Genomic DNA, 70,448 nt, shown 5'->3' with positions numbered 1-70,448 from the left:
CCCCAAAATTCCCATCTTCAAATTCTCACTAAGTTTGATCTTCTTCCTTGTGATATTCAGCATCTGTACAGACCTGTTGGGTGAGTTAGGGAGACAGCCAGTGGGTGAAGAGCCAATACACTGCAGATAACACCCAGCTGAGCTTCTCCTCCCCGCAGTGCAGTGGAATAATTTCCTGCTCTCTTAGGGCTTGCCTGAATTCAGCACTTGGGGGAGGAATCATTGAATGGTGAAAGAGGTGATAATAGGAAAGCAGAAGTGCAAAAAATGTTTCTCTTATCCATGTCCCGCACTGTAAAAGTGACTGCTTTCATATCAAGACCGTCTTTAGCCTTGGAGCGCTTTGAACATCCACTGACAGCTAGAAGTACAAAATGGAGTGGTATAAAATCCACTAAACTATTCACACCCTTAGCTGGGACTGGCCAAAGGAGTTTATTGAGTTCAGACATGCGGAGCCACGTATACTATATTTCCAGGATGAGGTACTACAACACATGCTTGAGGACTGAAGTGCATGCTCTAAGTCGTCTCCAAATACAGCAGTCACACTCCTCAGCGGAAGGTGTGATTGGAGATGCATGATTTTAGTGCTCCGTTCTCTTCTCTTGTTCTTTCATACATACCAGCAGATGTTCTCACTCACTGATCACCATCTCCTCAGGAACAGCCCATAGCTGCATGAGAGATTGGCAGCAGAGAGAGGAATAACCTTGCGTGATGCTTTGTTCAATACGGTTATCAGCTAGCGTGGAGAGAACCATGATTCAAGGAGACAGAGCATTGACGAGAGCAAACTGCAGCCACCTGTATTAGAACAAACTCTTCCATTGGTGTATTTTTTCTTTCTATTGCTATTTATTTATTTAAGAGGAAGAATCATTGGCCCAAACACCACCAGGGACTAGGTATGGGATTAATGGTCCAGTTTGTCTGTTCTGGGTTCTGGGGAAAACGTTTGCCCTGCATAGTTTCCAGGTTTAGACAGCAACTAGTTTTGATCTGCACAGGCACCTGCCCAGGAAGCAGCCCAGGGCAGATCAAGGACTTGAGGTGGGTTTGGCATACAGCCATGGACAGAAATGCCATGGTAAGGCAGCTGAAGCCGGGTGTAGCAGTGAGATGGGTCACTACTCCTTGCTTTGTGGAGAGCAATTTGCGTGTAGTGCTTTCTGCCTCTGGACTTCAGATCATTTGTATGGCTCTTAATATTTCCTGCTTGGGCAGTAAGACTTTATGGCCCTAGTCTTTGTGGCTGATTAGAGCCCAAGTTTGTGCCCCTCTTTTAATCAGTGCTCATTTACCTTTGGCATCCTTCAGAGGAACAGAACGGTATGCCTTTCAGTTACCATGGAAACAGTGAGACTAAATGCACATTTCCATGGCAACCTGCCATTATCTTCAGCTCTATCTGTGGGTCTCATTTTCTGACCATGGGGGTGGGGTGGTGAAAATGGAGCTTCATTTCATCTAAAAAAAAGCACTGCTACCACCACCCCAAAGCCCCTTTCCTCTTCTCCCTCAGGCTTGGGGCCCAAGACACGCATGTGCTGAGATAGGCCTGTTACTACTGCCACCATCCCACAAGCTGGGGCTCTGAAGCATTGTCTTCAGCTCCCTTCTCTCCTTCACCCTTCTTCTAAAAATAGAGACGTTCGGAACAATTTGATGACAATGTTCCAACACTTCTCAGAGCTCTTTGTTTCCTCAACTAATGCTCCCAGAAAAAGTCCTTGAAGTTAATTGAACTTCCCAGTGGGTTTCAAAGGTCAACATGTTCCAGCTCCTTTTGGTCCAAAGGGCCAAGGGTTAATTACAGGGTCTAAGGCTCTCAGGGGAAGTCTTTGTCTGTGGCCAGAAGGGCCAGGGTGCAACACATTAACCTCAAGAGCAAGGGACTTTCTTGCAAGGGGGCAGCATGGACTGTTGCAGAAGCTCGTGCCCATCAGTTTTGTGTGCAATTCAGAGGATGCAGGGCAGAGAAACCAGGTGTTTGCCTTACGATGGATCTTGCAGCCCCCTGGCCAGAAGTGCTCTTGGCCGTTGCTAACATCTTTGCCTCCCCTGGCCACCAAGAATCAAAAAAAAAAGACAGGATTTGATGTACTTCAAGCAATTGCACACAGCTGTTCCTTAAGCCTGTGTTCATTATGCTTGTTCTAGTTGGCTTGACCTTTAGCTAATTCCTCTTATTCATGGTCCAATCTTGGCTATTCAGGATACAGGCTCATCCCTTGCACTGTGCTGGTCTGATCTGATAGTCATACAGGGGCAGGAGGTAGAGCTCTCCTTCCACGTGTGCCCCACTAGTCTTTCACGGATGCTCATGCATTGCTTTGTCTGCTCAGGAGTTAGCATGGGGGCAGATGCAGGTTTTAGAATACGTCAGCCAGATGAGGCACATGCCACTTAAGCACAGCTCTGTTCCTTCCTACAGTCTGCCACAGCACTGATGGCACATGGCAAAGACTTGTCACAGTCAGCCTGGATTCACGGTGTCTCATTGAGGGGAGAACAAAGACCAGATTGTCCAGTACACTGCTGAACTAACAGGATTTCCCCTGCAGAAGAATTACTGCCTGGACATGCTCCTGGGGTTTGGTGTTAGGAGTTATTGCTTGGAAAACTCTGATAACAGTCTCTGGGGAGGGGGGGGGGGGGGGAATCTCCCTGCCCGAGTGCATGGGAGAAGTATGGCTTAGGTGCTCAGCATTGCTTTGCTGCACTTCAGAGGCCTTTGCAACTCATGAGGGGAAAAAGATGCTGTATGGTCTGTGTGGGGAGAAGTTAGCTGCAGAATGTGCTGCCAGTGCCAGACAGCACTAGCTTAGCTTGATGAGATGCTGTGGCTGAGCTAACAGAGGAAAGTTTGCTGCATGTGCTCCATGTGTGATGCAGAGGCTGTCCTGCTGCTGCTGCAGGGAGCAACAGGCACTGCTGACCTGCTGCACGAAAGCCTTAGAGCAAGGACAGCTTGTGCTTCTCCTGCTGAGCACTGCTGCAGGCTAGCTGACTTGTGCCACGGGCAAGAACAGCAATAAGGTTGCCTCCAGGCTCAGTCATAACCCTGGTCTTGTGGCTCTTTAAGCCCATTGCAGTGAGGCAGAGCTGTATAGGCAGAACGGCCTTAGGCTCACTCACCCTCAGCAGCTGAGCAGGCTTTGTCTAAGGGAGTAAGACAGCTCTTTCCAGGGCGCTCACTCGTTTGGCCTCTCCTTGGCACATAGGGTTAATTTTCCTCACCAGCACCCCAAGCTCTCTTCAGGCAAGTGCTCTGGCCGTGCTCTGGTCAGCACTTGTCAGAAGGCTATGTTGCAGGCTTCCCTTGGTCTCTCTGTGTACCCACGCAGGCTTGCTAGAAACTTCAAACCTGGTAGAGTCATGTTAAATATAGAAACTTTTCATTGAAAGGCAGGGAAGAGCTAATAGCATTTGGAAGAGAGAATTCAGTAGCTGTCTTTGGCGACAAAGGCAGAAATAACAGGGAGATTCTATTGTTAGCAGAGCTCTATCTACCAGCACCTGCAAAAGCTTAGTGGGGAGCAGGGAAGCAATGGGCCTGCATAGCAGATCCCTCAGCCTGTTAATAAAACAGTTCCCCCTGCTGCCACTGTCCTATCTTCCCAGATAACAGGCACAGGCCAGAAATAGGACTGCTATGGTGAAAGAAGTTACTTAATCCTCTTCAAGCTAAGCAAAAACGTATCAGTGAAAAAGGCAATTCATGGGGCCCAGTTGAATTACACAGGAGAAAATTGTGTCTGAAAATCAAATGGAGCTCCAATACTGTGAGAGAGTGAAGAGAAAGCAGGCCTGGTATGGGAGAAGGGTGAATAGTCCAGAGAAACGTGCAGGGGTGGAGGGAAACCTGATAGGTCAAGTCTGAGAGTGAGACCATGGGAGCAACAGGGGCAGGAGAACAAAGCTGATGAGAGCTGTAGTAAGCTATCAGCTCTCTAGCCCAGTGAGGAGTCTGGAATAGTCCCGAGAGGGTAAGTGGGAAAGGAGATGGTAAAGGATAACAGCTATCTAACACAAAGCATGGGCTGGCTCTCAGAAGCATAAGACTCCACCTAGCCTTCCTTGCCCGAAGTCAGTAAAGGCTAGGCAGCCAGACTAAAGCGAATACAGTGGATAAACAGGATAGAAGCAAATGGCTGTGCCCACTGGGCTAACGTCCTGCCGAGATACAGCTGCAGGAGTGTCCAGGAAGAGCGCCATGAAGCCACCATTTTGCTCTGGCTGAACTTTGGATGGCGACAGCCTGCAGGGATGGAATCTCAAGAATCTAGAAAGTGCCAAAGATCCAGAGGTGAAAACATTACCTGCTCTTCAAGGACTGGGCTTACACTGGCTTGGATAAAAGGCAGCAGATCTGAAAAGCAAGTGTTTAGAGGCAGCTTTAGTCAATGTATTATTTGTTTAGGAGCATGGGATAGTTCCCGAAACATGTAAAGGATCTTGGTGTAAGGAGCTGCCGAACATACTTCTGCTTGAGGATGCTCTCTTCCGCAATATGTTGGGCATTGCGGGATAGTCTGTGCCTTCACTGCTCCAACATGACATTAACCTCTGTGCACAAGGGGAGTGATGTGACTGCACAGTTACAAAAGAGGTGCAGTCTTGCTGGGCTCCGTGGGAAGTTTAGACATGTTGCAAGATGAGGACTCAGCAAAGCAATGCTTGGTTTGGATGCGCAACATTAGTTTTCTCTGCTGGGAGTGATCAGTGCTAGATGTGATGATTTTATAGGGCAGATGAGACCATTAGAAGTCTCAGGCTGGGAGGGCTTCCTAAAGAACGTGGATTTATGGGGAAAGGAGGCATCCTAGGTCTCCAGGGGCTGTTCCGAACACAAAGTAGTTCAGCAGAGGGACAGCTTATCAAAGGAGTTATTTGTATTAAGATAAGAGAAGGGCACAGCTTGCATAGCTCTGGGCTGCAGAGAGGTCTCACTCACGCTGCCAGAGCTCCTCACCTAATGGTTGGGTCTAAAGGGTTCACTACCTGGGACCCTATGAGCTTCCCCAGCCCAGGGGAACCCGATTCCACCCTCACAGGGACACTAATCCATGTTGTTTCCTTTAGAGTCTGCACTCCCCCTGCTCCCCCCCTCCCCCCCCCGCTCGTGTTTTCCTGATGTATTTGATTTATACATGTTCATTCCCTCCCTCACAGGAATGAGTTTTGGTGTGTGTCGGTTGCATGAGAAAAATTGATAGAGCAGGCTGCAGAGCAAAGCAGCTGGAATCTTTCTTAGCAGAACTGCAGTCGTTAATTATAGGAATCTAACTGAACCCTCGCTCGGGCAAGAAGTGTTTTCTAGCTCTCCCTCAGTTCTTGTGTGGCATCCTGGCGAGGCTATTGCACCAAAGCCAGTCAAAATGGCCCCCACCTTTTTTCACATCACTGCCCATATAAAAATAGGATCCTGAGCTTCAGTAAGCAGCAGCGTTTCCAACTCCCTCATCTCCTAAATTGGCCTAAATGGCGCTGTGCCTCTCCGCTAACAAGGACTGCAGGCAGCCCTTGCTCGTCCCTCGGCCTTGCTCCTCTTTCTTCCCTGCCTGGTGGGGAAGATGGTGCCACAAGTTAGCTCTGCGCTCCCAAAGCTGTTCAGCTTCCGTGTGAGCACGAGTCCTCTCTCCTTCTCACGCCCAGGCTGTCAGGTCTGTGCAGGTGGGTCAGTACCTTGAGATGACAGATTCACCAGCAGTGCATTTTGCTCATACAGTCACCTCAGAACCAGATTTTTTAGTCACAAGCAGCTTCGCACATTCATCAGGGAGAGAGGTGCTAGCGCTGGAGAGTCTTTTCTCTGGTGAATTTACCTCAGAAGAAAGAGAGCAGGGGAGAAAAGGAGAAACGTAACTCGGATGCTCCTTAAAAGCCTGATACTCTCCATGCTTGTGCCTCTCCAGTATGTTTCTGGCTGACTATGCCAGCATACACCGCACTGTTGCCCTGTTTCAGAGGCTGCCTACACAGATAACCCAGTCTCTTAACATCTCCAGCTTGCTCACAACCTTTGCTCATGTCGCTTTATGACCTGTAATACAGAGATAAGAGCACCTCCCTCAGCAGGAGGCTGCCTGCCGAGACGCACATTAACAACTGAGAGATACTAAGAGGAAAGAGGGCTATGAACATACCTAGGGGAGATAAAAAAATGAATTGGTTTCTCTGCAGAAGAAAGTTGGATGTGTTTTCCTCGAACTTTCATGAAGCTGCCAGGAGATGCATATGCCTAGCCAAGAGATGTGCTGTCATCAGAAGCTGATTTCGGTGCCCCAGATAGACGCTCCTGGCCTTCTGCTGAGGCCTGGGCAGGGAGAGGAGGGCAGGGGGCATCAGCTCTCTAATTAAGGGACCGCCTCTCTGCTGCCTTTCAGTTTCCACCACTCTGAGTGGGAGGCAGAGCCTGTGCCTGATGAGAGCTTCTCACCTGTGCTGGGACCCCTCTTAAAACCTGCTAAACATTAAAAAAAAAAAAAAAACCCTGCAAGCGCTTTGATAGTCCTCACAAGAAAGTGAAAGTGAAGAGCCTTTGAACTGCACACATAAGAAAAACCTCTGCACATCGCAGAGGGAAGAAAGGCTGGAGGAGCCAAATTGCAGCAACAGCCCTCGGCTGGTGAGGGAGATGTTTTTCTTCCTGGAGTGCTTGTCACGACTGAGTCAGAGAGAGGAGACAGGCGCAGGACGACGTGTAACCAGTACCTGGCACTTTGCTTCTCAGCCTGCGGGATTCCTCCAAAACCCCTCCGTTTCCACTCAGTGGCATACAGACAGGCTGCTGAGCCAGCACTTGTCCTCCGAGGGCCAGGCGAAACCAGCTTTGCCGCATCGCCCCCTCGTGCTACCTGACATCTTCCCACTCTGCCCACCCTCAGGCTAAATATAAGCAGTACTCCCAGTAAGCCTAGGCACAGCTTCCCCCAGAGCCAGCATCCACGCATGGCATGCTTCGCCTTGTCCTCTGTGACTGGAGCAGAGGGAAGGTCCTGGCCAGGAGGCAGCATGGGGAGCACGCGGGCCTCATGCTGAGCACGTGGTCCTCCTGGATCTGTGGCTGCTAGCCCCATGGGAACTCTAGCCATCCCCCTGTCCCACGGCCATGGGATGGAGAGATGCCTGGAGCCTCATGGGGCCAGCGGGCGTGGGATGGAGGGATAGCTGGAGCCTCCTTGCTGCCTGCAGCTGCAGGGTGGAGGGATTGCCAGAGCCTCCAACGAGGGTGCAAGCAGGCCCCTGCTTACGGAGCAGGTTTCAGAGGGGTGGAGCACCCCAGAGCCAGCTCCATGGACACCTGGATCTGCGTGGCTGGGGCCCCGTGCAGGTGAGGGATCCGTCGAGGCAATGGAGCTGCCGCTGAACAGATGCTGCCCTTGCTTTTTTGTCCTCTCTTCCCACAGGCTGTATCCCTTTTCCTTACAGCCTGCTCCATTTTCCCCTCCTTGTTGCATTTTCAACCAATGAATTCAGAAATTAATCTTGGGCTTAAACAGACAGCATGGTGTGGAGGCAGGGGAAGCAACACACGGCCTTAACAGTATTTTTATTCCTGGGATGGGGGAATGGGGCACTGGAGTAAAATCTTAGGGAAGGCAATTGAGGGGAGGAGAGGTATCAAGCCAGTGTCTCAGCGAGAAGTGATGGGGAGGCCGGGGGGGACTTCCCTGTACCCACAGCAGCATGGGGAAAGTGGATTTTGTCATTTGGTAACTGTTCCTTCCCTCACCCCACACAAGCGAGGGAAAGAGGGAGACTTTCCCATTTGAACCAAATGGAAAATTTGGAGGGGGATTTTCATAAAATGGAGAAAAAAAAAAAGTCAATCTAAACCCCAAATGGTTCATATTCGTGTTATTTAGTATTTTTTTTTAAGTTTAAAAAATAGATCATCTTTGAAATAGAAATGTCATTTTGAAACAAAGCCAAGATCATTTATTTAGAAAATGTCCAAAAGATGTTTTGTCATGTTCAGAAAAAAATTATCCCATACTTCTTCAGACAAAAGTTGTTAACAAATTTGACTGGCTAAAGAGTGTGGGATCCTAAAAACTGCAAACTTGCTGTGTGCCAAAATGTTTCATATATCTCTAGACACAATGAAAATGTCTGAAGCACGAAGGGGCTGAGCAGGGTCTGGAGCGCTGCCCTGGTAACTGCGCTCCCTGCGGACACTCCGCACAGAGCGGGACGGGTCCCTGCCGCCCCGAGGGCAGTGTCCGTGGGGCTGGGTTAGCGCCTCACCCTGACCAGACTCCTGCCACCAGCTCTCTGCGCCAGCTGATGGGAGATGGGAGTGCGGCCAGGGCTGGCTCCCTGTTCTTCTGCCTTGGAAGCTGCAAGAGACATTTAAGGCTTCTCCAGAGGCATAAAAAGAAATCCCGGGGTGTTCGCATTGCAGCCGTCCCGGGTGAGCAGCTCACAAGGCCCCTCCGAACAAGGGGGCTGAGGTGTACCCCCGCGACGCAGGAGCAGAGCAGGAGCACGGCCCTGCTGGAGCTGGGACACGGGCCTGGCCCTGACCTACGGCAAGGGGTGTTTCGTCTGCATGAGTCTGGGCAGAGGCTGGTCCCTGTACGTGACCGGGCAGAGGTGGCAAACGCCTCACGTCACCCGCACGGAGAGCAGCGCTGCTCTCTGTCCTGCTGGCTCCTGGAAAGATCAGTAAATACCAGGCTCTGCACTGAGGCGTAACCAGGGACACAATGAGGGGTCTCTTCGCCTCTCCTTGCTGGGGGTAGCTCCGTGAGACATAACTGCGGTGCAAAGCAAAATGTACCAAATCTGGGGAGTTTCCCTGGGCAGACAAACATCTCCGACTGGCCTCTGCGACGTGGCGCGGACACGCCATGGCAGCTCCTGGTGGAGCTCCCGCTAGCAGTGATTCTAGGGACTAAGTGTCAGCAGGGCTGGCAGGGGCCAAAGCAGAGGTGCTGTGCCTTAATCAGCCCCACAGCTTTCTGCTTACTGGGACAGCTTGCAATCCTAAGCCACCCTGCGACGGGCCAAGGAGCCTGCAGGAGCTGCTGGCTGGGCACTTCCAGCGCTGCAGGAAGGCAAGGAGGTAGAAAGAGCTGCTGTGGAGCCCAGGAGCTCCCGTGCTGGCAGGGACAATCTGCTGCTCACGCCATTTCAAAGACAGCAGCAGTCTGCTCGCCAGGAGGACTTAGCCCTGGGCAGCAGCAAAGTCACCGCAGCTGCGAGCATTGGGGGCTCTACGTAGGCAGAGGTATGCCCCTGGGCAAGGGGCTGCAAAGGTGATTTCCGTCCCAGTAGGTGCAGTGAGCCAGAAACGCGGAGAGTGCAGTGGGAAGCTCCTGGCTGCCACGCTGCATCTCAACACCTTGCTCCTAAATCATCCTCAGGGGCGCAGCGCTGCGAGACCTGGGGTCCGTGGCAGCCCACCTCTGTCTCCAGCTGCTGCGGCCGTGTGCGACTGCCCCGCAGTCTCGCTGAAGCAGTCGCTCGTAGCCAGGCTGCCTTGGCCTCCGCTTTGTCAGCACGCCCACAGAAAGCAGGCGCAGAGCAAAACCTCCAAAGAGCTCCTTGAAGCATGGTACAGATATCCGTGAGTCAACGTGCTTGCTCCTTGCTTTCGTTCAAGACGCAGCCATGCTGCAGGTGAAAAAACTGAGGCCCTGACCGTTTCCAACATGTAGTGATGGGGAAAAGAACTATAAATAAGGATGGAGCAGGACTTAAATGGCACACACAGCGTGTGGAGGAGAAACCTGGTATGATCAAGTTCCTGAAAGGGGCTTCTTCTAGAGACTGAGTGCATTATTTCCTGAGAGAAGAGAGATGACACAGAGGCACGGACAGAGAATACTGTATCCTTGTCTAGTTTATTGACAAGTGCGTATGCTTGTCAGCAGCGAGATTAGATGTCAGGAGGAAATTGCCATTTATAACTGCAGTGTACGACAGCCCTTCTGCAGTGCTCCGCTCTTGCTCGGCGCCACTGCTCCACGCTCCAGCCGTGGCACAGCTCCGGGCCACCGGCATCTCTGTCACTAATTCCCAACACCCAGCTCTGAGCGTGGTAAAAATGCTTGTGTTAAGGGCACGTGTCCGAGTACATTTCACCAGCTGTATATTAGTCATAATTGCCCATGCAAGTCAGGGCTATGCTGTCTGGGGTTATTTTAAGCTTGATAAAAGAGACCTTTACAAGGTATGCCCTTGAGGTCACCAAACCCTGTGCCAGACGGGAGCCTTTGTATCATTGCATTGCTTAAATAGCTTAACGCTTGCCCATCTCAATAACCTCTTCTAGCACGCTTGGAGACCTGAGACTCTCCCACCCTCTTCAGCTGGGGGTTTCTCGGCTCTGACCTATTTCCATGAATTCAGCATTTTCCCATCTTCACCACTTTTGCTCCCTCCAGCCTAGAGATGGAGAGGAGGGGCCTGCCAGAGGAAGTGTGAGGAAAATGTATCTGCACTGGTAAAAGATAAAAAAGCAGCCAGCCGTGAGATCAACTGTCTGTAAATCTCCAGAGGGACCCAGGATTACTGAAAGCATTGCTTCTGAAGCAGCTAACTCCTGGGAATGCATTGCCTTGGTGCAACAGGCTTGACACCAGTGCTCCAAAATCAGTTCCTGAGGGAAGGCAATGGGAGCAGGACTCATTCTCGGAGGACACTAGTGTCAGACCTGACATGTGCCAGAGTCCTTTTCCTTAAGTCAAAGCGTAGCAGGCTACTGACTTCAAAGTTAACATGTTTCCACCTGTGGAGGGCTGAGATGTCCCCCAAAGCCCAGAGGCTGCTCCAAACTAAGCAATACAAAGCAGACAGAGAGACTGATAAAGCCTTGCCCTGGGCACAGGCCTTCTCTCTGTAGCCATTCCAGCTTTAATAGAGAATAGCCAAAGAAATGTAGCTTGCTGGGAGCACAGACTGGCCCCTGCCAAGGAGCAGGTGCTGAGGGCTGGTACAAGGCTCCTTGTGCCACCGAGCGACTGCTACGTCGGTGCAGCGCTGCTGCCATGGCAGCTCTGTAACGCGCAGCAGAGAGCTGGAGGCAGAGCAGCTGCAATCTCTGCCTGCTTGGCTCCCAGCACTGCTGCCTGTAAAGCCTTTCAGAAGAAAATGCTGTTTGTTCTGACATTTAGAATAGATTAAAAATCGTTACAGGCTCTTCTGGAACATTTTAGAAGGTGAAGCTATTGATTTAAAAACTCAACATCAGTTTTGTAAGAGAGGTGAAATTTCCCCAGCTTCATCTCGTGAGCACGAGTGCCTGGTCCAGGCTGACAGGCAGGAGGACATTTATCACTGCGCTTCTCTTCATCTCCAGTTCATCTCAGCCCTATATGTTGTGCAGGGATGTACAAAGGACCACGTAACCCCCAAAGCCTCCTGGTACATGGAGGATTTTCAATCTCTCTTGGTTTGTGGATCCTTTAGGGATTGGTGGTGTTTTAAGGCATTTCACACCACCAGGCTGCTGTATGGCACACATGAGCCTGCTTTTCTTCTCCACCTGTTTCTGGCTGCATTGCAGTTGTTCCTGCTTCCCAAGGACCCACGACACTAGCCACACCAATATCATTTAGTTCACAAATATGTCCCAAGATGCAGGATGCAGCACTGCCAGTACCCCACAGTCGCAAGTCAGGCCCCTGCAGTCTGGCAGTCATTTTTCAGCAAAGCTTCTCTTTATTTGCAGCTCATGAAAACATAAGCTTGGGCCCCAAGGAGAGGTGCCAAATGCCATTTGTTTTGGAATAAAGTTGTGCGGGCTGGCAGTACTGTCCATGTGCCCAGTATCTGTGCCATCAGGGAACCAGTGGTCAGGTCCTTAGTGCCCCATGCGTTTCCTTCTCCCTTTACCCCCTGTCTTTTTCCATTCTGAAGAGCCTGGGTTAAAGGAGCAACTTCGCATCCTCCGTCATTTATATCTCTTCATGAATTTGCCACCTCTGCCTCAAATGCCAGATCCCCTGGAACGGCATACCATCCCACTGAGGTTGATAATGATGACAGTAATTAATAACTTCACCATTTTCTGGTTTCAGTCTAAGTACAGTGAAAAGTCTTTCCCTCCTTTTCATGTCTGCTTCCCCATCTGCCTGCTCTACTCCAGCTTTGGTTGCAGAGTTGGAGAGCTGCCTGAATTACTGTTGTTAGGAGCTCTGCTCCGTTGGCTGCCAGGGCTGCTGGAACCTCTCTTCTACTCACTAGTGGGCCTCTTTGCAGGGGGTGAGGGGATCCAGCCTGCCGCAGGTCTCCCTGGATGGGTACATGGGCCTCGCTGATACCTCTGACTGCTGCTGAGGACAGAGAGACTCAGCAGCTGAGTTCCTGCTGCGATGTGGTTTTGTGTCCTGGCCCATCTGCAAGAACTGACTACAATGCGACACAGCCAATTTGATGTGGCCCCATGGCAGCAAGACAGTCGGAGACTGGGGGGACTGATGGAGACAGCAGTCCCAAGGAATTTAGGCACAGCCTCTAACGAAGACCTTATGCTGTGCCAACATGAGGCACTAAAGGCATCTCCAGCAGGGTTACACTGGACACCAAGGGTGTCTCATTGACAGCCAAGCTGTCTTCAGGATAAACAGACCCTTGTACCATGGTAATTTCAGCTCGACGCCAATTTTCTTGACAAGTCTGAATGTTACATACTTGTGATGAAGGAGCAGAAGTGCAGGAGTTCTCAGTACCTGCAGGTAGTGGAGGGCTCGAGAGCTGCCTGCCCTAAGAGATGTGTGGCTGAGCAACACCGTGCCCGCCAGGCGCCCTCGGGGGAAGCCGGCCAACTGTGTGCACTGACACACAAGCCAGCAACCACTGGACCTCGACCCCAAGTGTACCTCGGACAGTGGCTGGGCTAGTGCACCCTGGCTGTCTGCTCTCTGGGACCAGATGGTCTCGCTGGCTGAGCTCCTCAGAGCTTACCTGTGGCCTCCGGGAAGAGACAGGTCCCTGTGGCAGGAGGCAGCCCAGGAGGCAGGATATTAATGCAGTCCTGCGGCAGTGCTCAGCCCCTCAAACTTCTTCCTATATCAGCAGAAGAGAAATGAAATTGCCTCCGCTGCTGGCTATGGAGAGAGCTCATATCTCTTGGCCTCTAATCATGGCAGATATGAAATTTCTTATCTGTTAAGTAAAACGGTGCTGTACTTCAATCCATCCAATTATTTTTTCCACTAAGTGTAAGTGAGGGGGCTGATGGAGCAAGCTGAGGGAACTTCATAGAGTCAGCAGTGTGCTGGCGGTGCAGGGGTCTGCCCCATGCCACCCTCATCCTGCCTGGGGCCCAGCCAGGCAGGCAGCTCACCCCAGCACCGGGGGAACAGGCCCAGCCAAAACCACACCAAGGCACATGGTCTCTTGGCTGCCACAACCCAGTCAGCTGGGTAAGAAGAGCGTCTGGGCTGAGGAGCTGGCAAGGGTCAGACTCGCAGAGGCCTGTCAGAAAAGGCGTTTGCAGCTTGTCTTGCGCAAAAATTGTGTCCCAGAATCACCCCCACCCAGCCACAGAGCTATCCCCTCCTTTGCCCGGTTCAGGGCACAGCTCCACTGCCGGCTGTGGGCACACAGCTCTGCACTCACAAAGTGGAGATGACAGGTTTCCTGTTAAACACCTGCCTCTCTTTAAGGTCAGCAAAGCTCTCCCCAGAGGAAACTCATCCACCTCCAAGAGAGGTTTTGTGCTTGGCCCCAGAGCCTGGGCACCATCTCTAGGGAGTACTCAGCCAAGACCATGGGGACTAACCCAATAGGAGACAACAAAATCTTATGGGAATGAAGCCGCTTTCCCACCTTGGGTCAGAGTTCAGCCCCATCCAACAGCCTCTGACACCTGGACCACCCCACTCCAACATTTCTCCCTTCCCATCAAGGGAGTCATCCACAGCTCCTCTTCATTGCCCCTTGGAAGTCACTAGCAGTATGGTTAAGTGTTGAGGATCAGAAAACCTGGCCTGAGAGCATGTGTCATTGACCTAGGGGCATCTGGAAACTCCAGAGATGAGGGTACTAAGGCTAGGGAGGTGTCGGAGGAGGGGGGAGGAAAGATGGGACCAGAAGGAGACAAAAGTGGTACAGGAGTCCTGCAGAAAGGAAGAAGAAAGGTGAGCTAGAGGAAAAGCTCTTGAAGGAAGAGTGGCACGGTGAGGTAGAAAAGGAGAGAAAAAAAAAAGAGATAAATCACTGGGAGCTCCTCTTTGGGAGCTGACCCAAGAGAGGCCTTCCCTGCAACTTCTTACGCAGTCATGCTGGGCAGGAGCCCTGGGCATTGATTTAGTGGGTGGTGCAATGGCTGTGTCCACCCCCTCCATCACCCCCTACAACCTATAGCACCTCGACTGCCTCTCCCACCTCCACCCTTATTGCACTGTGCCTTGCACCCCCAAAGGCAGCCAGGTGTCACTGGGGAAGGGGCAGTAAGGCTCCCTGTATTTGCCCTGCTCTGTGGGCTAAGCATGCCATCTCATAGCTCTCTGGGATGCTGGGGTACCCTGCAGCTCCGGCTTCAGCAGCCAGCCTCGCTCTTCCTCCTTCAAAGCCACAGCGACAGGACTAAAGATAGAATCGGGGACAGCGCTATTAGTCATGGGGGATTTGGGTGCTCATTAGGTGTTCAAAGTGGCCTGGGTCAGGCTTTGTTTCCTTTCCCTCACACCTCGCTGCTAACTCACTGCAGCGCTCTCCTGACGCCCCTGCTCCCGGTATGCTGCCGTGTGCCATGAAAGCACATTCCTAGGAAGAAGCACAGAGGGGCTCAGCTCTCTTCTCTGCCTTTTCATGTCCCTCATTACTTGTGTAACTCTGGCAACAGTGAATTGTTGAGCGGTGCGGGCAGCGAGATGCCTCTGCATCGTGTCGTCAGCCTCACCCAGCCAGGGTTCTCCTGACCAAAGTCCTAGAGGCTCTGCCAATGGCTTTGCTAAAGCTACTCCTTGGCCTTGGTCCTTGGGTTATCTGGTCCCTATAGGGTTGCCTCACAGACCATCAGCTCTCTGGGGCAGAGCTGGTGTGTTGTGCAGTGCCTCATGCATCATAGGCACCAGGCAAAGGGAGACAGTCCTTCCTGGAGACTCTTCACCCTTCCAGCACCTCATGAGACCCAAACAGTTCAAATGGCAACCAAAACCTGGCCCTCTCTTTCTGAGGCGGAGAGCAAGCAACAGCTATAGCTTTCTGCGTTAAACTCATTGCTCCCAAACATGTAGTGGAGGAGGCTGAGCAAAGGGCTGGAAATGAGGTGCTCCTGACCAGTGACGGCCCCTCCAACGTCATCTCCTATGGCAAACGTTCACGTTCACGTGGAGCAGGTGAAACAGCCTCTCACTAGCTCTGCAGTCATCCCTGACCCATCAGATTTGGCAGCCATGCTGCCCATCATCACGAAGTCTGAGAGTTTTCCAGAGAAAGCGAACAGCCAAAATACTGGGAACGTAGAACCTGAGCCTTGGCTTCACAAGACGACAGCTATTTCTCAACCTGTTTTTTGTCAAGAGTACCTTGGAAAGGTAGCATTCTTTCTGGAAAAAGCAAAAATGGACAAATACAGACTTTCTTTGAGGTGATACTGATTCCCACCATTTTCTAAAACATTTTCTCTGCATAAATGTTAGACAGATGCAAAGTGGATTTGCTTTAGAAACCTCTCACTGAACAACAGGGAAATTAATACAGTAAAAATGTAGCTACATAGAGCAATTCTCCAGTGACCTCTCAGCCTTTCTCTTATGATAGGCTTTGAGTCTGAATGGGATTAATTGGTTTTATTTCCCCAGTAAAGAGGCAGACTTCTGCTCACCCCCAGCCCGCCTACAGCAGCGCTCAGAGAGCTAAGCTTATGCTGTTAACTTTGCTGACACTGCCTGGATGGAAACAATAGGCTGGAGAAAATCTAATTTTTGAGAATAGAAGGTTTCTGATTTTCTGTGCTGAAATTCCAGCTGGGGGCTGATTCAGACCAAGGGTCATGTATCATCTCTTGTCCTTTAATACCTCTGGGCACTTCACCAAAGCACCTCACAGGGATGAAGGATTTTCTGGGAGGAGGGAATAAGGTACTAAAACCTATCTTTAATATCTGGCCATGGCTATTTGAGTCAAAAGATGGACTTAAAGATTTTTTTTCTTCACTTTTTTTCATTACTTTGTGACACATCATTACTAGAGCAAAAATGCCCATGAACAAAGCAGAGCGATTTAATACCTTGGAACTTTTGGCCAGTTCTTCCGGTAGAAAAGTGCTTTAGATGCTAAAGGGGAAATACCCTAGGCACTGGCTTCCTTTCAGATAGAAACGCCACATACATTATCAAAAGTAACCGAACAGCTATGAACTTGCCTGGCCCAGAGAAAACAGATGCAAAGGGAAGAAGATTGCCCATTATCGAGAGAGATTGGCCCCTACGAAGAGATAAAACACAGAAGTGTTTCCAAGATGTCTGTTTTTACATATAGCACTAATTTGTAAAGGTCCTCCTTACTTAACATTTTAAACAATCGCATTTTAGACCAGCCAGCTCTAGAGCACACAAGGGACGCTTTGGTCTGGACTCTAAAGGTACGGGGGTTGCTTCACAAAATAACTGCAGGTGACCTCCAGTTTGTCAGCTTGACAGCGCGGGTTTTTGATGGCCTGTCAGCTACTGCTAACAATAACATCCTCAGCTGAATAACTGTGGCCACAATATAATAATGTCCATGTCTTTGGGAAAAACAGCATGCCAAGAACTGTGGTGGTAAACTTCGAAAAGGAGGTTTGATGAGAAAGAAGAAGCAGAAAACACTCAAAGAGTGGCTTGAGTTATACGTGAGAGTGTTAAAATCTCTACACATTGCCTGAGGGTTTCTCAGGCGCTCAGAACTGAGTCACAAGTCTGGGGTGTTTCTCTTGGAGAGGAAAGGAGACAAGTAAAAGGAGCTGCTTTAGGAGTACATGGAATAATAAATATTATAGTAAAGATAGTTCACAAGTTTTTGCTCTCCCTTTCTGAGCAGGTATGAATAAGGGGAAAGTCTATAGGAAGGAAGAGCAGCAAATGTGGAATGATACAGTGAGTATCTTCTTATCCAACAGGTGAATAACCTATGCACCCGCTGGTCCTATGACACTAGTTGGGCCAAGAATAGAGAAGACTTTTTTAACTTTTGAATTGGTATGAGTGACAGAACTATAGCGTCAAGAATTTGCTTTAACTGAAAAAAAGGATGTGACCTGCACATTTCAGCATTTGAGATAACTTCCAGTGACTGGAGGTTAGAGGGGCAACTTCTGGGGCCTGTTTTTGCCGTAGCGACTGAATACAGGTACTCGCTCAGTCTTCTGCAATGTCTGCTAGCAGATACTCTCAGCCAGCACTCCAAATAGGTGCACCATGGGCGTAATGCTTTATGGCAATTCCTCTCCTGCTGTGGTTAGAGGTTATTCAAGCCTAATATAAGTTCTTTTGAAAATAGGATCCAGGTCTGGTGAAGAGCCCGGGCTCTGCCACACCACATGGACCATCTTTATCTCTCACCAGCTGGAAAAGTCTTTGGGAAGGAGGCCAGGGCTTCCTCCCACCTCTGAAAATACGTAATATTCCCCTTACAAGCTGCTCATCCTCTAAGCAGCAACGTTGCGTAGCTGGGACTAGGCGACCTGGCTCTGAGAGGGAAGGATAGTTCCCTGCAGGCCTTGGAGAGCTCGTTTCCATGAGCAGGAGCTGCACTTCTCCTGCTGTTTACAGACAAACAGGGGTTTGGGGAAATGCTAACTGCTGGCTTGTCAGTTTGACAGAAATGTTTTTTTGATGGCCTGTCAACTGCTGATAACAGTAACATCCTCACGCTTAGGAGCACAAGTCCCAGCATAATAAATCCCACACTGTTGTCCAAGGTTGAGTGGTGAAGAGAGATGAAATTGGGTCGCCGCTGGTGCAGATTTGCCGACGTACTTGGGGATGCATTCAGCAGAAAACTGGTGGCTTGTGAAGTCTCTAATCCCACTGCTTTGAAGGGACTTGCAAACATATCATGGCATTTATGAGTTGTTGGGCTTGGGCAGTGAGGTGTGCGAATCTCTACCTGAAGAAAGTGGAAAGGAAACAACAAACTGAAATGTCCTCTAATAGGAGTAGGGACTATTTGTTGAGTCACCAGGGTGGCTGGTTAAGAAGCACTGTGTTGGTACAATATTCTGGTGTACAAAATGTGGTAGAAAGTAGAGCCAGGTAATGCTTCTGCATGCACAAGCAAGCAGTTTCAGGAAAGGGTGGCTCCTATAACCAGGAAAGATCAAGTAAGCACCCTGATGCCTCCTGCACCAGAGCCCAGGGGAAATGAGTGCAATGAAAAGCAAGCTGGTCTTTTGCATTTTTGCAGCATCGGGGTTTCCCAAGGAGACTTATTTTCCTGGTGAAAGGTGATATTCCATTCCTAGTGGACTAGGTGCAGTCTGAACATGCCCGGGAGCAAGGTCCACAAGTGGAAAACAATGAATGCACCTAAAATGAAAGCTGTAGTTAAGTAAAAAACCTGAGCATGTCCGTGGAGCTAGCCCCGGGGGTGGGAACCCACTGGAGTGCTCCAGGCTGAGGGAGTGTTTTCAGGGCCAAGAGACAGTTGGTCCATCCAGCCCTGGAGCTCCACCACTGACACCGATCAAATCATCTATAGCTGTTGCAGAATTCAGATATAAAAATCTCTGGATAAGCCTGCCCCACTTTAACCTGGCCCCAGCTTTAGACATACCTCTTTCTATTACACTGGTCCTCTCCAGACTACCAGGGGTTAAATAAATCAACTGTATATGACAGACAGGTCTTTGTCTGCTTGCCCAGGCATGATTTAGAGGAAATCCAGAGACTATAGTCTCTGATAGTCTATAAGGGCTTTGAATCTTATAGACTCTGATCTTACAAGAAGTGCTCTGAATCAGAGAGCTGTTCCTGCTGTGTACGTAGGCTATTTCTCCTCCTTATAATTGTTTTCTGTGCCCCATGGTGTCCATCACTGAGTTCACCTCTGAATTTGTTTTGATAGACAGACAACCAGTAATAAATACAGCATCCCAGGAAGAGAAGTGCTCAACTAGAGCTTTGGGTATGTCATCCTTGAAGGAGAAGAACAAGTCAGGTTATAGCTGCATGCAGTGAATGAGCAGTGCCCATTGTACTTGTTTTTACAGATGAAAAAGAGATGGTGTCAAAGCTGTGGAGATTTTGGAATGACTGTAAAGCCAGGAGAATATCCTCTTTTTATATATTGGCTCTCCTTACTTCTCTGCAAGCGGCCAGAATTTCAGCAGCGCAGAGCTATGCTAAGGCTAGGAACAGAAGACCAGGGAGCTAGCAGCACTGGCACATACTGTGCTGGTGTCATCCTTGGAGTATAACGTTTTGAGCAAGAGGCTGGACAGGGGCAAAGCATTAACCAGCTGCTAGAGCCTGCCAGATATAAAATGAGGGTCCTGAGCGTCTGGGTGCAGCCAGACTCGATGTGAAAAGCTGAAGTCTTTGGATTTACAAGGACAAATATCAATTTTTCAACATTTTATAGAGCATTTGGTCTGTATGAATGAAGCCACTAAGCCTCCAAGTTTGGAGCCTCCAGTGTCTGCTTTCATTCCAAAAATGCAAGTTATTTTGGAATACTCTTTTTTCTCACAGGGATTCCTGAAATACAAGACAGTCTTGGATGTTTCCCAATATTACATTCCTCCTAGAAAAGATCAGGACAAAGCTGACCAAAACTATACTGTGTGGTATAGCCAGCATTGACCTGTTTTTTTTTTGACTTGGCCCTCTCAAGAAGACACTAAATCCCTCAATCCATTATTTGAGGTGCCAAAGCTGTCAGTACTGGGTGTCCATCCACGATGGTGTCTCCACATCCTTAGCTCACTGCCATTAGATGAGTTGCTTGTGCGTTTCACATAATATCCTTGCAGAAAGCTGCATGTGCAATGCTATATTGAGTATGTATGGAATGTGTTTGCTGTGCTAAAGCATCCTGACAGCCTTGTTTAGACCGATGAAGAAATTGCTGATAACCTCGTGACAGAGATGCTGGGCTTGGTGTGTTTATATATATGACAATGTCCTGAAAATCCAGGGCAGGATTTCTGTGTAGATCCTGCTGTTTCTCTGAAAATAAATACAAAATTGGCAAGCACTGCTCTACTTAGACTGGCCACTTTGTTATGCGAGAGGAATCGTTATCATTGACTTAATGTTTTCTAATGCTCCAGAGAAGTGAGAAATCAGAAGCTGGAGTTCGAGCCCCCAAATTTTCCAGTTTAATGTTAGGTAAAATCCACTGAAAGTGTGGAAGTGGGCAGCAGTTGAAGAGGAAAGAAAATAAGAGGGATGGCATGTGTTCTGCACAGAGCTAACACAACAGCGATCCTTGGCTTTGAACATCTCACCAAGGGCGAGTAGGCTCTCAGAGGTGTTGCAGAAGGAGTCATCAGGAGGCATTGAAATGAGAAGCAGATATCAGCCGTATGGACCAGCTCAAGAAGTTTCTTCTTCACCTACCAAATGCACTTTCTGGGAGATGCCCAACACACTGAGCTGTCAGGTTCTGCCAGAACAGCTCATAAGTGACAGCAGACCTCAGTTTGTATTGCCCAACTTGGCAGCTGTTATGAAGATGAACGGTATGCATCACATCAAATCAGCACCTTACCAGCTAGCAGCAGCTTAGCAGAAAGATTTGTTCAAACAATGAAGCAAGCTCTGTGTTCTTAAGGAGAAAGAGCATCTGTTCATGAACGCTTGACTAATTTCTCATTATCTTATCGAAACAGCTTATACCAATGGAAAGGCACCCCCAGCACGGCTAACGTTCAGCCAACAGTTGGTTACCTGTTTTGATTTACTGAGATCATCAGGAATGACACGTGTTGTAAGAGCAGGCACAGCTATTTCAAGAGGAATGGCAAGTAAAATACTACTGACTTAGAATGAGGACAAACAAAATTAGCAGGCAGCAGAGCTAGTGGCTCTACATGGGCCTTACCCGTAGCTATGGCCAAGGTGAGATTCTGGGCTGGACTTGTCTGGAGGCTGCACGGATCAGCTTTCTATAAAAAAAAATCCCTAGGGACGGAATAAGGGGAAGGTGAGAGTTGTTCTGTGCTGGGCTACGTGGGCGATGTCTGTCTCTCATGGTCTCTGCCTTTCCACAGCCATATCCATCACTGCTGTTTGTCTGAGCTGGTATTTGTGGCTAGGCTCCATCAGCTTCCCCATTAAAGTCCTCTTCCCCTCAGACTTCACCCGGGCATGCTGTGTGCTGTGGCCAAGGTCCATTTCTCGGCATGCATTCATCGCAAGTGAGTTCTCTGTCATCTAAATAATAGATTGGAAGCAGAGGAATGTCAAACTCAGATCTGAATTTTACATTGCAGACCTTAGATTTCCGGTGAAAAGATTTGTTACTGTTCCCACAGGGAGATTCAAGCACGAGGTATGACTGGTCCCTGGGGCTAGTCCCTACGAAAATATCAGTGACATTTTCCTTCAAGACACAAAGGGTGGGGACACTCTGCTTGTATCCCTCTCACTCATTAGAGAGTGTAGTGATTTGTTTCAGCTTCTCCATCTGTGACACAGAGATAATGCAGTTTGCCTAACACTGTGGAGCACTTGGAGACTGCTGGGTGGAAAGCACCCCGAGAGGCAGCCGTCACCTTGCTCCATCAGTAACATTATGATTCCTCAAAGGAGATTAACTGGGGGAGTGGATCCTTTTGCCCATCCTTTCTCACTTCTGCATCTGGTGGCACAGTGCTGATGCGCCCAGGGCATGCTGGAGCTCCAGTGCTGTGGCTGCAGAGGGAGCGCAGGAAAAATGAAATATGCTTTGTGTGTAAGGGGAGGAGGGAAGGGGCAGAGAGGGAAATGGTGCCTGCATTTCAACAGCTCGGGTATTTCATCATCATTACAGTTGTAAATGACAGTATACAATTTACCACAAGATAGAAGTAATGAGGAAGCAGAGGACAGAGGCTAGAGAAAGAAAAAGAGAAGAAGAAAAAAAGTATGAGAAATGTCGGCACAGGTTAGGAAGATAAAACAGCAAATGCAGGGAAAAGAGAGAACAGTGACAGACTGGAAACAACAGAAGAAAAAGGGAGGGAGGGAGAGAAACTGGATCTGAGAGTGTAACGGGGAGAAAGAAGAACTGTTCTTGGGGAAATAACTGGAAAAGGCAGAAGCTGACTGCCTCCCTTGAGTTCAGAAGTACTGATGGATTAGTGACCTAGGGAATCTAACATGTTTCATATTGCAATGTTTCATGGCTGGGAAAGGCAGCCGATGTCAGAGAGAAGGGAAAGGGGGTTTCTGGCAGCCTGCCTTCTGGCTCCAGGCAGCAGTAGCTCTCTTAGGGTTAGATCTGGGTTGCAAAATGCAGAATGCACAGAAAGGGGACAGGGATTTAGGAGGCATACAGCCTCTGGGACGGCATTTAGATAAGAATAAAAATAAAGAAATTAACAGATGCAGAGAAACTCAAGGGACAGAAAAAATCATCTAACACATGTGGCAAAGCAGGGCTTCTCATAAAGGTCGAGCAACTACCTAAAGCTGCAGCCTGCAAAAGATGCAATAATACTTATTTGATGAAAAAATATTTTATTATTTATATAAGCCTCATAAAAATGCATACAAAATCATAGCACCTGCAAATACAGGCAGAGAAAGTAAAACGCCTACACTGAAATTAGAGTGCTCTAAAAAACACACCAAGACACTTTCAGGGTCATAGAACACCCCAGTATCTTCTGGGGTTCAACTCCCTATTTGAGGTGATGGATGTCAGCTTTTTGGCCAAGCGTCTCTAAGCTCGTGACTTGATCTCAGCCCTGCACCTGCAGAATGACCCAGTTCTCCAGGTGCAGCATGGCACCAAAATTCATCCAGAGATTCTTCCACTTCATTTTTCTCTCTTTCAGCCTCTGAGCCATTTTATGTTTTCAGAGATCTGCAGCATTTTTATCCCAACTGGCAATGTCAGTGTTGTAAGCACTGGGCCTTGCTGCCAGGGCTGATTGCTGACAGAAGGGGGCTGCGTCTGGAGGCAGGTAACTTCAAACCTTTGGGCAGCTTTTCAGGGTATTCTCTTAATGGCTTAGTAAGCGTGGCCTCCAGATGGATTTTGAAGCCCAAAAGATCTCGGTCATAAGCTCCGTGACTTGATAGCAGCAAGTCAGAAGCAGCCTGTGGAGCTTTGCACAGGTATGGCATGAAACACACATTGTGGTGGGGATGGAGGGTATCATGTGGGTGGGTTTTCTTCAGGACTCTGCTGGTGACTGGGTGACTTGGGGTGAGCTGCCACATGTCTGCGTGCCCTCCCAGAGCATGAGCAGAGGCCAAGGTACCACAAAGGGGGAGGAATTGTATGTGGCTGCTTAATGCTCTGGTCGTCTGGAGAAAGTTCCTGTCAAGCCCCAAATAAGGCAGTTAAGAGCGCTGTGGTCTCCCTCTGTCCTGCTGCCAGGAGCTCGCCTGCCTGTCCTTGCTGCTCTCAGCTGAGGTAGAAAAAGGAGCAGAGCCTGGCACAGATCAGCAAAGCAGAGCATCTCGTGCCCAGAGCGTGCAACAGCACAAAGCCGGGCGGAGGCAGTGTGCCGAGAGGCAGGGTGCTGGAGCAGGCAGCTGCCATCCCAGATGGCTCTGACATTAGCCTCTTGTGCTCTTCCTCCTTTTTCAAAGGCAGTGAGGTCCAGCAGCAGCCTGCAAGCTGGATCCAGCCTCCGGGGAGGTCCCCGAGGGGGCCTGGATCACTACCTCGGAGACCCATGCCTCCTTCTCTGCCTACAGATGGCTGTGCAGAGCCAGCACTGCCCTCCCAGAGGACAAGAAGGGCTGAATGCACCCCTCCCCTTTGGCAGGGCCTGACACAGAGCAGTCACGGCAGAGGTAACGCTGCTGTTGTTGCTGCAGCCAGCCGAGGGACCGCAGGCAGAGAAGCAAAACGGGCATCTGTCCACAGATTTACCATGGTTAGACTGTTTCAGAAAGCTCTGCCTTGAAAGCCAAAGGGGCTTTGATGACTTTTATATGAAGAAATGACCACTAGGAATATCACTTCTAATGGACAACATAACAAATAATCCCTTGGAAATCCTTATCAAAGGGACATCAATACCACCGTTGCTGAAGACGGAACAAGACTGAGCTTTGAATGAGGGATTTTATCCCTGGTTTGATGAGGCTCAACTTATCTTCCTCTGGCGGGTGCTTAGTGTTGAGGAAGACGTGTGCCCTCTGTCTAGGGTAAGTGTGGCTCCATCAGTGAGAACTGGGCACAGCAGAAATTAGGCAGGTTGGAAGTAAGCCAGCTCTGTCCCCTGCCAGAGAGCCTGGAGAGGTGGCATTCAAGCACTCCTTGCTGCGATTAGCGATAGCATGCAGGGACCAATAAAGAGCAGGGCTTGAGGCTTTTTTCTTTTGGGTGGCAGAGAAGACAAATGAAGACAGTGAAGCACCGGGGACCTCCCCTCTCTCTCCTTTCCAGACAAGAGAGTGAGAACTGCAGGATGAAGTAGTAGTGAACTGTAATGGCCAAAGATATAGCAGGAATCTCAGGAGACAGCAGCCTCAGGATTTGTGCTGGCTGGTGTTTCTTCTCCACTTAGAGACAGAGAGGTCCTTCTCTTTAAGAACCCTCTCATGTGCCTTGTGTGAAGGGGTGGAGAAGCACTCTAAGGCAGGGAGGGAAGCAGTTGTTTTAGGTCACCCCACACGTCTGGCTGTCAGCCGATGCTGCGGAGCCACTGGCTTGGGCACACCACACCAGCTGAGCAGGAGGGCAGCAGCTAGTAAATGAGGCTGTGGAGCTCAGTGAGCCCTTCTGCTTTGCCATCCTCCTTAGGAATAGGCAGCTGTCTGCAGTGGAGAGATTAGACTGTGTCCTAGAAGCTGCACCAGGAGCCCAGCTCTCAAGCAGATGGACCACAGTACCCAGATTCAGTTTGCAGTGGGTGCTCGGACCTCCCCCACATCCTCAGCAAGGAACCCGGAGGAGTGCGGAGCTCTGAAGACACAGTGCCCACTCCTGTCCGAACAATTGCAAGGAGAGACGCTGGTCCCTGTACTGTGCTGGCAGGGCAGCTGGTGCAGTAATGTGGTACTTCAGAGACCTGCCACCCACTTCAACCTGTCACTCTGCCACCCACTTCCTATGTGTCTTGGGGCAAGCACCAGGCCTAGCCGTGGTATACCTCCCTTCTTCATAATGTGAGGAGTGGCTCTTCCTTACTTCCCAGGGCTGCTCTGAAGCATCACAGCATGAGAAGGTTTTTTTCACGGATGCAACTGAAATCTCTGGGAGAGACACTTGCAATAGCCCCTAGAGCCAGTAGGGAGGTGGGCTAGCTCACACACACGGAGTCCTGCCCATATTTTCTCTTCTTTGCTCCTCTGAAAGGAGGGAAGAGCAGGAATCTGCAAGTAGAGTGACTACCATCAAAATGGCTTTCCTCTGCTCTGCAAGACAGACTGCTGCTATTCCCCACAGGTTGCTGTGCTTCCCAGAGGTTTTCCTGGGGAGAGGCATGGGGGACAGATAGAGAGACAAGAAACAGATTGGTATGACAGGGAGAAGTCCCACGGAGGTAAGAGAGGCCAGACAGCTGTGTGGCTGCTGCACAGCCACAGGCTGAGCTTCTGGAGATGGCAGACGGGTGTGAGCCCATGGCTGGTGTGGGTATGTGAGTGTGGGGCTTTGCCAGAAAAAGGAGTGAGGGATAATGGTCTGAGCGGGTGAAACAAGGACATCAGCTGGCCACTTTGCAGAAGCTATAGCTGCGCATCACTTGCTCTGCTTCCCCGGCTGTCCCTCAGCACTGGGGCTCTTGGAAAGGGCAAGGAGCTGCAGATAGCAGCAGCGGCAAAGTGCAATCAAGGATAAAAATGTGCTGATCCCTGCAGCAACTGTGGCAGCAGAGCCCTGCCCTGCCCCAGCCCCGACGACCCTTGCAGAAGGCTACGCGTAGCAGAGCCCAGCACAGCTCAGCGCCAGGGGCGAGGATGGCTGTGGGTCTGAGGGGCAGCGCGGGGAGCATTTCAGCCGGAGGCACGAGGTGAGGATGACCGTATGCACCCTCCTTTCTGTGCCACGTCCCTCCACGGAGGCCCTGGCAGCTCTGGAGCTGCGCTAGGGGCTGAGCTGCGAGGCTCAACCCGCTTCCTTGCGCCGCTGCACACCATGATATGGGGAGCGGGGCGAGACATCGGGGAGAGACATGGGGCAGCGGGTTCCTGCAAGGGAGCGCCCTGCCGGAGGCTGGCAGGAGGCCACCAGCCCGTGGACACCGCCGCCTCCCCGAGCGGTCGGCTGGTGGCGGACAGCTGCCCCCACCAGCGCCCAGGCTGAGGTGCCAGCCGCCCCCTCTCCTCCAACACCATCACCCCCGAGCCCCCCGGGACATGGATGCCGCCATCGCAATGGCTGCGGGCCGGCATCCCCCTGCCGCCTCGGCCTCGCGTCTCCGTCCTCACCCCCAGCCCTCTGCTAATGAGCGGCACAAGTCGCTTGACCCCAGCGGCAGTAAAATTAGGAGAGTTCACCGCTCCGCTCATAAATTTCATTTCCGAAGAGGCCGAGCATGAGGTGGGGGCGGCCATAAAACCTGCGGGAGCGGCGCCAGCGCCTGGCCGAGGCCTGGCCTCTGCGGGGAGCGGCCCTGGGGGCAGCCCCACGCCGGGGGGACCGGCGCACCGAGGGCCTCCGTGGGGAGTTTGTTTATCTCGGCCGAACGAACGCGCGCGAAATGGCCCTGTCCTGAGTTCACGCTGCCTCGACCGGGTCGTCAGCGCCGCAGCCGGTGCCAGGGAGCGGAGCAAGGCCTCGCTGGGGAGCTGACACCCAGGAGGAAGGGGTCACATCTCCTGCTGAAACCTCGAAGCGATTCCCCCGTCCCCAGTGGGAGGGCTGGGCCGTGAGGGGCACCTGCCTCCTGCCGGCTCCGCAGCTCCTGGGGGCTGACGGGTCCGTAGCCACCCGTCTCCTGCTGGGCCAAGAGGCAGCGATCTCAGGGAACCCGCTTCTGGGGGCTGGAGCTCCTTGCTGCCCCCATACCACCAGGCACAGCGTCTGGGGGGTTGCTGACTCCAGGAGAGCGGATTTAGTCCATTTAGCCCCTGCACTGTAAATCTGGGGCTGACAGCAAAAATGCAAAGGAGCTGTGCCCATTGAGTTCAGCTGTTACTGGATCCAGCGCCAGACTGAGGAGGTCATGTCTGTCCCTGGGTGACTCCACCACCAGTTTATCCCGCTCATTAGACGTGGCCTTAAATAGATGACGTTCCTCAGCTTCTGAAATGAACCATTTTTCCTGACTGTGGTCTTTTCCACTGACTTTTTATAAAAACGCTCATGAATTTCAGGGTTTACCCCCTTGCAGAACCTGGATTAAACAGAATTTTAATGACTGTTCAGAGTAGTAGCATTAATCGAAAGAGAGCGTACATCTGAGGTGAAATCTTTTCTCCACAGAGCCAGAGTCAGAGAGAAGTTTGCCAAAAACACACTTGAGCCAGGATTGCACTTGTTAGTGTTAGGACAATTTCAGGGGTGTAGCTTCTCCACATATTTAAACAGAAAATGCTACAACTGGTTGTAATAAACCAGCTCCCTTCAGCGGATGAGTTAAAGGAAATCGGTGCAAAAAAACAGAAGGGGAAAAATGGGTAAGGAAGGTACTAACAATCTGCAATAGAAGCAGGAGTCAGGTTCTTTCTGTGATCCCCTTCTCCCTGTTATTCAAGCTTGAAGCTGGTGTGGGTATCCTCTTCTGGTCTCCAGCTCTTGCTCTGGACATCCAGCCCATGTCCAAAACTTTATCAATCTGTTGTGCATGACTTCCCTAAGGTCTGTCTTTCTCCACTGAAGGAACAGCTCTAGCTTTAACAGATGCTGATCAAATTCTTGTCTTGACAATCTCTTTGTGGCCCCTCCTTGACATGCTACTTATCCCTCTGCCCCCTTCAGCCCATTCCTAATGGCAGCTGCTAAGACAGATTGTTTCTGTGACTGTGGCGTATCATTGATGGCTTTCTATCCTTTGGCTTCTCCTTGAATCAACTTGAAAACTTCTCACCCTCACCTCTCTAACGTTGCCCTTCCTTCCTTTTCTGTTCAGCTTCCAATTACCTTTCCTGACCACCGTAACTCTGAGTGATCCTTTGTGCATTTCTCTTACTTATCTTTATCTGAAGCAGTTGTCCCCTTTCAGATACGGACCCAGTACTACTCTTGCAAGGCCATCATGGGATGCAGTAAATAAGGGTAAAGCCTGTAGAAATTGCACAACTGGGGAAAAAATAGAATATCCTTTGGTACCCCCCCTTCCTGTTTTCTAGGGTTGGTAGAATTGCTGCAGGATCCCACGCATGCTTATACAGCGAGTGTTGCAGGGGATAAACTACCTAACTGTGAAAAGCCCAGTCAAAGCAATGTTGCAAAGTTGGCACATACATCTGGGACAGGGTCCTATTTTTGAAAATACAGGACTTTCAGACAGCTAGGAGTCACTATGGATTGGAAAGAAGTCTATCTGCACAGGCAGAGGCTGTCTCAGGTTTATGCTGGGCATGCTGGGAGGTGGCCCTGAATGGGACAGCTCAATCCAAAAGTTATATGACCGTGCTGGTCTTCAGGCCTTACCAGCTCAGGCTCAGAGCTGTGTTTCTGTGGTCTCACAGGTTCTGGATGGAGGTAGTTTGCTCAGTGACAGCACATGGTTTCAGTGAGCACAGGGCAGGCCATGAGCCTCCCTCATTTAATACCTGCACCCCAAACTGGGAAGAAGCCTAGGCTCTTCCCTCCCTTACCTTCCTCTCCCCGACTCTGATTGTCTGATGGCTGGAAATCTTCACAACTACTGCATTAAATCCTCCTCCTCCACATGTGGAAACCTCTCATCTATCCTGGAGATAGAGGACTTCAAAACTCCTTTGACTCCAGGCTTGGGTGACAAGCCAAAGATGATCAAACGCCTCTCTGAGAGCCTGATTCAAGAGAAAACTGGAGGCCCTCTATGTGGCTTGGAAGTCATAGGTCCTCCTTTCCTGTTGTAAATAATGTAAGGGTTTCACCCTGAGTCAGCCAATGTGCCAGAAAAACAGAAAAAGAAGCTCTGAGAGGGTTTCCCAGACTGAGCAGGGATAACAACACCCACAGGGCTGGCACTTTCCGTTCTTGGCCTCTTCCCTTCTGGGCACGGGCAAGCCAGGGTGTGAATGAGGTGAAGCCTGGACTTCCCTGTCAGCTAGTGGCTGCAGTCTGAGGTCGGTATGGAGGGGTAACCCCGTGGCTCCATGCTACCTCTGTCTCAGCCCAGGCTGCAAATGCCAGTCTCTCCAGGTTGGCTCAAGAAAGTGGAGGAAAATGGCAGGCAGCCAGGCCCTTTCAGGGCAGCAGTGATGCTATTTGTGACGATGGATTTGACATGGTGCATTAGAAATGCATCAATGGTTTTCAGAGATCTAGAGGTTGTTGTGAAGTATTTTTATGTTATATTCTCACCTCTTAGAAATGTCCTTTTTAGTTTGTACCTTTAAATGTCTCACAAATAGCAGTATCTCAAGTCAATTGATTATGGCACAGTCCCTCCAAACTATTATCCTTTATGCCATATCCTGGCATTTTGAAGAACTGAAATACTTTTCTGTTTGTTGGTGATCTCTAGTTTGAGGTTGAGTCAGTTACTGGTGCAGCTAGATCTATAATTCTTAGAACAGACCCCCCCCCCAAAAAAAAAAAAAAAACAAGCAGCTGCACAGACTTCATGCCTAGTTGGCTGTTACAGCCAAAAATCCACAAGAAAAGAAATATATTGGCTAGCTCTTCTTGGATTAAACCTCCCCACCATTGACTCCGTGCTTATGAAAGTACCTCTGAGCTAGTCTGATTCAGTGTGGTACTGTTGCAGATGCTATATTTGTCACAGTTCCAGCTTTAGGGTTGTCCTGGGGGTTAGAGATAAAGCTAAAAGGACAATTTATATGACCACTGTTTCTTTGTGAACCCCACTGCTGTTGTATTTTTGTCTCTATCTCCAGGCGATCTCGTCTCCCAAAGCCTGTAGGATTAACTCTTCCTCCTGTTAATCCAGCCTCTTCTGGTTTTTCAGCAGCTAATGTGAATGACTATGGGCCTGCTATGGATTTCACATGGTGCATCAGTGCTTTCGATGATAGTGCTTAGTCTTTAGTAGAGAGAGCACTGTGCTTGTCCTGCTGCAATGACTGGAGAGATAGCTTCAATTGTAAGCATTTATATTTGGTAGTTTATCACTTTCAGTACAAATACTACCCTTTGAGATGCATTTTCTCTTGCTTCATTCAGCCCATAGGTGGTATATTTCGTAAAGTTTGATAAAAATCTGTTTGGCTGGTTTGTATTATTCAGATAGAAGGGGGGTAAAGTAGTTTTAGCACCACGGATATCTTCCAGACTTTCTTTCTTCCAGCAATTTGATAAAGTAACTTCACCTTGTCCCTTGGCTACTCTCTTCTCACCCAGATCCAGTGCTGTCCTTATACTGGAGAACACTTTGATTATGAAAAGCAGTTAATAACCTGATGCCACAAGCTTTAGCTGGGCTCAGATCCTGGAGGAGCCATTGCCTGGAGGATATGAAACGCCAAGGATGCCCAAAGCAAGTCACACTTGCTGTAAGCACATCTGCTACTGCTTCATGCCAGTGCTCCCCACACATCTCACAGACCAAAGTCTCTCACAGTCTTGCGAGACTTATCCCAAGGCAGGTCTGAACACGAGGGCTGTTTTCCAGCCATGCAAAGGTCCTTGCAGCACAGCTGGGATGCAGCCTGCAACTTTCCCCAGGCCCAAGTACTCTCTTTATGGAGCCAGCCCTCAACTCGCATGCTTTAGGGACTGCTCATTGCACTACGCAGGAGGGGCTCCAGGCCCCTCCACTGGCCCTGGATGGCTGTGACAGTGCCACCAGGAGCAAAATAAGGAACCATTGCCAATAAGTGAAATCGGTCTCACCTCAAAACTCACAGAGGTCCTCTAGGAAGCAGAGTTAAGGTACCACAAAACATAGCTGCACTATATCAGCCTCCTGTGATTGGATATGCCACTAGCTCTCTCACAGCCTGAAACTGCACCCCTGGCAGCTCAGCATTTCCTTGCCTTGTATCCCAGAGCAGTCTCTCCCATTTTTTCCCCATGACAGGTTGTTCCTGGGTGTCTCCTAGCCTTCACCTCCTGTTCCCTGGCAATTACTCCTGCCCTCCTGCCTCTCATCACTTTTCTATCTAATCTGAGTGTTTTGTCATCAAAGCAGAGTCAATAGTCTGTAAGCACTGCCTTGGGTAGGTTGCACTGGCTGCGCTCCAGGCCCCAACAAACTGAAAGCAGCCCCCAAAATAGCCTGACAGAGCTCAGGGCTTACCACTCCAGGGCGGCAGCGGACCTGGCCAGGGGAGGTAGCACAGTGCTGTGGTGAGGCATGGCTGGACTAGCGCTAGCTGAATGGTCTAAGCCTGTAAAAGCTGCATCTGCTGCCCTCAAAAAATGGAGCTTGTGCTAGCATGATGCCCCTAATTCAGTCACCATCTCCTCCCGCACTTCTGCCTCCCTGACTTGTCCATCCTCCTGTTCTGTCTTCGCACCTTTTGCCTCACATTTCCCCTCCACCTCTCACGCTCTGAACTCCTGATGCCTCCAGGCCTCCATTTCCCAGGGCAAAGGGTCAGCAAGGGCGCTGGGTCCCTGACATGCCCAGCAGGCCAGGCGTAGCTGGGCCAGCACGGACAAACCGAGATGTTTGGTGGGACATAGGCCGCTCTGAGTGGGGCCCATCGAGGGCTTCGGGCTGCAGGAGCTGCATCCTTGGCTTACTAGTTTGGATTTACACAGACCAAAAGATTTGTCTGGGGGATGCTGTGGGGCAAAAAGGTTATTAAATAGGAATCCAAAGCCTTTCTGTAGAAAGACAAAAATGAAGCCTTTGACCTTGTCTGAAACAGGCTGCAGAGCCAGGGTTTGACATTAATGAGCTGGGAGCAGAAGAAGGGCCTCTCTGGAGGTGCCTGCCCTCAATTTATCCATTTTCTCCCTATTAAAAACAGAGCACTCCCTGGGGAAGACAGCTCCAAAGCCCATCTCATTTTGTCATTTGAACGAAGTGTTTGATCTGAGAATTATTATTGTTATTATTATTCAATATTTGACTACTGATAATGCTTTTGGCACTGAGCCAGAACATATGGACGAGACAGTCCCTGGCCCAAGGCTTTAGGACCAAGATTCCAGCTTCCAGTTAGTCACAGGACACCAGAATTCTGCTCTTGATGAAAAACGATGTGACGCATATGTGGTATGAGTCATTATAATGTTAACTACTGTTACTTCAAGCCCAGACATTGCGAGGATCGCTTTCTTCCCTGAAGATGATTCATGTGCCTCATGCATGACAGTTCAGCCATTTTTTGCTTATTCAAGTATTATATTTTTTAAGTGCCGGTTTGGGGTGGGGGGGCAAAACCCTTCTGTTCCTGTTTGCCGAGCTGAATTTCCTTGAAATTTTCACAATCAATTTCCCCAGAGGCTTTACACCAAGTGAGAGAAAATTCACTGCCGAGGGGAAAAGCTCTGAGAGTTGCAGGTCTTTGTGCACAGGCATTTGCCATGGGTGAGTCACCTGGCAAAAGATTCGAAGCCCTGGAAGGAAGGCTCCCGCAGGTGCTGAGCTGAGAGCGAGCCCTCGGGAATGGGAATGGGGTCCCACAAGCAGGGACGCAGCCACACTGCCCCTCCGCTCAGCCAGCAAATGACTGAGCAGAGGTGGGTAAGGCCCCTGTGGTGCTCACATAGCCACTACTTGATATCTTATTCCTAATCCTGCTGCCTTCCTTTCATCTCAGGCTTCAGCTGCGTTGTGAAGCTTCGTTTCCAAAGACTTTGCCTCCTGCCAATAGCTGAGTTGGGAGCTCCCCGTGGCTCAGTCTGTCAGACTCTAAAGAGGCTTTATTCAGCAATTAGGCGGTAGGAGACCTGCTTTCAAGCAGGTGAGGGCCACCACAGGTAGTCTCAGTCTTTGTTGAGGCTGGACTTAAATCCTCCACATCACTGCATGGAGCAGCTGCAGCCAAGTGCATGCCCAGCCACTGTGACTCCTGCTCTGGCTGTGCCCCACGTGCACAGGCTCAGCCACATCCTATCTCAACAGGGCTTTTCTAGGTAGAGCAGGACAACTGTGAAAAATGGGAGGGAATGGAAAAAAAGAAGATGAACAGTTAAGGAAGTGAAGCATCACAGATCAGGCCCCTGTGAAATTAAAAGATTAAACCCTGTTGGTTCAATGCCAGCTCTGTAGCATGGGAAGCTGCTTCTCTGTCATTTCCTCTCAGAACATGTCTCAATTCTGCTATTTTGTTCTTGTCCTCCAAACCCTGGGGACTAGTCGCTGCAGTCACTACCAGTAGCAGAACTTTCCCTGGTACCAGGAAAGCTGAATTATGTCCGTCAGCCCTTGACCTTGTTTCCACCCCAATCTGAGCTGAGCAAGGTTTTCCAAGCGAGCACATGTCATTGACTTCTATTTCTGGGAAGAATTAGATAAGACTAAAGTCTGTCCATCTATGCCCTAAAGAGAAATGCACAGGCAGGCCTCATATGCCCTTAACTCTGCCCTGCTCCATACACATCTAAATTTTTTTACAGCTGAAGCTCACTGAGCTTTTTTAGTGCAGGCTACATAGGAATGCAGGTTTTGGTTGTGTTTATTTAAGGTTCAATGGCTTTTTCCCCTTGGCTTTCTTCAGAACTCAAAGTTTCAGCTTCAACAGAAATCTCAGCTCTGCCGTTCAGTGACACCGTTCAAGCATTGCATGATCACAAAACCACAGTGCGTAAGGATGGAAAGGACCTTACAGAGGTAATTGAGTCCATCTCCCTCCCCCAAGGCAGGATCAGTTCTACGCAAACCATTTTGGACAGATGTTTCTCTAACCTCTTTAAAGTCCTCCAGTGGTGGAGGTTCCCTGGCCTTCACAGATAATTTGCTCCACTACTGAGACAGCCTTACAATTAGAAGGTTTCCTTGCATAATCTAAATCACAAATAAAGTGTGTTAGTGTCAAGGCAACTAGAAAAAGAGATTTCTGGAGTCACAACCTTTTCATTTTCCTTCTTCTCCAAGGACCACCATGGTTGTGAGTATTGGGTGCAGGCATTAACCTGGACACTAAACAAGAGCCCTGAACAGACCATTCCCACATGATGTCCATGTGTGATAATTAGCAGATAGGTAGTCCCAGCTCAGCTTTATTTTTTTCGGAGAATGTTATCTTTTATGGCCAGATTTACCACAGGACTCTGGCTGCAGGGGAAGGCAGCCAAAGCATATGGACCAGTTAGTTGTTCTGGGTTTAGAGCTACTCTGCTTTGCCAAGGCGATGCAAAGCAGCCAGGTTGCACACAGGGTGCCCTACCCCTCTCATCCTCCAGATGCTCTACATCCACCTCAGGGCATCCCATATATGACATGCATGCAACCATACACTCAGCCCACACCCCCTCCTTCCTCCCTCTCCACATCCCCACGTGTCCACCACTATTCCCCCACCCTCCAAGCCTATGTCTTGGCTAGCTCTGGTCCAAGACAATATGCTCTTCAAAGAACAGTTAGACTTCACAGAGGCCCCTGCCCTCATAAAGACTTGCCCTTTTCCACAGTGACCTCCGTGTCCCTCCATCCCAAGTGACTCTCCAGGAGGATGGCAGTTCTCTGAGGAGCCTGAGAGGCTGCTGTATACCACAAGGCTCCCTGGCTAACCCAGGAAAAAGGCAGGTACCACTGAACATCTATTCAGAGCATGTAAATTGAGAACTTAATTACTGCAGAATTCAAGTGCTCTGGATAGCTTTCTAAAGGCACCTGCCTTCCTCCATCAATTATCTGCCTAAGAAAAGTGCCTGGCACTAGGCAGTATAAATACTGTTCCCCTCCAGTATTGCTGACAACAGGTAAGGAAGAGAGAGCCCTGGTTCAAAATGACCACAGGAGATCCTGTCAAAACAGTCAGAAATGTGGGGAAAAGGGGATTTAAGAAGGGACTTCCCTGTGGCTTTTTTTATGCTGAAGCATTTTAGCTTTCAGTCTCTTCAAAAGCTGACTTTTCTTCTTGCCTCACTTTCAGAATGAAGAAAGTGACACTAGTCCCAAAAGGAACATATTCAAATGTATTACAGATACAGGCTTTTAGTGAGCTTTAGTGACATGGGAAGTTTGAGACATCTGTGTTATCAGACTGCTAATAATATTAGAGTCATGATAAAATCTGATGCTAGGTGCTATATTTCTTAAGGCACCTGTAGCTTACTTTTTGTTGACTGCTTCCTCCTATATGACCAGGTTTCCTTGTAAATGCTTAAAAATGTCATTCTGCACTCCAGGACTCAGCACTTCAGCTTTTTCATAATAAATAATCTGAATCTGTCTTCTAAGAGAAAAACTTACCTCACCCCTAGCAGTTGAGTCACTACCAACACAGTGCTGTAATATTTTTATTAATTTCTGTATCACTTTATAAAAGCAATCTAACAGCATGTTTTTTTCCACCACTGTACACTAACCAGATGGTTTTCACTCTATTGTCCACAGTTACACCCACATCTTTTTTTTCTTAATGCTTTCAGTTAATTTAGAAATCATTAGTGATTATGAAGAGCTGAAGTTATTCCTTCCAATATGCTTTACCTTCCACTTGTCCACACTTAATTTCTTCTCCCATCACGCTGCCCAATTAATTAGGTTTGGCTGATCCCTCTGAAGCTCCTCTGTCCTCTCTAGATTTCACTAATCTGATAATTTTAATAGCTGCAAATACAGCCTAATCTGTTCCCTACCCCCCCCGTCATAAATATATATTTAAAATCCTGCTGGCGCAAGGGGTGCTGAGTGTCTTTGAAAAGCAGGCACTGTCTGATGTATCCCGGGTCCAGCTTAGTGCATCTGGCTGAGTGATGCCTTAGAAGGAGATGTACGGTCATCTTGAGTGTAATTTGGTTTCCTTTTATCTTGTCTTCTCTCTCTTTTTCTGCCTTTTTGAGGACACTCTGCAGCTGAGTCGTCACCTTGGTAGAAACCTTCCAATTATTTGGGGTTTTAGTATTTTCTGTCCCTTTCTGGCACTAAATCTTTCATCTCAGCTCTCTGCTTGTGACTGTTTGGCAGGATTTCAGACTTCCAGTTTGAAGTGATCTGTTTTTTGGCTGTCAATAAAGCAATGTTACCAAATTTGTTGTGGCATATTTATCTGCTGCTATGTCTGTAGTTAGATGAAGAATGCGAAGCTCAGGACATATTGGCAGTGAGTTTTTAGTGTTTGATAGAACATAATCAAAAACAAAAACCCACCTTCCAGTGAAAGGCATCTCTGAAACACAAGCACAGCCTTTTACGCATGTATTTTATGTCTATGGCAACATTTTTCCTAATTACTTTTTGAAGAGAGGCATCATTTAGCTGGTATAACAAGTCCAATGTGATAATACGTCAGCTAATGTTTAATGTAATGAGATCTCATTTGCTTCTGCTGGGTGGGCTCTTGCCAGTGATCTCCCTCGCTGCTTGCGACTGAGAGCAAGGGGCCGTGTAGATATCCATTTTTCTTTCATTCATCCCAGTGGATGCATAAATATGGCAGTAAGTTTCAGCAGAGCAGGAAACGCTGCACATTACTGCTGCACTTTCTTTGAATTCTGTCTCTGTTGCTTCTTTGGTTAGGGAGGTTTCTGACCAGCGGTTCTTCCTGGGCGCCCTCGAGGCGGTTCGCTTCAGACTGGCTCTTCCGAGGTCACGCAGCCCTTTCACACGGAGCTGCGCGAGGACCGTTCACGGCACACCCACGGACACTGCCCCTCTCGAACACGGACTGCATGGCTGCCAGTATGAAAGTGATCCCAAAACCACATTGCTTATGCTGTTTTTCACCATAAGCACAAGCATGTACATGCAATATGTGTATATGTACATGCATATATTTCTCCCAGAGCTGCCTGCAGTCAGTGACTTGGACTGCAGATGCTAATATGGCCTTATCATTGTTAAACCAGGAGAAACAGGGCTGCAGCTTTTCCCTGAAGTAATATCTGTAAAAGTTTGAGAGGGCTAATCTCCCACCCTGGCTGGGTAATTATAGCGCTTGCGTTTTAATCCAGCGATTGTGCGCGGCCCATGTGAAGGACAGAGCAGCCGCACTGCACTGACAAAAGCAGCTTGTGGGGATTTTGCAGGGGCGGCTGTGGCGGAGACGACGAGGCTGCGGCGACAGCGCTCTCTCTGATTAGCCGTCCTTTCTTCTGCCCTGCCGTTCCTTCTGGTGGGCATCTTGGCAGCTTCTGTCACATAAAGCCAGGGCAGCATCGAGGGCCTTAGCAAGCCATTTATCAGGATGCTTCATCCAGCTACTGATTTTATCCCTCAGGCTCCCCAGGGCACGGAGAGAAGGGGTTTGGAGCTCACATCTCACTTCCCAGCACCTCCATAGCCCCTCAGGCTCGGCTCCTCTAGGAAAGGCTTGTGCCAAATCTTCCCAGGCCTCCCCACGGGAGCCAAAGAGCTGGCTATGTACGATGAGACTTTGTCACTCCTGGCCCTCCTTGTTTGCTTTTAATTGGCACGGGCTGGCTGGACGTGGCTGCATGGGGTTTGAGAGCTGAGGCAAACAGCGGGACTGAGAAAGCGGGGGCCCTGCTGCGGGCTGTGCTCCAGCTGACCATGTGCCCACGGGGCATGAGCAGCTCCTGGGCAAGCGAGGAGGAGCCTCACTGCAACTCACACCAGGGAAAGCACTTGCCACCTGGGAAGCATTGCTCTCTGTTCCCAGCAATGCAGTGGTGAGTCCTGCTGCTTCCCCCTGCTTTCTCACGAGCCAGGGTAACAGTGTAGCCTGCTCCTATGTAGGAATCTGGGCCTGGACTCTTCTTGCAAAGACTCCCAAATCCTGGGGAGGTCACAGCTGGGGCACCCATGGGGATTTCAGCTGTGTAGGAGTAATAGGAGAGATAGAAAGGACCTTACAAGTCTTCTGCTCCATCTGCTGCCCCAAGGCAGGGTCTCCTCCACCAAGACCATTCCTGACAGATGCCTGTCTAACCTGGTTTCACAGACCTCTGATGACGGAGACTCCATAGGGCTATTTTCTTAGCAGCTCACCCAAACCTCCTTTGCTGCATCCCACACCCTCTCCCTCTTGCCCTGTTCCCCAGGATGTGAAGAAGGGCTATTCCTGTCTCAGGGTTTGCAGACCACGTAGGAGGCCCCCTCAAGCTACACTGGCCAGTGTCCAGCCAACGGGGGACACCTTTTCCCTAAGGAGTGTCTTTTCATTAGTAGTAACTCTGCTCTAGCTGGCAGCAATTCCCAGAAGACAATGTCCTGGCTTAGCCCACCAGCCTGTGTCTGAGGACGCAAATTTTGGGCTTGCATCCTTCCCAAACCTGCCTGGGGATGTGGACAGCCAGCTACATGGTTGACCCCCAGGGAGCTGAAGCTGGCCAGTTCAGGGTCTTAGTGACACATGCTACTGGTTCCTGCTGTGAAGACACAAAGCCCAGCGCTCAAGGACTTGTGGGGGCTGTGGTCCCGCTGCTAGCCACTGTGATCCGACCAGTCCCTTTCGTTTTGCAAAATGATCTCATTACTGTTACTGGAAAGACACGTGCATCTCTGGGAGCCTGAGCAGAGGGATGCTGCCCTGCCATCTCCTTTCCTGGCCAGAGCCCCGCACTATCTGGGAGCAGGACCATCAGATCTGCCTGCTGCTGCAAATAGCCCCTCATCTGTCAGGTCAGCACCTGGAAGAAGTCAGCTGGCACTGAAGATTATCTCAGACCTGCCGAAAAGCATATTGTACCGAGCAGCCCCAGCTTCACGGTTGCGAGGGCCCTGGTGGTAGCTGTGAGAGGTGGCCGCAGGGCAGGGCAGGCGTCTGCAGCTCTGAGAATGGGAGCGCCACGCTGGCTCAGACCTCATGTCTCTCCAGGGCAAGGTCTGCTCTTGCTGGAAGGGATGGGAACAGCCAGCTTTCAGCTGGTGCTCAAATAGTCCCCTACCTGTAGGACAGGGCTTCAGCCTTGCACGTTTTTGCTAGCACTGATCACAATGCTGGCTACTCTTGAGCATTTGGATGCAGCTTGGCACCTTGTTGGTGGCCAGGCTGTGGAGGCAAGGAGGGACACACCAGTGGGGATGGCAAGGAAGATGCCCAGGGACCCTGTGGGTACTGGGGAGGAGGCTGGGGGACAGGTGGAGGACGGGGTGGTGGGAGTGTTGGGGGCACCTCAGCAGAGGGGGCTACAAAGGGGTGAGTGAGGGCTTGATGGCACTTTGGGAGGACTGAGGAGTCATTTCTGCAGGTTCAAGCCCTACCACAGTATGCATGGCTCAGCGAGCCCCAGAGAGGTGGGGAGCAGCATGAGCTCCCCAGGCTTTACCTGGGCTCAGCAAGGGACACAGGAAGGCTGGGCTGCAGAGACCTCCGTGTCATCCCCCACTACGCTGGTGTGAATCCACATTAACTCCACAAACCAGACTGATACTCAAGCATGTGTGAGGTGAATCCTTATCCTGCCCGGGTCCTCATGGAGAAGGGCAGAAAAACACTCAGTGGAGCTAGAGAACAAGCCACCTGCCCCCAGGACGCAGCCCCCCAGCAGGGCTGCTTGACCCCTCAGCACAGGCTCCAGCAGTGAGAAATCCCTTTTATCTTTCTTCTTTAAGCTCTGCTTTCCAGCACTGGGTCTTTTCCTTGGTGGAGGCTCCCCCTAGGTGATGGGAGAGTGGGAAGGGCTGTGCCCTGGGAAACGCAGAAAACAGAAAAGGAGAGAAAGGACAAATCTTCTCGTTCGTTATCTAAATTAGCAGAAGAAATCATGTTGGGAAGATGCCATAAAAAAGCAATGGTTGCAATGCACAGCTCTCGTTAGAGAGTGTTTGGAGCTGATTATACCGTAGCCAGAGCGCGAGACCGAGCGAGCGAGTGAGCGAACGCAGGGTCTCTTGACACAAATGTGAAGTAAGGTTTTGCTGCAGCTAGAGGGCTTCACTGTGCACATCCCAGTACTGTGCCAGGGCTGCTGCACACCCCAGTGCTGTCTGGGGCTTCACCGCGCCGGTCCCCAGCGCCCCACCTGCAGCCGCGGCCCCGTCGGGGCCCGCGCAGAGCCGCAGGACGCCTGCCCGGGGCGAGGGCCGTGGCCATCCCGGGAGCGGAGCTGCTCCCGGCCAGGATGATGCCTGCTGCTGCACTACTTCTGCCACCTCCTCTCCAACTTCGCGGGTGAACCCTTCTTCAACACACAGGTAAGAGACCTCGTGAATGGCTCTTGGCCGGGTGTCCTTGCTCCGAGGCAGACGAGGGGTTTCCCTGGGGTGCGGGTGCTTCTCCCTGAGGTCCTCAGGCTGCTGCTGTGGGGCAGCAGGAGGTGCAGGAGGAAAGCTAGCCTGGCGCAAAGCTTCGATTTGCCCCGGAGGGGTCTGCCCCTCCTTCAGAAAATGTGGAGGGGTCTGTAAATCAAAAAAGGCTGGCAGCTGCAGAAACGAGGCACCAGCAACCAGTGCAAAATTATTGGATAATAGATTCTGGGATGGGAAAAATGTAAGGATTTTACCAAAAGTTTTTGAGGCCAGATAATTAGAGAAACTGCAAAGCTGCCTTGGACTGCTATGTAAATCTGAGGCAGCCCACCGGTCTCCCTCCCTGGCTACTCAGCCATCTGCTGAAGTTTGGGGGTTATTTTCCTTCCAGCTGAGGAGCTCTGGCAGCCCAAACCTACCACTGCCAGTCACCTCAGGCAGTGCATCCCTGGGATGCACCCGGCTGGCGGCAAGGGAAACGGTCCGGGGACCTCAGTCGAGAAGGCTATTAGCAGTGCAGGTAACTGTGCCAACAAAATGACTTGCTCGAATAGCACCTTCTACATGCATTCCTATAAATGCCCTTCCAGGCTGGTATCTGTGGGAAGAGCTGTAGGTTAAGGAGTTTCGAAGGGAAGTGCTTTCCATGCCTGACCAGCACCTGTTTATAATTCATGCTCCAAAGCTGCTGCAGGTTTCACAAAACCCATGCTGCTCTCCACAACCCACTTTACTGGGCTATTTGCTTAGCTTCCAAAAAATAAATTTCCTTTTCATGAGCCCAGGATCTGCCACCAGCAGCAACCGTTTTCCCAGGAGGACCCCAAGCGGAAGGTAGCATGCTGTGTACATAACAGGGATAACGGGCGGAATGGGTCGGAGGCTGCCCGCGTCGCACAGGGGAAAAAGCCTTGGTCTCCGGGGGATAATAGCTGGTTACTTTGTAGGCTGTCAGAGGAAGGAATTACTCAATCCAAAATGTAGTGACTGCATTTCTCCGGCAAAAGTTTCTTGTGTCATGAAAATGGCTGGCAGATCTAAAGCTTTGGGGAGCTGAATCTGCTTCACTTCAACTCCCCGAGCCACCATCAGAGGCAGGTAATAAACATGATTATTAAAGAATGAGTAATTTGCTGCAGCTCCAGCATGGTGAATTTGTACAGCAAATCCCTGCTTTCGTGTGGTACCGAACCCCTCCCTGCCCTCAGCCCAGCCTGCAGACGTCAGCACCGCTTGCGGAGAGGTGACCAAGCGCTCTCCGGAAACTTGGCCATTAAAATCCCCCTCTGCCACCCGCAGCTCTGCGGAGCAAGCCCCAAAGGGGCCATCCTGCCCAGCCTGGCAGCCTGCGTCGGAGCAGCCTGAGGACTGTAGGGAACACTTTTACTTGCGATAAAAAACAGCCTGTGCCCAGCAAGGCTTTACCTGGGTGCTGCCAGGCAGCACGCCCAGGCTGCATGACGTGGAGGGCAACAGGAGCCTGCACAGCCCCGGGGATGTCACCATGCAGGGGAGAGGGGCCTGTGCCGCGGCAGGGTGCTCGGTGCGCGCGGCGTGGGAATCGCCCCGTCACACGCGCGGCGTGGGAATTGCCCTGGTGCACACAGCACGGGAATTGCCCCGTTGCACGTGGGCGCTCCAGGCCCTCGTGGCTCCGCTGAGGGCCCGGCTCCCCCAGAGAGTGGCTGGTCAGGGTACCGTGGCCCTTCCCCGGTATCTCTCTTTCCTCTTCCCGACTTCGTGCCCCTCCTCCCATTAAACATCTGTGTTTGGAGTTGTTTGCCAGCTCTGCTGCAAGCATTTTCTCCAAATTAGGCAGATTTTTCTCTTTTCTGCCTATTTTCTGGAGCCCTGTAACTAAGCCTGGGACTGCCAGGCACCGCTCACAGTACAAGTCTTTCCTCACTGGTCTGACAGGGTAATTTTAGGCAAGACTTTGAACCAGTATTTCTCTATTTGTAGAATTAGTGGTGGGCAAATGATTAACTTTTCCAGCTGAGGTACCAAGCCACAGCATTAGGAGACCGGGGCGGGGGGAGGGGGAGTCTTGTATAGATCTCCTTGAATTTATCTTGCTGTTGCAGTTTGTCAGTAAACTGAAAAAGGCGGCAAAGCAGTCAAAACGCTTTGGGCAGCCTGGGAGGGAAGGCTCTGCTTACCTCCAGCACTTTCCAAGTGCATCACTTAAAACGGAGCTTCGTTTTTGAGCAGAACATTTCAGATGCCTTTTGAAAAATCAAAACCAGTCACAGAATTTGACCCCAAACCATATTTTTTGGAGGCTCAGCTATTCACATGACAAATCTCCTCCAGCGCTGTAACCCTGGGCTGAGGCACCCGGCCTGGCACTGTGCGCGTTGGCCAGGGCACGCTTGCAGCCAGCTCTGCAAGGCGACGTCTTGCTGTCGCCAGGCCCCTGAGGTCCCCAGGTCCTGTGGCAGTCTTGGCAGGGCAGCGCAGGCCAGCGTTGCCTTAGGCCCAGCAGACTCCGAGGGGAAACAAGCTTCCCGGTTTTACATGTGCACGGACAAGGGAAGCACCTGGATGGGGCACTCGGTCCAGGACTGGTTTGGAGTGACACCACTGGGCCTCCAGCTTGCCAGCGCTCAGGGAGCCCTGCAGAAAGACAAGGCTGCTAAGGCCGTTATCACAGCCACTCCTGAGCACTGCAGCTCTGCCTGCTTTTGCATCATCTGTGATGGTCATTAATTAGGCTGTGCTGGATCACTGGCCATGCTCACGCCAAGCAGCACCGCATCCTCCTCCCGCACCACGCAGCACCCGTCAACTTGCCACTTTCCTTGCTCCCAGTCCAGACGACTGAACTGGCCTCGAGCCCAGGAGCCTGATTTTCCATATCATCTCGTAGGGCATGTTACAACATCTGTCAGGATGGTCCCGAGGGGCTTCAAGCACCTGGACGTTTCATGGGAACAAGCAGCAGCCTGAAGCCAGTCTCAGGAAGGGCTGATCCAAATCCAGATGTGAGGCAGGAGGGGAAGAGAAATGGGCCAGAAAGGGATGGAAAGCAGTGATACAACAGGGCAAGAATAAGCTCAGATGGCTACTCAGCAAGGCATGGGCCTGTCTTGACAGAGCCATTGGAAAACCTATGTGTGACAGCAGTTTCCATCACCTCTTTCTGAACCATATGGAAAATAACCTTGCCATCATCCTGTGCATGTCTTTGCCCTGGCAGCAGTCAGCCTCCCCTGTCCCTGCAGACCGAGCAGGAGCAGTGGGAAGCCCTGGGGCACCTGCTGTAATTCCTTCCCACAGATTCTTGAAGACATAATAAACATCTTGTCTCCAATAGCTCCTACTGGTATCAAGTTTGCCTTCTTAAACACAGAGGGCAAATCTCTGTCTGATGATTCAGTTTCTTTGGCAATAACAAGTATTAAAGAGAGGCTCAACATTTGGTTTGGCTTGCACCTATTGACCTGGGTAATGATTTAACACCTTGAAGTTTGTCTCAGGCTGTGGATCTTGGCGAGAACGGGAATGGAGCGATCTGTTTATTCATTGGAACAGGAGATCAGCTTACTGCACCTGTGAAAAATGTAGGCTGTGTTTGGAAACTCGGAGTTTGGAAAAGAAAGCTAGAAATGTGTCATGTCCACAGTATAAGTTCATTTTTAAAGAGAGCAGATTATTGGCAAATGAATTAAACATCTGAACTGTACGGGAATGCTATGAATCCCCAGCACAACCAAGGCACAGTAAGCAAACCAGGGCATAGTAAGCAAAGTGGAAATAGCCCCGAGCTGAAAGAGGGCAGACGTACGATAAAATAAATAGGATGGTGGGAAAAGGAGGGTGACAGCATGCACTAGCCTTCAGGGTTGTTGTGAATCATCTGAGTATGTATATGTTTTAAACAGAGACAAATGAGCAGTCATTAATAACTGCTTTGCATAGCCAGCTTCAAGTGATAGAAGGCAGATTTGAAGAGACCTGAGGATGAAGTTGCATGCTTCAGCTAAGCTGATCTATCGGCAGAAAGGCCGGGGGGGGGGGGAGGGAGGGGGGAGAGCATCCCAGTGTCTGCCCAGCCCCTGCTGCCAACCATGTGCTGTGTCCCCTTTCCCTGCCTTGCACTGGCCCTGGTCAGAGCCAGCTCAGCTCACCCCACCGGGGAGAAAGTGGGGTCCTATTTGCCAGATCACTTCTGCGTCGAGTTACCGAGCTGACCCTGGGCGGGCCATGGAGGGTGAGCACTCAGGCGATGCAAAGCCCGGGCATGGCCAGGCTGGAGGGCACCTGGCCCCACAGGGGAGCAGCACGGCATGGGCCTGGCTATGCCGTACGCTATTGCTGCTCCCCCAAGGTGACACTCACCCCGCGCCGCGAGATGAGGCAGCCAGGCACGGTCCGTGGGGATGCAGCAGTTGGGAGGATGGGATGCAGGGCTCAGGGCAGCATCAGCCCAGTGGCAGCCATGAAAGGGCAGCGGCCTGAGGGACTTTGTGGGCAGGAGAAGGGCCTTGAAGAAGATATGGATTGGAGCAAAGGGCAGCTGGTCTGGGTGAAGTAGGGGGTTTGGGGAGAAGAGCTTGGAGCTGTCTCGGATACTCACTATGTTCAGTACAATGCTGGGTATAAATAGTGATGAAGAAAACCTGACAAGGAATTGAAGACTGTAACCATTAGCACAGGAAAACCAGCCATGAGTAAAATTACAATCTGCAAGCGCAAGCTTCTGTGCTTCTTCCAGCAGCAGCAAGAACGTCCTGGCGACAACCACGTCTTGGGTGAACTCTCTGAGGTGCTGTGAGGTGCTCCTGATGGCATGGGCTTGATGTCTGTGTGGGCACCCTGCACAGGGAGCCTGGTCGAGGTGAGGGACCGGTCTGCCTCTGTGCTGGAAGCAGCTGTGCTTCCCAGAGCCCAGGGGTCCAGTAAGGCTGGTTCCCGGCAGCTCCACACGCACGGACGTTTTTTAGTAGGCGTTCTGCATTGCGGGTAGGATGCTGTTTCCCTCTCTCCCATTGCCTCCTGAACTGCTGTTTCTCTCCTGGTGCTCTCCAGACAGCGTTGCATATAGCAGCCATGGGATTTCCTTAGGGCAGCTCTGAGCTGAACAAGGACAAGTTTGAAGCCTGGACCGCATTTCCCCAGGCCAATGATTTGGATTCTGCAGCAGATGCTGAATTTCCCTTTCCCGTGTCCCACATGTCCCAGCCTGGCATTTTGAGCCAAGATGAGCAGTCTGAACCCAGCAGTCCCCCAGGCTCCTCTTGTGGGCTGATGCCTCCAAGGGCTGGAGACAGAGCAACAGCCCCAGCAGCCTCCCCCCACTGAACTTGCTGCCCTGACCTTTGCTTCCTCCAAGCGGAAAAATACCAGATCCTGTTTGTTCTCCAAATAATAATAGGAAAAAGCCTCCAATGGCAGCAATCAGAGCAATCAAGCGTTTCTGATTGGCATGATGTGCTCTTTAAAGCCCCTCACTAGGGCTTGCTGCTCCAGGCCACTCCAGGGCCAGAGGCTGTTTGGGTGCAAATCCAGCAGAAGTGGTCTCTCAGGGCTATCTGCAGCTCTGTCCCTGCCCGTGTTGCGGGGAACTGTCTTGGCTCACTTACCTGACACAACTGTGCAGGCCTCAGCTTGGCTGAGGCCCTCCAAGCTAAACCGATCTTCTCAGTAGGGTCTGTCTTGGCTTTCTGCACCCTTCACTTTGACCCTTGCTTGGGGCTCTGCCCTGTCCCATTTGCCCTCTCCAGCAGGCTGCCCGCTCCATGCTGCTGACGCCAGCAGCCTTCACTGCCTCTTTGGCCACCTTGCTCTCATCCTGCACTTTGGTGGCCCCCATACCACATCCCGGCATCCCTGCCCTCTCCTTGCCACCTGCCCCATGGCAGAGCCAAGGGGAAACCCGCACCCAGGACAGTCTGTGGAAACTCTGGATACCCACTTTATTTATTTGTTTATGCCTCTCCAGCTAAAAAAAGTACACCGAGGGAGTCCAAACCTGGTAATTTTACACCTAGCAGCCCACACAGCCGTGTGTTCATATCACCACCACGCTCCTCCATCCCCATCATCCCTGCAGCCGAGGTGGTAAGCTCAGTCCTGGCCTCCTCGCATCCTGTCTCCCCTCGCGGGGGCCTGGAGGGGCTCCTCCTGGCAGGGCCGCCACCACTTGGACCGGGGCGGGACGCCACAGGAGCGCCCGGGAGCTCAGATGCTGGGTAAGTGTCGGCGGCGCAGCTCAGCCTCGGAGCCTGGCACCAGCCCCGTGTGCCCCTCAGCTGCTGGGCGCTGCTCCGCAGCCTGCCTCCCCTGGTGTCGGCGATGCGGTGCGGTGCGGTGCAGCGCAGCGGGTGGCCCATGCCACGCTTGTTGCTTGTCGGCAGCGCGCCGCCTCGAGTCTGCACGTCCCAGGCGCGAGGAAAGGTGCTTGCATGGCCGCCCCGCAGCGCCTGGGGAGCCGCAGCTGCAGAGAAAGGCAGGAGGCCACGCGGTGCACGTCGGGCCAGCCCGGCCAGGGGCGAGCAGGCGGGCGGACGAGCGAGTGCCATCCAGCCCCTCGGGACCAGGTGGTTGTGGCAACACGGGCAGGGAGATGCAGTGCAGCCTCCAAAGCGCAGCCCCTGCCGGGACACCCTGCAGGGCCCCACCGCTCCCCTGCACCCCTGATACCTGGCCGGCACTCAGTGCTCTTGCACCCACGTGTGACTTCGGGTACCCTGCTGTGGATTTTGCAAGGCAGAGACACCCTGTGCTGTGTAGAGTACCTGAGACATCTAGTGGCCACATCTCTCAATACCAGTGCTGTGTGGGTGCAGGTACTGTGCCCGGGGGCACCCGTAGGGACACGGTGGCTGCGAGCCAGGCTCCCAGCGAAACCCTGCGGGATATTCCTTGTGGGATTATCAGGTGTACAGCACAGGCAGGAAAGCAGGATCCAGCAGGACACGCTGGACTTGCCTGTTCCTCTGTGACCTCCACCCACCCCTGCATCATGAGGTTTGTAATATTATGAGGAAGGGGTTTGTTTGGGTTTTTTTAGTATTTTGGAAGGATGAGGTTAATGCTGCTCCCTTGGAGTTGGTGCTGCCCTGGTGCCCAAGGGCAGCATGTGTGGTCTGGTCTGTACTGGGGCTGGGAGGTCAGGAAGCAGGGCAGCCAGCATCTCCGCAGAGCCCGTGGCTTGGCTTCTCCAGAAGCTGTCCGGCTCGTTCCCTCCCAGAGCTGGGCAGGGATTTGCTGAGTCTCACCATTAGGAGCAATGCCTTAGCTCTCAGCACAGCTGGGTCGACACACTGCTTCAGAAAAATGTTTTTTTCAGGGAGACTAAAGACTCGATTTCTATCTGGAAATTGCCCAATTTGACTTGTGAACCTTGAAAAGCAGCCCATCGCATCCCAATTCTCAGACCAATTTAGTCTCTGTTGGAGCCAGGAGCCCTTTCCTGCAGTGCTGGCTCTACCTGTTAGGAGATCAGAACAAGCACTTTTCTCACTGCTTTCCAGCTCTGTTAAACAGGTTGCATCAAAGTTGTGAATTAGATGCTCTTCATCATGAACACTCTCAGCCATCCTCCCTCTAAGCCACGTCCATGGGCTTTGCGGCACCTTTCTCCTCCCATCCAAGCTCTCGCTGACTCCTTCTCCTACAGTAGCTCCCCAATCCCTTCCTTCTCCATCCCGGGGACTGGAGCCCAGCTACATGCCCGGCTCAGAAGTCACTTTGATTTCCCTCCCCTCTGTCTCTTGCTGGCCGCTTCCCTTCTGTACTGTGCCCCTTTGTTATTCTGGCGGCCACAGCTCCCTGGGTTGGTGCCCTATTGCCTTCCCCTCCAGCCCTCACCGAGAGCTCCCCTCGCACCATGCCACCCCTCTGCTTCATCACCTGCCAATCTCCTCCTCGCCTCATGCTCCTGGCAAGATAGCCTTTGCAGGGATGGGTGAAGGCTTTGTTAGTCTAATTGACACCCCTGGGAAAAACTGCCCTACAATCATCAGGCACATTGTCCTTGAGTTTGAGACAGAAGCAGCAACTTGGAAACCAAATACTGGAGATGGATGGGCTTGCGTGCTCACAAGAGCACGTCTGTTTTCTGCAGCGATGTCTGTTGGTCTAATAGAAGCTCTTTGGTCTCACCTTGAGCTTTACCTAAGCCTTAGGTGATCACGGCTCTGAAAATCATGGCTTGTTACTAGCACTGACCCTGTTATGCTATTCCTATGGCTGAGATGGCCCAGTCTGCCCCTCTAATTACATGGTCTATGACCCTTCACAGCCCTTCTTTAATCCCTGTTATTCCCTTCTTCCAAACGCCGACTTACCTTCTGGTATTCTTTGCCTTTGCTTTTCTCCAGCCTTGCCAGCTGGTTTTCTCTCAGGCAGAATTGCAAGCGTGGATGGCCAAAGGCAGAGATGTTGCTTCCTTGGGTTTCTGGCAGGCCTTGGGCCTCTATCCGGAAGACCCAAAGCAACTCTTGAGAGCTTTTGAGAGGGGCTGGGCTCTGTGAAGGGTGCTGGCCATGGAGATTTCTCCAGCACAGCAAGTTCTGCACTCCCACTCAACCTGGATGGGGCCCATCTCTGTCCTGGGGCTACTGGCAGCTGAGCCCATCCACAACACTGCTTCTCATAAGCCAGCTGCGGAACAGCTGTGCATGCTGTCCCCTGCTCTCCACCCCAGCGAGAGCTGGTGCTGCATTGGGGCCCTGCTTCCTGAGTGTGCCAGCATCCCTGTGTGCTGGCCCAAAGGGAAAAGCCTTTGGCCAGGATGGGCTAACCTTCTCACCTGGGAGTCTGGGGACATGCAATACACCCACAACCTGCTAATGAGCCCAGGAAGCAATAGAGAGTGTTTGTTTGACAGGGCAATTAAATGATAGCTGATTCCTGGAAAAGCTACTTAACTTATCCTTACCTGGACTTATCATAGCCAGCATCTGTGCTGAGGGTCCCACTGAGGGCTGGCCATTCCTGCCAGCAACCCACAGACCTTCTATGTGAGGAGGGAAAACACTCCAGGCTCATCCTGCAGGGAGCTGGACCAGGCCAGTGGGGAAGCAGTGTGGAGCTGGGGTACGTGAAGCACAGAGCTGAATTTGGTACATCTCTATTTTCATGCCTTAATTTGGTTCCTTTTATCCAGCACTTGCTTTGAGAGATGCAGAGTAAATACGTAGTTCTGCTTTTCCGATTCTGCTAGGGAAGAGTGCCACTAGTGCGGAGAGCATGGGAGAGCCCTTGTCTTATGGGGTGTTTACGGGAACGGCTGCCCACAGGGAAGAGACAGTTTATTGTGGAGCCAGCATCCGCTAGTCTCTGTGATATAGCTCAGCCTGACTGCAGTAACAGTCCAGCTCAGTCAGTGCATAGAAACTGCCTCCTCCCAGGTGTGCCCTCCCTCTGGGCTCAAGTTGTGTGTGTACATTTGTATGTGTGCATCTTCCCTACACACCTAATAGCATCTCACTGCTATTACCTGCTGCCAGTATTACACAGACTAGCACCATGGGGCTAGTGGTTATGCATGCTATCCAATCACGCTTATAATGAGGATGGAGAGTGTCTGCTCTTAGCCAACTTTGTCTTTTACAGCTTCCTTGCTTTCATCTGCCTGCTTCATTCCTCTTCCCCCAAGCCTGATAATAAAGTCCCAGTTAAATTCACTGTAGAATCCAGATAAATCAAATCTGGTTTGGAGATGACTGCGGGATCGTCTGGGCTCCGCCTTTCTCTGCATCTGTGCATGTGTGTGGTGTGTCTTGCTTTCCCTGCAATCCCACTCTAATATAATCTCTAGTATTTTTATGGCCCTTGTCCCCACAGGGCTCTGCGCAAGGCACAGTCCTGGCCTGCAAGCACTGTTCAGTGCGTGCAAGCGCAGGTGCTTGTGTGCACGCACGCTGTCAGCATGCAAAGCAGTGATGGTGGTGACTAAGGAGTGGGAAGTGTTTCTAACCCCTCAGGCACTGGATCTCTACATCAGCTATCAGAGAGGTGCCGGAGGGAGGTGTTTCAGCCCTGGCTGCTCTGCGGCATGGCTGAGCACGCCGCGAAGGCCTGCTGCGACGCGGGCCCTCGGCCTCACCTCCCAGGGACAGCCCCACACAGGTGCCGGGACCGGGTGCTACGACTGCGCTTCGTGGTCACTTTGTGTACCTATGAGACCTGCAGCGAGAGCTCGCTTTTTGATTTTGGTCCTTGTCCCTTCAGCCATGTTATCCTGATGCTTCAGCAATGTTTCCCACTGTTTCTTTCATAACCCTCACTGTCACTTTTTTGAGGTGCATTCACCCTGGGACGTTTGCTACCCGCAACCCCTCTCTCCTCTTGCCGCTCGGCCCAGGCAGGCTAGCCTTCACCCATCGGTCTATCCCGGCAGTCTGTCTGCTAGCATCCTTCAAGTTGTGCTGCAAGGTGCCCAAAGTCAGCGGCGCCCAAGCCCGGTGGTAGCAGAGCTGTATAGGGGCGCTCTTCCCCCCTAGTCAATGATTCTGAATGGCTTTTTTGCTGTGATTTTGCTTTGGGGCTCTCTTCTGCCAGGGGGTGCGCGGTGCCCCTCACAGCCACTCCTGCTGCCCCATCTCCCCTGCATCAGCCTGTGTGTTTTTCAAAGCCCTCTCCCCACATACTCACTGCCTCCTTCCAAGCTGCCTTTCCGGTTTTTAATTCCTCATTTCCCTTCTTTCACCCACCCATCTTCTGAGTGTTTCCCCATTATGGCTGTGAAGATACGTCTTTTCTGTGCAGTTTTCTCCCTCCCCCAAATCGGTAACTGAAGACCTGAAGCAAGACAAGCAGCAACCTTCATACATGCAGTATCCACTAACCAGCAGCCCACAGCCTGCCTGCTGGCATTTTCAGCACATTTGGATCCTGCTCCTTCAGATAGTTCCCAGCAGGTTCAGCGGCAACTTCCCATCCCTCCCAACTGGAAGTCACTGCCAGAAACATTTCTTGACACAAGGCGTGAATGTCTTACTAAAATCATCGGCCGCCTTTTACTAGAGCTCAGCTTCGTGATGTCCTTCTGCTCATGGTTGGACCATTACTTTCAAAAGATACTCAGTGACTATTCTTTCCTTATTGATTTATTAAAAATAAAAATATTTTATTAGAAATGTAATTTGCGCGTCAAGGAAAGCCAGGAAAAGGTTTGTGCTTTCCTTTCCTGAAAACTGAGATCAAGATTTGTGCTCCAGACAGGCTTCTCTAGGTCTGTGTAGGGGAAAAAAAAACTCTGTGAAACAAATATTCATTTCCCTTAAATATTTTGAAAATCCTTAGCAGCCATCTGCCATACAACCCATTATCTGTTTTTATTAGTAAGATGAGAGACTGAAGAAAGCAGACGATGGTTTTGGGGAGGGAGATATGGAGGGTATTCACTGAAATAGGCAGAGTTTTAGTAACACAGGAGTTTTTTTGAATGGTTTCCTTTTCCTGAGCAGCTTTCAAAAATGTGACAGCTGCTGCCAGAAAAAGCCCATTGACAGGGACATTTAAAGCCGTATACTGCACTAAAACCTGTGCAGAGTGGAAAAATCTGGCCAAAGGGACAGGATCACTTGGGAGGTAACTGGGCTTTTCACTCTCTAGAGTCTTTACCTCAAACTTCTTTATTTACATTTTCTTCCCGAGGATAGACTTAAACCCAAGGTGATATGCTGTCTATCGGAAAGACTGGTATGCCACAGGGAACCTTGTGCCAGGTGGAAGCGTGTCTCTGCTATACAACATACTGCAGAGGAAGCAATTACTGAGGTCTCCAAGGAGGAGAGTAACATTTGGGGTTGCAAGGTAATAAAGTGGCACACTTCAGGAGCTGGGAGCATGCTAGGGAGCTGCTGTAAAACACAGCGCTCAGGTACTGAAGAGTGCAAAGTAATTGTTTCTCTCTTCTGGGGAATTCTGATATTTCACTATACATCTTTGTGCCAAGGGGGGTTGGAGACCCAAAGCAGCAAACACTCCTCAGAAGGAGAGGGGTTGAAATAGTTCATCTCAGAAATTTCCACGGGAAAAGCAGCAGTGTTATTGCAAACACAATGTTTCAGCAATCTGAAATGGAGGAAAGAAATAGGGAGGTGAAATTTCTTGAGGAAGAAATCAGTGTTGACAAAACTGTCTTTGTGTATGGGGATCCCCTTTGGACCCAGATTTATCAGAAGCTGATGGCCCAGTGCTAGGGCTAGGTGGCTGTTAGTACCCAGGGGTTGAGCTGATCTAAGTAAAGGTCTGATGTGATGTTTGTTTACTTAAATTGCCACCGTTTCAATGTAGACCAAGCCCCGTGGGGTCTCCCGTTTAACCCGCGCATCCCTCTGTTCTCTGTGTGGTTAGCTGGGTGGCCAGTACTCCCCAAGCTGGCACCCAAGCCAAAACACTACCCAAAACGCCCTCACCACAGCCTTCTGTCTTTCTCGATTTCTGGTTACCCTCTGAGCCTCAACTCAGTCTTTGAAATGCCTAGAAAACATCCTGCATATGTGAAAGCCATTAGCTGAATGTATAATGTCTGGAGGGCTGTAATTCATTGTGTGAGCTTCCACTTTGGGAAGTCAGGAAGGCTTCTCAAGTAGATGCTGGCGTCTTATCTGCTTCTGTGCTGTCTGTTATCCTTCGTAGCAGCACAAATTATGAACCAGCATAAAAGATGTAGTAGGTTTCTTCCTATCAGACTGCACGTGGCTTCTCAAGATGCATTATAGATACAGCAAATCCTCATCTTAATCCAGTCTGAATCAGATCATCTTGTTGCATGGCTGCATCCTTATCTTACTACCAGCTGGGGAGAGATGAAGAGATGCTCAGTTTGCTGAGAAAGCCTTAGAGCCATGGAAGGGGAGGAGGGATCTAGTTTTCTCTAGCGTTGCCAAATCCTACTGTTCCGATTAGCTTCATCTTGACATCACCTCCACGTGGGCAATAGGCTTTTCTTCTTCCTTGCCTCATTGAAATAACAGCCTCCTTGTTCCCGCTCTCTCTGCCTGCTCAGGACCACCCTCTGTCAGGATGGAGAGCGTGCGTGAGCTCCAGAACCCCCTCTTGGCCAAGACCAACGGGCACCTTCATGGCGGCTATTCTTACCACCAGCATCACAGCCAGGACTACCCCAGCCATCGCTGCCAGGGGAAACTGTACTCCTACATCTTCCAGAACACTGGCGGTGCCAGGACTCACCAGCTGCTGGATGCCAGTTCCCTGCAGCTGGCAGTTGAAGCCTTGTATGGCCCTAATTTCATCCTTGTGAAGGATGAGACCACTCTCAAGGCCAAGGACAGCAAGACAGAAAGCTGTGAGACCACTTTCACGGAAAGCAAAGAGGCCCCATCCGAAGGTCCCGATGGGTGCGACACACAAGGGTCATGCCTGGTAGAGAGTGACATCCGCATCCAAACTGTGTCCTATGAGGTGGAGGAGGAGGAACTCCAGGAGTATGAGGTGAGCTCTGCAAGGGTGGAATAGTGCCAAATCCTCCTCTGATAATTGTGGCCATCAGGCCAAATTCTTGGTCATTTTTTCTGTGTTCTTCACCCTTTGCTTCCCTTCTCTCCTCTCATTTTCCATAGCTTCCCTCCTAGACCCTCTTCTGCCTTGTCAATCTTCCTCTGTGCACCCAATACTTCTTCTTTCTCCTTACAATTTCTACTCCCCCCTCCTCACCACAGACCTCAGAAGCTTCCCTGATGGCAGCTTGGTTGCATCTTCCCTGGGAGAGAACGGGAGATGTGGCAGTCTGTGCAAGACCCTAAGGATAATGCAGAGTGTTTGACAAGGGCATCTTGTGGCTTCTGTGATACTAGAATTAATGGGAAGTAGCAACCATGTTGAACAACAGTAAAATTTACAAGCTGATGCCTGCAATCATGAGAAAGCTTAATATATAAAGACAGGATGAATCTTACAAAGGAAGAGTAAGAGCTGGCAAAGCAGCTTTACACTGTTTGCCTCTCCACAATTTGCATGGTGGTGCAGAGGCTGGGAACACCCCCCAGGACCCTGAAGTCAGCGTGGGCCCCCAGAGCCTGCTGGAGTTGACATCTGATGACCTGGTACAGCTCCGCTGGTTTAGATGCTGGCGATATGGCTTTTTCAGACTGTAACATGGTTTTCCTCACTTCCGTGTGCCTTTCCCACAGAGGCATATCATTTCCAGGCTGGTCTGCTGGACAAGGGTGCCCACATGCAGGCAAAACTACTGCAGCCATTCTGAGAGGTGCTATTGCTAAGACAACAGGGCAAATCAGCACTGTGATGGAGGCTCCAACTGAAGTGCTTTCCCTCCCTTTCTAAATTAGTTTAGCAAGACATTGACCTACTAGTCCCTAATGGGGATAAGGGACTATTTAAGTTTGCTTAAGCTGACAAATAGCCAGTTCCAGCAAAGCTCAAGATATTTCAGTTTAAGAAAACCTCCCAGGGAAATCCCAGACCCCCACCAAGCGAGCTCGGCATTTACTCTTGCAGGGAGCTGAGAATCCATTCCATTTTTGAATTTGTTGAGCTACATATTTTCTTATCAAGCCAGGCTGAAGATGATAAAATATTTTTGAAACTCATTCCTTAAATTTGCAGATAGTAAGCATAAGAAATTGTGATGGGGCTAGGAGAGAGCAGGAGCTGCGAGAAGAGAGGCTGTGAAATAGCCTGCAGGGAAGCAGGGAGGCAAGGAGCCTGTAGGTATGAGGAGATAGGCAAGCTCAGCCCTGCCAGGATAGGGAGCAGTTTGCGTCAAGGGCTTGGAGCAGACTCCTTCTACATCCCCACATGCTGGTCTGTCTATGAAGGCCCTGTGGCTGAGGCTAGACAACAGCCCACGCTTCCTCCACATCCCACAGCTGAGGAAGCCCATCCTCTCTTGTGGCTGATGACAAGATCTGTCCAGGGCAGGCTGGAGCCAGGCAGGGAGGAGGAGGAGGGTATGATGGAGCCGCAACTTATGCAAGGTCACTGGGACGCTGACAGGATGGCAGGACTAACTCAGCTGCAGGGAGGCTCACGGATGTGTCGGTGTGGCAGGGAGGCCCATGAGCGATGAAGGACATTTGCATAAGCTGCCTGGTGTTCCCGGAGAAGGCAGCCCCGAGCCTCGCACTGGCCCTGAATTCATCTATTTTGCAGAGTGATTCCTCCAGCGACAGTGAAAGCGAGGACCATTTCCTGATGCTTCCACCCCGGGACCACCTGGGCCTGGCCCTTTTCTCCATGCTGTGCTGCTTCTGGCCCCTGGGCATCGCTGCCTTCTACTTCTCCCAAGGGGTAAGAGATCCCGTGGGCTGGCTCCTGTGCTTGGCCGCGTGCACTCAGCTACACTGAGGCACTGGAGCAAGTGCCCTGCAAGCCACAGAAACCGCTCAGAGGGCGACAGGCACCTTTCTGGCCTCTGAAGCTCCCCTGTGCATCATGCCCAGATCGCCAAGGGCTGAGGCACAGGGTGCCTCGTGCTCCTACACCGCTCCACAACCACTGCGGGGAGAGCAGAGGCTTTGCTCTTCAGCAGATATATATATGGGATAGCAGAGGTCAGGTTTTTCCCTTGGGTCCTTCAGGTGTTACTTAGGGACCTGGAGCTTTCCTTTGCCCCTTGCCCAGGTTCACACCCTTCAGCCAGGCTCAGGAAGGCAGCGATTCACTATTAACCTCCCATTCCCCAGTAAGCACCGTGTGGAGGTCCTACGCCATGGTCTGGGCCATGCTGAGCCAGCTCATGCACCGGGGAGTCAGGCTGCCAAGACTGGGTGCAACTGGGAGTCTGGTCTCTGCATCTCACTACAGGTGCATCACTACATTTGTTTCTGATGCTGGTTCGTTAAACTCTGTGAGCCAAAACCAAACTGCTTAAAGCTGGAAAGGAGGGTCTCTCGTCTGATTGAAACTGCTCTGGGAATCCCAGGACACCCTAGGTTGCAGACCCACACCGGGTGGCCAATTCCCATTGCCTTCCCCATGTGTAAACTGGCAGTAATGTTGCTGACATCACCAGTGGGAAAGTAGCAGAGACTGGAGAGGGCTGTGGGCCTTGGGCTGCACCAGCTTGGAGGAGCTGCTGCGTTCATAAGGACTTAACCCAGAATCTGGTCTCAGTTACATTGATGTTAATCCAGAATAATTCATGCCAGGAAATTGAGTCTAGGTTTGTACAGATGTTGCTGTACCAAGAATAGATGGGTGGAGGGTTTTAAAAAGTTAAATTAAGAGGATGGAAACAGAAATGGAAAAGTATGTTTATAATGAGTACCTAGCACAGAGATAGTGAGAGAAAGGGAGGCTTTAACCAGCTAGGACCCTTTGAGAGGTGGCTTATCTCACATCTTTGCACATAGTGGAGGCAAATATGGTGACTGCTCCATGTGATGATGTACATCATCCAATTTAAATTTAGCAATTAGTTCCATTTGCTAAAATTACCACGTCTTTTCGTTTTGGGGCAAGGACCATCTCTTTATTCTGCGTTTGTGCACAATGGGTGTCCTGATCTCCATACAGCAACTCTAATACAAATAGTAGATAATACTAAGAGTAGCCTTGAACATGCCCTAAACACTCAAGAATGGTGCCCAACCCAAGGAGCTAACATTCATATTCATCTTTATCACCGATTGCATTAGTCTATTCTATGTCAGATAGGTTCCAATTGGAAACTAGACGCAGATAAAGTCAAGAATCAGTATAGCCAGACCAACAGGCCAAGTTTTATGGGGTCCTCTCTCTGAGACAAGGCAGTACCAAAGGCTTTAGCAGCAAGAATAACTTTCCAGTATTGCAATATTCAAATCCAGGCTGATCCCTGAAAGACTGTGATCCTACCTAAAGTTCCTGCAGATCCGCTGCAGGTATTCTTATAAAGGAACCCCCACAGCCCATGGTAGTAATTTCTGCAGATTTGTTCTTTATGTGTGAAAATATGCATAAATATGTCATTAAATGGCCTCATATTCCTTCATTTCAGAAGGGATGGCACCCAGTCCCCTTCGCGGTGCCACTCATAAGGCATATTCATATCTAGTCCGTAACACAGAGACAACACCCAGGTGCACCAACCATTTATCTTGACTTGCAAAAGTCCAGCAGCCTCTCATGGCTCTGGCTGAGCTCCCAGACGTCTGGAGTTTGCAGACAAATGGCCGAAGCCTCTGGTCAACTTTGAGACAAAATCTGCAGGCAGAAAAAGAGGAGATGCAGGGAAACGTGTGGGTATGATGTGGCACCCCTGTGCTGAGCCTTCCTGGACCTCCCCTTGCTGTCTATCCCACCATGCTTCCCTGTCTCTCATAGCCTTCGTGGAACGAAGTGGCCGAGAGACACAGACTGATTCAGTTGTGTGCTGAAAAATCGTATAAGGCATGGCTCCAAGATATATTCAGTGCTCTTCCTGAGATCTTTTTAAATATAGAGACCCCAGCAAAAACAAGGAGCATCAGCAGACTTCCCAGTTAGCCCGCTCAAAGCATCAAAGTCTATTAGTAAAGTGCTGCAATGTAACAAGATTAGGATTCAGTTTGTAATAATTTAGGTATCAAAAAATGCAGCAGTTAGCTTAGGGTCCTTCTCAGGTCAGTACAGAGAGGGACAGCTGCAGAGGGCATTTTGGGCCACTTATCTAAGACCCCTCCCTTTGGATAGGATGAATAGCCCTCTGGAAGGGTCTGTCTGCTTCTCATGAGAGAGCCTGTTTGGACACCTGAATGCCTCACTTCCAGCTACTGCAATTGAACAAGACAAGTTCCAGCACTCATCTCTGCACAGACACGCCTTCTGTGCATGCCCTTATGCAACTATATAGCACACAGGCAAAAAGGCCAAATTGGTGCAGTCACGAGCAATGAACATTTCCAAAAATCCACCTGAAAGCAAAGCAAAGACAGCTTCCTCTGCAAATACCCATATTCACTCCCTAAAAATCACAGCAACCATCTCTCTCCATATGGTACAGTTTAAGGCTGTAAGACCTCGGAGCATGTTCCTGTCATTGAAAGAAACCATCCAAATATAATTCCTCTCCCCTTTAGGCACGACATTCAAAGGGCACAAAAGTGCCCTGCGGGCACAAAATCCAGCTGACAGTGCTGTTCCCCCACTTTGAACCAGCCACCTGCCTCTTTGCAGAGTTTGTGTGCCCGATCACTGCCAGACCCAAACTGTGTGATGAGATCCTTACCCGTTGCCTTCTCTTTGCAGACCAGTAAGGCTGTCTCCAAAGGAGATTTCCACCTGGCCAGTTCAGCCTCACGACGAGCTCTCTTCCTCGCTGCGCTCTCCATAACCATCGGTACAGGAGTGTACGTCGGGGTCGTTGTAGCACTGATTGCTTATCTCTCCAAAGGGGGCCATGTATAGCTGCCACCTACACATTGACACCATCCCCAGCAGCCAGCCCTCCTGGGATCGAGCACAGGACGCCAGTACTCTCAAGGGCTACTTGCACAGGAGGATCCAGGCTTGGATGCCCTGCACAGGCTCTTTCTCCTTTCAGACAAACAGTAGACCGACCCCTGTTCTCCCTAACGTTGTGGGATGATGCCAACTGCCAGCAGGAAATTCAGCACTGACCTGGGTGCTGGGACCAGGAAGAGCATGTTTCCCTTGTGAAAGAGGTGCAAGAGTGATGCTCCATGCTGCTGCTGGCCTGGTGCCATGACTCCCATGCCCACCAGGGCATCGGTTTCCCTTCCCAGGCCTGCAGCAGACAGATCCACTGCTTATTCCCTAGGCTTCACCCATGAAGGAGGCATGTGGGGAGGAGAGGGGATATGGCACTGGGGAATCATCACTCTTTCTTCTGGGAAATCAGGGTCATGGTGTGGTTTCAGGACCTCTATGATGAGGACAACATTCTCATCTGAGTGTCATGGGGAGGTACCAGCTGCAACAAAGCAGGAGGGCACAGCATGGACATGATGGCATGCTCTAGGGTACCCTCAGCATCCCCTCTGCAGAGACACTCCAGATCTAAGCTAGCTGGGGGCTGGCCCTGCCACTAGACTGGCCTCTTGCCCCTTCCAGATGAGAAACAAGAAGAAACACGGTCTGGTGGTTGTGCACAGTCACTTGAGTTGTTGAAGCTTGTTAAAGGGAAAGGCATCAAGGTTTTCTCAAGTGATAATAATGACAATCATGGTAATTGCAACTCGGAGCATCACTAAGGTTGGCATCCCACAGTGCTCAGCCCTTCAAAAGACTTGTAGTGGGAATTTTTGCCCAAGAAGTGACCTAGGAGGGGCAGGGGAGGGAGGCTGGGAGGGAAGCAGAGGGACTCCTGCGCAGACCTCCCAGATTTTGCTGCAGGACAGGGCTTCACTGCGCCCAGCTTCACTGGGCTTCACTGCCCAGCTCTCCCAAGTGTTGCCTCTTGCCTACAGGTTTGAGAAACATGAGCCCAGTCACTACCCCTGCCAGGGAATCCCTCAGGAGAAAAAGGTGTCTGCTGCCACATCTCCTCCTTTCCCAGAAGCCTGAAGGAGGCCGCTCTCAGCGCTAGGTCAGTAGCTTGCGCACAGAGGAGGATGGAAAGGAAAGGCTCATGTAACATGGGGGTGGGAGTGCTGTTTGCGAGGGGACAAAATCCAGAGAGGGGGAAGGCTTGGAGGGAGCACAACAAGACACAGGGGTGAACCCCAGGACACACCTCTTTCCACACCATGGAGAAGGGTACGTCCATCCATCCAAAGGCCTCTGCTGATAAGGAAACACCACATGCACATGCTTACATTTTACTTTTGCTTCTTTGTGTATTGTCAGCAACACGTCAAGTGCTTCAGAGGTGGATATGAGGGCAATGACTCTGCCCCAAAGAGCTTACTTTAAAAGGCCCTGCCCAGCGTCATCCTCCCTCTCACTACGTCACCCTTGTCCCCGTATCCCACCTTATAATCCCTCACCATGGCCATTCCTTCCCTTGCCTCTTCCTTTTTCCCGTGGACAGTGGGCTGTAGGCAGACCCTGGACCTCCCCTCACCCTCTTCCTGGGGTTTCTGTGCACACTGTAGCCAGCTCTGTAAGAGGCGCAGCATGCTCCTCAAGCTGTGTATCATTCAAATGTACATTTCATCCTGAAGAAGCATGTTAATGTCTGCAATTTCTGTTGTATTTGAGCCATAAAAGAGAGAAGCACATCAGAGACCTGTTCAGAAGCTATTCTGAAGGTTCCCATTATGTTTTATAACACAGAAGAGCTAATAAAAGAGAAGGAAAAAAAAGAGTATGTTTATAATAACATGGAGCTGGATAGCAAGGAGGTGAGCTTTGCACGCTGCTCCAGGAGTGCTGAAAACACTTAAAGCTGAAGATGTTCATGCAGTTCCCTAAGGAAGTTATAATCCAGCTGGTGTCTGGGCAACTCAGAGGGAGATGTACAGCAATGTAGATCACAGCAAGAGGCTAACACTGGGAACAGCATGGTAATGTAGGCCTCTTGCCGTGTGTGGATGGACAAGAATTATGCAGAGCAAGAGACAGGAGTATCATTTACATTCAGTCTGCTCTGTGTATAGTAGAAGCATAAAATAAAATGTGCTTAAAAGGGATGGAAAAATATGAACACCAGGAATGAATAAACAGGCCTTGCTTATGATGGTGGAGCAAATAGAGGCTGAGCTCACAAGGAAGGACCAGGGGGTCCAGAAGACAGAAGGTTGCTTAGAGAGGAGAGACTAGGGGCAACCTCATCCAACAACCAAGGGATAGTTTTCATTCCCTTTTCCTCCACATAGTCAGCCTTCCTGGTTTGTTTGTCCCTGAAAATAAGCGAGCAGGACAGGAAAAACAGAGAGCGGGCAAAGAGCTGCTCTAAGGACTGCAGCAGGCTTATCATACAGGGAGCATGGTGGGGTTCAAAAGGGAAGAGTTTTATCCTAAATCTGAATTTCTTACGCTGCACAAACTAAAAGCAGAGGGATTGTCATGCTTTGAGCCATAAACCACCCCCAGGGCCATAAGCAAACCTCACCTACAGCAATGCCCAGGTGCCCAGGCACAGTGGGGGCACCCACTGGAGGACAGGGCCCCGGGCAGCCAGGAGCCATGGGCTGGATGCTCAGTGGTGGTGGGAACTGGTGAGCTGGGGCCGCATGCGCTGAGGACAGGAGGGTGAACCCCGAGTAGTACATGTAGCAGAGAAAGGTCAGTGCATGGATAAAACCCCAGAGGACCATGAGATTAATGAATACAGTCTCCCACAGAACTGGATGCTGTTACAGAGCATGCGAAGGCCATGCTGGGGCTGGTGGAGGGCACGCACTCCTCGCTGCAGTCTACTCCACGTACCACTTCTCACCCTCGCAGAGGCATCCCAAGCCTTCACTGGGGGTCATTTGTAGTGGAAAGGAGCCTGCTGCACTATTTCTATTTCCGCTATTTCCCTATTTCCGCTCACAGGAGAGCGAGTCTGAGTACCACCAGGACAGGAAGGAAAAGTACAGCACCCCCAGCCTCTCCGTGGGGCCTGGTACCATCAGGTGCAGCGTGACCCACTCATGTCCCCCTGCTCAGTGGGGTCCTAGCTAAGGGCAGCTGTCCCCACCTCTCCGCTCACACACTCGCTGCCGGCAGCTGTCCCTCTGGGCAGAGCAGGGACCGGCGCAGAGCCCCACCGCAGGCCGCTGAGCGAGGCGAGATGCGCTTTCCCACGGGGCGCAGCAGCCCTGGCACCCGGTGGCAGGTGGCAGCTCCCCGGAAATAGAAAGTCCAGACAAAACTGTTCAGCCTGCTTGACCGGAATTGGAAATGAGACACTGCCTTCGCCTGTGAATACATAAGTCTCCCAGATCGCTTCCTCCGGGGTACCGGCGAGCTGCCAGCAGCGTAGTAGAGGGTCTGCCCCTAGAAGCGGGTGCCCACATGCCCCCAGCCCACGCTGGCTCGTGGAGGCAGGGCCGCCTCAGCTCTGTGTGAGGATCCAAATTCACCTCTTTTGTCTTTTTTAATTGGAAATATAAAGGGAAGGACTTGGTTAAAGGGCCAACAGCATTAAAGAGTGTTTTCCACTAATAGCCTGAATCTCTGATGATCTTCTAAAAGGCGGGGAGGGGGCTGTATGAGAGCATCCTTAAGGGGGGTATTATGCAAATGAGGAAATTAGTTGGAAACAGCCTGAAGGGAAACATGTGGAAATTGAAATCTGAGGAAGGAGTATGGAGACTGTTGCTGAATAAGTTATTATAGACTCCCAGCGTCTGCTGCAGCCCCCGGAGCAGAATGGAGAGAAGCAAGAACGCAACAAGCCACAGCACTTGGGGCAAACACAAGCTCCAGAAATGTGTTTGAGCTAAAAAAAAATAATAATTTAAATAACCCTGCCAGGAGGTGTGAAAGGGGAAGTGTGGCCCTGCCCTCACCATGCAGGGCAGGCTGCAGCAGTGCCCCAGCGCCCAAGCCCACTCCCCCCTGCTCACTGCCCCCTGAGCAGCCAGTGCTTGTCCCCAGACAGCACCCTCCGGTCCACTGCTCTCAGCCCCATGTCTCAAACCCATAATAGCAAGAGAAGAAAACAGAGCAAGTCACAAGAAAGCCTGTTCCTGGGCCCTGCACCTCACTGCTGTGGGGGGAAGTGCCCCTGCCAGGACACCTCTCTCTCTCATTTCATGTGCCAGCAAAATGCCTGGCAGTTTTCTGGCTGCTCCACCAGCCCTATGAGAAGCAGGGGCACCAGATGTGCTGGATGCTGTCCTGGTGGTGAGGATGCGGCCATGGGGCAGCCCCTGGCCAGAGGCGTGAGGCAGCAGTGGGGCAGGTGTGGGAAGCCCAGCTCGCCGAGGAGCAGTTCAGCCCCACGCCACATTGCCCGCCAAGGACCGCACTCCTTGCCAGGGCCAGACATTGCCCCAGAACTGCGTTGCCCGAGGGGGCTGAGGCTGAGGCTCGTTGAGCCAGGAGCTCATGATGAGTTGCCTGAAAGCACAGCTTTTGCTCGGAGAGCGTCTGTGCTACACTGGGCTTTGGGCTCTTTTCCTAAAAGTGAAAAATGTGTCATCTTCCAGCTCGGATTCCTTTCATATTCTCTGCAATGTCAAGTTGAGCCCTTCCCAGCAGTCTCTTGCCTTCCGAAGTGGCTCCCTCCTGAGGGAGGAGAGGGCTGATGGAGCAGGTACAAGAGCAGGGGTGGCTTTGTATCCTGCCTCCTTCTGCGAGGCAACAAAAAAGAAAGCTGCCAAAGAGAAAAGTACTGGCATGTTGGCCACAGATCAAAGTGATGGATATCTCTGAGCCTTGTCTCTCACCACACACTTCCTCCTGCTTTGTTTGTGCTACTATCCCCCTTGGCAAACGCTCTAACACGGAGAAAAGGAGAAGCAGGCTCTGATGTTGGACTTCGTAGCAGTGACAAGGGATGCTGACAACAAGGCAATGTTGGATCTATCTCCTCTTCGCCGAAGAGCAGGGGATGAGGCGAGAGGATGGAGGAGAAATGAAGTGCTGCGGTTTTTACAGATCCCAGCACCCCTGGGATTTCCTGGGAGCTGACCCTTGCCAGCCCTATGGAGGGAGCCCCACGAGCCTGGGTCCTTGGCCAAAGGGGTCCTCTGGTGTGCTGTCCTCCCTGTCCCCCAGCTGTGAGCCAGCCAGACGCAGACCCAACCTGCCCGCTCCTCAGGGCTGGCAGCCCAGGGTTGGGCAACACGAACACCCGGGGCACAGACCAAGGTGTTGGCATGGCTCCTTGCCTGCTCCCGGCACCTTCATATGTCTGGGAAGGCACAGCTTCTTAAAGGGGGAATGGTGCCAAGGACAGTGACCAGTAGCAGGGGCAGGATTGCAACCAGTGATGCTGGAGCAGAAATATCTCTATCCCCCCACACGTCCTTTAGAGGCTAGGGAGAAAAGAGACAGAAATAAAAGGAGAGTAACTCCTTCTCCTCACTTAATGGCACAATCAATGTTTTCCCTTCACAGCGATTCAGAAAGGAAATAGCTAATTACCTGAGACAGGGTAAATTTTCTCTTCTTGTAGAAAAAAACAACAAGCAAAATGAAGAGCACTTCTCAGTGAATATATTCACCTGTCCTATCCTTTCCCCTTTGCTCCCCACAAACAGCCTGCAGCAGAGAGAGACGGGGGAAACACAGCCTGTGGCAGTGCCATCTCTCCTGCGGCTGGAGGAAGAGGATTTACACAGAGAGGAGCCAATTAAGGGCCATCACTCAGGCATCAGCTGCTGTAAAAAAAGGAGGCTCATTATCCCTCCTCTCCCTGGAGATGCCACAGCCGCTGGCAGCTCCCTCTTTCAAGGTCTCCCATAGCCATAGCCACGTGTGCACAAACGCCAAGGGGCCATACCAATGCACGGCCCCTTCCCTGCTTCCCCCTCACATCCGCCATGCGTCCCAGCCCAGGAATGTTCGGAGACCACATCTGCAGATGTGCCAGCTCCTCTAAGTTGACCTAGTTTTTGCAGCAGTTGGCAGTCCATATCCCAGAGTCAAGGGCTTTGCAAGAGAATTGCAGCTGCCCTTTCAAAGATGTACCTGAAAGATTTAACTGGAATATACTCCCAGGCCACAAGTTTGGGGGCTTTATAGACTCAAGACTAAAAAGTGCCAAAGTACCTGACTCAGGACAGGAGTTGTTAGGCAAGACAGGGCCTAAGCCCCCCACCCCAAAGGTGCAGGAGCTCCTCAGGGCAGAGTAGAGGAGCCAGCGCTGCCTCTCCAGCAGTACCAGGGAGAGGATGAGGAGCTGCACAGGAGGCCATCTGCTGCCACGCAGCACTGGAGGAGCCCCTCTTCTCCCCTCTGTCCCACAGCACTTCCACATGGCTGCGATTTTTCCAACTCCTTTTCTCACCAAATAGAGTCTGCAAGCTTCAGTGCTGCACACTGCCCTCCCTCCCGCTGTGGTGGCTGCCCCACACAGGAGAGCACGTGGGGGCAGAGCTGTGAAGATCCTCACCTGAGCTGGTGTGGAGACCTTGCGCTGTGACAGCAAGAGTCACTTTGTCTCCTCACCCCTCTGGAGGCCCCTGCAAAGACAGAGCTGAGCAGCAAGAAGGGGCCAAGGCTGCATTTTAATCGGAGCCAGCATCTGTCACTGCTGTGCACTGCAGAACACTAGCCTGCAATGGGAGTGCCCACTGCTCCCTGCCACCAGGAACCAGGCTGGAGGATGATGCTGGAATATAATTCATTCTTATTTATTGGCTGCATGTCAGAAATAATAAAAAGAAGGAAAAGGCAGCCGTGCAAAACGAAGGGTGCTTAATGCAGAGAGTCATGAAGTGAGGCCTGCTGGAAATGCACAGTGACCGTGAGGCTTGTGCACTGCTTCCTGTCTCTTTCTCAACAGCCCGGAGCCACTAGCTTCCCTGCATAAATTGCAGGCAACAGGACCTGCATCCTAATAGCCAGAGAAAGTGGATGTGCCCAGCACCAACTGCACTTTCATGGGTTTTTCAGCACTTTATACCTGTCGTTTTTTACTCCCTCTAGAAAAACAGCAATGCCAGTTCATCAGGCTGAGCGTAGCAGCCTCTGTGCTGCGGGTGACTGCCTCGCGGGGCACTCCTGAGGACAGCCCCGTCCCCCCACGGCACGGGCCATCATGCACAGTGCTGCAGCCTGCAAGAGCATATTCAGAGGCATTGCGCTGTGTGGGGGTTTCCCATCTGCCAAGAAGGGCTCCAGCCACCACGGGTGAAGCAGGTGGGCAGGAGAGGGCTGCACGCCCAAAGGACAGCTCGGAGTGATGGCTCCTTGGGTGCCACTCCAGCCGCGGCAGGGACGCACTGCCGAGCCTCTCGACCAGCAAGGAAAAGGGGCATCCGTCCTTTCCCCTGCTCGCTCATAGCTGGTGTGGAGTGTGACTTTCTGGGAAAACATCCAATCTCTGTTTCCAAACTGCAAGTGACTGAGAAGCCATCAGTACCTTTGGGAAGTGGCTTACATGGCTAATTTCCACTGATGTTGAAAATGCGCTTCTTATTTCTAACCTGCGCTGGTCTCACTTCTGTTCTCAGCCTTTGACCCTTGTTATACCAGCTCGGCCCAATTCCCATTCCCCACCTAGCTCTTTACACACTGTGATCTTTACTAAGCTAAACAGGTTGAGTTGCCAGCTTCTTTCCCTTTTCAGGGCACATCTTCCCCACTGCTTCATCAGCCTGGTGGCCCCTTTCTGAAGCTCTCCATCTGAGCTTCTTTAATTTTTCACTTCAAAAAATGACATGGTATCCTATGGTGACTGCCCGAGTGATGACAACAGTATAACCCGGATACCAACAATATAACCCTCTTCCACCCTGTTTGTGCTAAGGACCTTTCTGACTGCAGGGCTGCACTCAACTCATTCGTGTCCTCTGGAGCTCTTTGGAGGCTTCCCACGACACTCGCTCCAGTCTGTTCATGCAGCCTGCATTTCGGAGATGTATAACCTCATGTGGTTGTACCAGGACACAGGCTACCCGGCAGTCCAGATCACATGCACCGGTGACCTGGCTTTTCTGGGGTTTACTGCCCCTCCTGCTTCTGCATCAGTGGCAAACTTTACAGATGCAAATCAATGTTTTCCTTCCTGAAGGAAAATGTTTGATAATGCGTGTCCAGGTCTCACCCAAGGGGCCTTCCAATAGAACATCTCCTGCTCCATGGTGACTCTCTCTTTACTTTTGGAGACTTGCCACTCAACTGATTTTTAATCCACTCAATGTTTGCTGTCTTAATTTTAAATCACTCTCATTTCTTAGTCAAAATGTCATGTAGAACCAAATCCAGTGTCTTATGGAAATCTGAGTGTATTACAGCGACATGATTACCTCTGTCAGCCAAACTTTTAATCTTGTACGGAAAAGCTATTACGTTAGACCAGCGAGCTCTGCAGTTCACAAAGTGCTGCTTAGCTTTCCTTTAAGCCTTCATTTATGCTAGCACCAGCCGCGGTAGGAAGGCTCTGTCTGTAAATCCTGAGAAGGGTTACTCGACTGGCTCTGGCTTTTCACAGATGGGTGGACAATTGTTACGGAGCTCACTAGGTCAAAAATGGCCAATATATATGCTTTTAACTACTCCCTTGCCTTCAGCCATGTGCTTAAAATCACCTGTACTATACATGATTCAAATGTGCAACAGGCGTGTGAAATCTAGTTATCATATGTTAAGCCTTTATAAGCCATGAACACACGGAAGGGTTGTACTGAAGGCTGCTGTATCGTTGAGGACACCTAGGCACATGTGAGCTCTGTGAGCTGCATGGAGAAAGCTTGGCTTCTCCATCCTCTCCCGAAGCAGCTGAGGGAGAGACCTGAGGCCCAGATTGGCACCTCCTTCCCTCCCTGCTGCCTGCCGCCTGGCTGCCGCTCGGAGATCCCTGCCACAACGCCCTGGCTGCCATCACGGAAAAGGTGCTAGCAAGGTAGAACTATTTATTTTTGAATGTCTGACTTTGGCTAAGCACGTCCTTTCAAGCCGTGGCTCCCCCAGTCTTACAATTACTGAAATGACAGAGGAGGGTTGGGAAGTGGGGGAAAGGAAGGAGACAAGAAAGGAGAAGTTGCATGCAAATAAATGCAGTATCTGCCAAAATGTCATCCTCAAAGTAATCTATCAAAGTCTATGTGCAGACAGTAAACTCCTGACAGTATTGGGCTAGAAAGATGGGATTCTTTCCTTCTGGAAGTGCTCTTTGAGTTCTCTTTTTCTCAGGCATTTTCCAGATGTTGATTGTGTCAGACTAACACTACACATCATCTCACTTGTTTTCTAGATAAAGGGAAGGTAGGGAGTGTAATATCTGGGCTTCAGCTAAACAGCTAGTATGGTGCTATATAGACAGTTGTCAGGTAGGGGCTGGTTCAAGAACCAAACACTATCTAAAGTAGATATTAACAGGTTATTAATATTTTATTAGGGGATCTGTTGGGCTGGAGGGCAAAATCCTTGAGGACCAGTGTAAGGCTTGATATTATTCCATATTTCATTAGCAAGCCGACACAGAAAGGAGATTCGTGTTGGTGACATTTGCTAATGAGACAAAATCATGAGGGTTTAGAAATACAGAATAAGAGTAAAAAAATGGGCAATCTTGAAGACAGGAGTAGTGGAGATGGGATGAAATTGTACAGTATGATATGTAAGGAGATGTTATTAGGAATTACCAGTGGGAACTCCTGCTCCTCAGCTGGCAGCGACTGAGAAGAAAAGAATCCAAGAATTAACCCCAGTCTGACCTGAGTCATCGCTGCAATGCGGAGAAGGCAGATCTGATGTTAAGATCTATTGGGCAAATTGCTTCAGCAAAAATATTCATGAATGACAATGCCAAGGCAGTGGTGGGCCACAGCTGGGCTCCAGGATACATTTCCAGTTGCGGTGCAGGACAGACAGATTTTAATGGGAAGGAGGCAGAAAGGTGTCTAGGAGACGGGGGGGGGGGAGCAGCAAGCCTGGTAGTGGCTGGTGTAAGCCCCAGAACAAAGGCAGATCGTTCTCCACAAACGCCCCCGGGGACACCAGGAGGGAAAAGGACTCTTGACTCAGCAGCTGCGTTGCCATAAGTGGGAATCAACTCTAGCTGCCCTAGCCTGGACCTATGGAGGGGTGTATGCAGGGGATTTGCCTATGGTGGCAAGGACTGATCCAGAAGATCCTTGTTTCCCTTTTTCTTCTCATCTTTCTAATATAATTTTCTTCCTAATTAATTACTCTTGTGCTTGTCAGCTCAGCTTGTCAGTTTTGAATGGTCGCACTGACATTTCTGTCCTCCTGCTGCTGGTACATCTCTGTCCTGACGGTCCTAGCAAAACACAAGGAGACATGTAGCAATTCCAATTTTTCTACTACCTCAAACGATTTTTAAAATTCACATTACTTGCTTGCTGCACAGACTAACCAGCTGTCTGTGCCAAGCAAAACCTGGAGGCAAAGCTGCACTTGAGCATAATGCCCCGGGTAAACGCCCAAAGCCTTGCTCAGGCGTAACAAGCCGTGCCTGCAGCACCGCAAGCACGCAGGTGCTGTCGCATCGGGTCGCCCAGCCCTGGTACCTGCAAACTGCCTCCACAGCCCCACGAGGGCTTCCTGCGAGCAGCCCCCACTTTGGCCTCATCGGTGGATCTCGGGCCACGCTGCTCACCCCGGCGGGGGCTGCGGCAGCGCTCGGAGCCGGGGCAGCACAGCACCACGCGCGGTGGGGGGCACGGCGGCTTTGGTAGGGCAAGGTGACGGGGACCACGGGGGGAGCCGAGCCGCTTCGTAAAGGGACAATTGCCATTACGAAGGCCGTATCTAGGAAACCTCTGGCTCGAACGGCCAAAATTTCAACTGTTGGGCTGATCGCAAGCTAGATTTCAAGACAAGAGCTTGAAAGAGAGCTCTCCCCCCAAGAGCTTTGGGGTGTCGCCTGCAGGTGGGCTCGGAGGAGCGCCTCAGGCCAGGCGCCGGTGCCGGGGAGCATCGCCGCCGGACGCGAGCTGCCGGGGCAGCCCTGCGGCCCGGCCCCCTGGCCCGCGCCCGCCGTCCCGGCCTCGCTGCGCACGCTCGGCGCAGCCGGCCCTTCTCCACGGCTGCCTGAGCTAGCGGCCGAGCGCAGCCCGAAATCACGGGCAGGCAGGTTTCACAGCTTCCCCCCACCAAGCCTTGGCGTTTTAATCTCCTTTTACCGCTTTCATTTCCGTCTGTGCTGGGGTTGGTGTTTTTAAGCACGAGCCTGTGAGGGATTTCAGGTGACACTTGAACTAAATCTTATTCCACGCGTGTGAAGGGAGAGATTTATCGGCCCACGTTTGACAGCAAAGCGAGGAGCAGCTGGGACCGCTTGAAATTCATCTCTCTCCCGTCAGCACCGTGAGAGCTCAGCGTGACGGGTATAAATCGCGGGCTGTGTTTTTCCCCCCCATTAGACTCTACTCAGCCACAAACTACCTCAATAAATCACAAGCACCCGCCACGGATCATGTCCGCGTCCCCGCGGACAGGCCGGGCCGTAAAACACCGCCGCGTCGCGCGGGAGCTGCTCCCGGGGCTCGGCGGCCGCGGAGGGGCGGCGGAGGGGCTCCCCCGGGCTCAGCTCAGCTCAGCAGCGTCCCACCGCGCCGCGCCGGGCTGCAGAGGAAACCCAGAAGGGGAAACACAGGGCCGAACGCTGCCGGAGGGACGCAGGGAGCGTGAGAAG

General features: G+C 51.0%; 1 protein-coding gene across 2 annotated transcripts; it reads left to right on the top strand.

The window, feature by feature from the left end:
• The first annotated feature begins 39,751 nt into the window (after nucleotides 1-39,751).
• On the top strand, nucleotides 39,752-60,920 carry SYNDIG1L (synapse differentiation inducing 1 like). 2 transcript variants are annotated; one of them, XM_009670892.2, is made up of 4 exons: nucleotides 39,752-40,327; nucleotides 53,349-53,794; nucleotides 55,475-55,612; nucleotides 58,532-60,920. In XM_009670892.2, exons 2-4 carry the CDS (start codon nucleotides 53,366-53,368, stop codon nucleotides 58,688-58,690), a joined length of 726 nt encoding a protein of 241 aa, XP_009669187.1. In that variant the 5' UTR covers nucleotides 39,752-40,327; nucleotides 53,349-53,365; the 3' UTR covers nucleotides 58,691-60,920. The 2 variants fall into 2 exon arrangements, with proteins under 2 accessions (XP_009669187.1, XP_068802661.1); XM_068946560.1 differs by lacking the exon at nucleotides 55,475-55,612 and having other exon boundaries at nucleotides 40,075-40,327; nucleotides 58,532-60,541.
• Nucleotides 60,921-70,448: the final 9,528 nt, after the last annotated feature.

This window comes from Struthio camelus, chromosome 5 (assembly GCF_040807025.1).
Source record: "Struthio camelus isolate bStrCam1 chromosome 5, bStrCam1.hap1, whole genome shotgun sequence".
Classification (NCBI taxonomy): domain Eukaryota; kingdom Metazoa; phylum Chordata; class Aves; order Struthioniformes; family Struthionidae; genus Struthio; species Struthio camelus.
This window is presented reverse-complemented; position numbering and strand designations above follow the sequence as displayed.

Bases quoted from the DNA above. Each gene is read 5' to 3' on its own strand.
- SYNDIG1L (XM_009670892.2), top strand. From the start codon at position 53,366: ATGGAGAGCGTGCGTGAGCTCCAGAACCCCCTCTTGGCCAAGACCAAC. The intron at 53,795-55,474 runs GTGAGCTCTGCA...TCTATTTTGCAG, and splicing joins AGGAACTCCAGGAGTATGAG to AGTGATTCCTCCAGCGACAG. The intron at 55,613-58,531 runs GTAAGAGATCCC...TTCTCTTTGCAG, and splicing joins CCTTCTACTTCTCCCAAGGG to ACCAGTAAGGCTGTCTCCAA.